Genomic DNA, 72089 nt, shown 5'->3' on the forward strand with positions numbered 1-72089 from the left:
GAAGGGAGATTGGATCGAGGGACAAACGGAAGACACCGGTAAGTCTATTGATCTCTCTTCTTTCACATTTCATAAAGGAAGAAACCAGTATAGCTATACTCGTTTGTTGCTAAGGCACTGTTACACCTTAGGTGGATAGGATCGTCCTGCATAGGCATTTTTCCCCACAACAAATTTGCGACTCCGCTGGGGAGATTTGTTTAGTCATTTTTATTTGTGTTTCTATCATTGTTTGCATCATAGACTTGACAGCAACAATCGAACTGCATTTTTCCCCACAACAAATTTGCGACTTCGCTGGGGAGATTTGTTTAGTCATTTTTATTTGTGTTTCTATCATTGTTTGCATCATAGACTTGACAGCAACAATCGAACTGCATTTTTCCCGGATGCAAAGTAGAAAGTTGCTGCTTTGATCCAGTTGCTGGACTTGTCTATGATCTGAACAATGGATTCGCGAATGATTTGATGATCCTTGTGATAGATCTTAGTAGCTTTCAAAGCATCCCTTTGATTATACCTTGCTTGTGTTTCTGATTTGGCGTGAAACTGTTGATTTTTGAGCAATTTGTGACCCAGAACCCAGGAGAAACGAGAATTTCTCCTTCAGCGCAACTGCTGTGAAGGCAGTCTACATTTCAACGCAGGTCCCGTGAAGGCTACCTGCGCTGAATGTCAAACCCACAGTGTTGAGGTTGCGCTGAACCAGTTTGGCCTTGTGCAGCTGGGGTTCTCTGCTCTCTGTTGCCCTGTTTTGATCTCTATTTTTTGCAGCCTTTAACCAACATAGGTACGAGTCAGATAACTCCTTTTCTTTGCTTGAATTCCGCCTCCTTTTGTACAAAAAGACTGTGAGTGTTTTTATGTGTTTGTGGCGTCATTTACAGTTTTCCTTTGCATGAGTAAAATAGTCATCCTGTAGCCTTTGATTCAGATCTGATTGATTGTGATCTTAGAAGAGAGGTCATTGGCTGTTTGCAGATTGATTATAGATTTACTTTTGCTTATTGGTTTGAATTTGTCTCTTTTAAGTGTCAAAACAAGTCTTTATTTCGAAAATCGTTAAGTAGTGTAATCTCTTCTACCCTCTCTGATTTCGAAAAAGTGAACTTGTTTGTATTGATCATTTAAAAGCAAATTCAAAGTTATACAAAAAGCTTTCTTTGTAGGCATCAATACTAAGAAAGCGGAAAACAAACACCTGCATTGTGCATTTTGCATTTGATAGTTTGCATGTTGGATTTAGGAAAAGTGCATTAGAGTGTGCTGATTTCTCTTTGAGAAAAGATGGTGTCTTTCTTTTCCCTTAGTAGCTAGGATTTTCAAAGTTGAAAAGATATAAAGCTTGCTTATCATCTTTAGACTGCATTTAGGAATTTGTATCATACATCTCGTGGTGAACCTTGAAAGGAACACTTTAAAAAGATCAACCTAAAATAAATTGAATGAACTTAACAACACTTTGTAACATAACGCACAACATAGAGGTCTAGGCTAGAGACATGTTTCGGCGTCGTTAAGCCTAGTGACTGTCGATCTCGTGGAAGGTGGGTGATTCCTCCTGAGGGACGATAGCGCTAGTATGGATTGTGCTCCCACGTACCTTCGCGTATATATTGGGAGACCCCTATAGGCATATATCCTTTATCCTTAGGAAGCCGTGTCGGCCACCCTACTGATCGCAATGCAGTGAACACAACATTCACGAAGATCGACCGCCCGTACCTTAAAAAGTATTCTGCGGTTTCGCGAAAAGTTTGGCACACCCTCTGCCTAGAACTCCAGAGCAGTTCCTTTTGGCCTTTTTCAGACTCTATAACAGAAAAAGTCCATCCAAGCATTTGTCACTTCGGGCTCGTTAAAACATCGAAGGAGACTAGAGTCATCTTTAGCTTTTTCTCGACTCTTTAAAAGTGAAAAAGCAAGTTGTGTCTAAAAGCGTCTAAAAAATTCATTTAATTCGGAAACACACTTTCCCCTTTTGTATTTTGGTTGATCGAGTAATCCGCAATCGTGGAAGAAAGTCAATTGAAACCCCGTCGTTCGTGAAGGCTTACGAGTCAACCGTCTTTGTCTCCGGAATCGAAAACAGTACGGATAAAGCGAACTCATTTGACCAGTTCAAAATCTCCTATCAAAGTTAGAACAAGTGTTCCGACAACATCTGAGATTCCGGTTACTCCAAACATTTCTGGAAACCCTGCCTCTATAGAATAAGTTCAACAGCCATGGAGGGACAGTAACACTGATCCTAGTCTGGGGGCAAATACTTGTGCTACTGAACGAGTTCCATCTGTAACCGGTTCAGAGAGTCTTGCTCCTCAAACAACTGTCGCTCTCGATTCAACCCCTTCTTCGGCACCAGAAATATTTTACGGACCTGACGGTCTTCCTCTTCCACCGGGTTTGATTGCGATAGAGGAAATTGCAGAGGATCCGCAAGCAAGTACTCCAACCCATTTTGGAGTCGAGGTCACTCTATTTCCTTCATCAGAAGTTAATCCACCACAAGTGGAAGTTCCTGTAGAATCGTTAGGCAATCTATTGGATAGACTCAAAATGTCTGAACAACCGTCAACATCGAGGACTGTGTCGAATGACACAGCGACAGCAGAAGCCCCTGCCGTCACTCCGACAATGTTTGCCGGCATACCTTCTGTCCCGACTAGCTCGCAACAGCTAGAAGGAGTCCACCAAGGGACTATTTCGACAGTGTGGTCTGTTCCAGTTTGTTCATCCGGAATAATATCCGGCAACTCTTATGTTGAAACTCGCCAGATTGATCCATTTGGAGGTCAATTTGGGCAATCCAGTCCCCAAGGACAAACAATCCCCTTGAGTTCCGGATTGCTACCGTATGGGGGGCAGTATGCCCTTTCATTACCCCCTCCGGGTGGGTATCCGTACGGGAGTTCACAACAGTATTCAGGTTATACTGGAATTACATCAAGTGGTTGGGTACCTATGCTACCTCAACAACCAAGGGTTGTATATTCTATGCAACAGTGTGTACCAATGTCGAACATCCCGACCACACCGGCTATTGTGACAGTGTCGCAGGTTCAAACGTTGCCTGTTGTATGTCAACCTCAGATTTCTCAGGTTGTAATGCAACAGCCTCTTGACCCCGGGTCACAACCACAATCGCCAACTGGTGGGGCGACACAGGTCCAAACATGTACAATTACCCCACACCTTGGTCCAACAGTTAGTATAGCACAACAGAACATGGCTTCACAACCGTGGCTGGTGCAATACCAACAACCACAATTCCAACAAGTGTACCAAGGTTCTGAGCAGCAGATCTTTGCGAACAGTGGACAACCGTATATTCAAAACAGTCAAAACCAACCGCTTTACAGTGGTCAAGTCCACCAATCGTATCAGTCATACCAACATCAATTACATTATGCTGGTATGCAAAGACCCACTGCTCAAGCGATTCCATCGTACCCTGGGTATGCTTCACCTAACCTGAATCAACAGTTACCATTCGTGGCAACTTTAGAGTTACCCGATTTACACCGGTTAACCAACGATTCGATTGCTTACGCCCCTTGGTGGCCAGCGATTCCTCACAAACTTCCATCTGACATTCCTAAATTCAATGGAAATCCAGGTGAAGACCCATCGAATCACGTGATGAATTTTCATCTGTGGTGTTCATCAAACACCCTGAATGATGATTCGATAAGGCTTCGCCTTTTCCAGAGGACGTTAATGGGTCCAGCGGCAAAATGGTATATTGAATTACCTAGAGCCTCGTTCGACAATTTTAGCTCCCTAGCCACGACTTTCTTAACCCATTTTCAATTACCGATAAGGTATGAAACGGGAAAAGAAATATTAACCAGCTTCAAGCAGACAACTGCCACTCATATATCTGATCATATACATGAGTGGCATCGTCGTCGTAGGATGGTGAAAACATACGTTCCCAATCAGCTGTTAGCTGAATGGTTTATAAAGTCTTTACTTCCTGCTATAACAGAAGATGTGGCAAAGGGGGGAGTCGTAATGGAGGAGCAAGTTATTGCTTGTGCACAATATCTAGACTTAGTTTATACTCAGTCTGGCACGCTCTACGACAAAATACCTGACGCCCCTAGACCGGAATTCTCAATTCCTCCTCCTCCTAAATCCAATAGTGACTCTCATGCCGACAATGGCGTGATTGGCACAGCAAACGTGAAATCGACAAAGGCTTCGTCTAAGAAAGCCCGTAAGAATTCAGATCAAAATGCAAAAGATGAAATTCTTGCTTCGGAAGTAAATGCCGTATCAACAGATAAAGGAAAAGAAACCAAACAACCAGGGAGCAAGAAGAAGCAAAACAAAGGGAAGAAGAAGAAACAGGGTGAGTCATCCCCTGAAAAAACTTCTTCAAACCCTCCTAGGAAAGGGAAACCAAAAAGTCCATGCATGATATGTGACGAGGATCATTGGACAGTCGATTGTCCATACAAAGCTGAGCTTAGAAGGTTCTTCAAAAGTTCGCAAACCTCAGCTGTGTTAACTGATCCCTTTCCCAATCCAGGTCAAAATCTGGTTGATAGTGGAAATGCTTCCCCGTCGCAAGTACTTATGTTGTCGGTTTCAAAATAGCAGAATGATGCTTTGATTTCGACAAGGAACAAAGATTACGGGAATCCGCAGTTGTCGAACGACAAAGGTAAAGATCAACCAAGTAGTTCGACAACAACTTCGACAGAAGTTGTACCGCCCATCATTCCTAAATTAACAATAAAACCGCCAAAGGGAGTAGTACACAAGTTGACATTTAATCCTCGCGCCAGAGCGGCGCAACATTATAACATAGTGGAAGATTTGGCCCAATCGCCATCCGCTATGTCGACTCTTGAAGTACTACAAAATTGCCCATCCTAAAGGCAGGCTTTGTTATCGGCTATTGGTGGGGTTGATCCTAAGGATTCCAATCTTGTATCTTTTGATCACAAAGGATACGATCCTCAGTTACCAGCTCAACTAGCTTTCCTTATTCAAGTGAAAGCCCTCAACAAAACTGTTCACCGAACAATTATTGGCGAGGGGTCATCTACATGTATTATGTCGATGAGTTGCTGGAAAACTTTAGGATCTCCAACCTTGTCGCGATCTTCGATGACATTAAAAGCTTTCGACGGAAGGACTTATACCCCGTACGGTATCCTTAATAACTTGAAGGTTGAACTGGGAGGAAAAACAGTAGAAATAGATGTTGAAGTCATCGATGGAAATCTTGACTACAACATCCTACTAGGAAGACCATGGATCTATGCCATGGCAGCTATTGTATCGACTTATTTTAGGAAGATCGCATTCCCGTTTGAAGGAGGGATTACGATCGTCGACCAAAAAAACTTCCTCCCTAATGGTTCACAAGTTACAGGAAGCATCCCCATGATCCATGGAAGCAACCATTCACTTCAAGACATCGGAGTAGGCCTACTGAAAGACCCCACATTAATGGGAACTTTCGCACTTCCACCTCCATTCTATATAGGAGAAGTAGCATTCGTAAGAGCCTGCAACATGATATCTTCCACGAAGATCTCAGAAGACGGTGTTGAAATGGATCATGCAATCGTTTTTCCCCCAAGTCCTATAGAAATATTGTAGCAATCAATGTTTCGAGCCTGGGAAGTGAACCCAAATCAACGCTCATCAAGCGTTTGGGTAGATAGGTCTAGAGAATATGGTACCCCATTAGATCCTTGGTCGAAAGTACATGGGACTGACGAAGGAATTCTACAATCAATGTTGATTGAAGGGGCACCATGGAATGATTGCCACCATCGTTCCCTTCTTCCGGAATATGAAGAAGATACTCAACATGACCTTTATTACCCTTCAGTTTTTGAATTCCTATCAAATACTGTAAATACGGTGGATTTCGAGCGAAACTTATCCAATATTGAAGAGACTATAGCCATAAATATCTTGACTAAAACAAATGTTGTAGAGAATATTTATGTCGGCAAAGGTTGTTCCCCTTCAGAACTGGAAATATATAATGCTCTTTTTCGCAAATTCAGAGATGTCTTTGCTTGGTCATATGATGAAATGCCAAGCATTGACTCGAGTATCGTTGAACATGAAATTAAAATGTATCCTGATGTCAAACCAGTAAGACAACGACTTCGGCAGGTGCACCCCAAGAAAGCCGCTGCCATTAAGGCAGAAGTTGAAAAGCTTCTCCATGCTGGTTTCATCTACCCGGCTCCTCTAACCGATTGGGTATCAAATATTGTCCCTGTTATGAAAAAACAAGGGACGATTAGAGTGTGTGTCGACTATAGGGATGTAAACCAAGCTTGTCCAAAGGACAACTACCCTACACCCTTCATCGACCGGATAATTGATGAATGCGCCGAATGTGAAATCTTTTCATTTATGGATGGATTTTCCGGGTATAATCAAATAAATATCCGCCCACAAGACCAGTCAAAGACTGCATTTATTTATCCATGGGGCACATTCGCTTATCGAAAATTACCCTTTGGTTTAAAGAACGCAGGGGCGACGTTTCAGAGGGAAATGAATTATGCCTTCCATGACATCAAGAACATCGTTCAACCATATCTCGACGACCTTCCGGCTCATTCGCGAAAGCGGACTGATCATCCGCAGCATTTAAGAGCGATATTTCTACGTTGCCGACACTACAAGATAAGACTCAATCCGCACAAATGTGTGTTTTGCGTCGGTTCTGGTCATTTACTTGGCTTTGTAGTCTCTAAGGATCGGATTCGTCTCGATCCTTGCAAGGTTCAGGCAATCATTAATTTGCCTCCACCTTCAAATTTGCTTCAGATTCAAAAGCTCCAAGGGAAAGCAAACTTTCTGAGGAGGTTCATTCCAAATTACGCAGAACTTGCTAAAGGTTATACTCGTCTTTTGAAAAAGGATGTACCTTTTCTTTGGGATCAGGTGGCGCGAGCTTCCTTTGATGCTCTGAAAGATTCTCTAGTAAAAGCATCATTAATGTATGCCCCAGACTATCAAAGAGATTTTAACCTGTATCTGGTTGCAGCGGATACGACCATTGCGATGGTTTTAGTTCAAGAAGTCGATGGAATTGAACATCCTATATATTATTTAAGTAAAAACTTAAATGATACAGAAAGTAAATATTCTTATGTTGAAAAACTAGCGCTTGCAGCTGTTCAAGCGATTCAAAGGTTTCGACATTATGTCCTCTTTCGGAAAACTACCATTTTATCAGATTGCAACCCCATGACTTATATACTGTCGCGACAGTTGCTGGGGGGCAAATATTCAAAATGGATAGCGATCCTTCAAGAGTTTGATATGGAATTTGTAAAATCCAAATCAAAGAAAGCCCTAGTTTTCGCAGAATTATTGTGCGATCTCCCATCGTCGTCCAACGATGAAACCTCCGAAGAATCAATCGTGGACAAGAATTTGTTTCTGATATCTACAAGCAATGAGTGGTATGGAGATATCATAATTTATCTCCAAACCCAAAAGTTCAGGCCTAACACCTCTCACTCTGAACAAAAATGTATACGATACCAAGCTAAAGACTACATGATCGTCGGTGATACGCTTTATCGTCGTGGTACTGATACAGTCCTGAGGAGGTGCCTTACCCATGAGGAGGCCGAAAAAGCCCTGAATGAGTGTCATTCAGGCGCGTGTGTGGGGCATCAATCTGGATATGCAACAGCACAAAAGATATTACGAGCAGGATACTTCTGGCCAACCATGTTCAAAGATTGCATAATCGCAGTCAGAAGTTGCCATGCTTGTCAAATTTTTGATAGCAAAACCAGAAGACCACCCGCACCTTTACAGCCAATAGTTGCTGTTGGGCCTTTCGCCAAATGGGGCATCGATTTCATGCAATGTAACCCCACCTCGACCGGGGGGCATGGGTATATTATAGTCGTCGTTGACTATTTTACCAAATGGGCCGAGGCGATGCCTACATTGGATAACACTGGTGAAACAGCTGCCCTTTTATTTTTCAATCATGTAGTCGCCAGGTTCGGCGTACCACAGGCTATAGTGACAGATCATGGATCACATTTTTGCAATCACACGATGGTTGAATTAGCTGCCAAACTAGGGCTATCTCACGACAGCTCTACCCCGTATTATCCGCAAGCCAACGGACAAGTTGAAGCAATCAACAAAGTCCTGAAGCGTATGTTGCAAAGGATGATCGGGGTTCATAAAAGAAGGTGGCACCTAATCCTGTACTCAGCCTTGTGGGCTTACCGAACATCGGTAAAGAATGCGACTGGGTTCACACCTTTTCAACTGGTGTATGGCCTGGAGGCAGTCTTACCAGTCTAGTGTGAAATTTCGTCTCTTAAACTCGCAATTGATCTCCTCCCCGGAACTTCAGAAGAAGAGGCATGTTTCTTGGAATTAATCCAATTGGATGAAACCCATCATGACGCCGCTTTGTCTAACGAAGCCCATAAGAAATGAGTCAAGGCGCAGTTCGGCAAAAATGTCAAACCCCGTGTCTTCTCAGAAGGTAACTTGGTCTTGCTTTACGACCAAGAATCCGATAAATTGGGAGCAGGTAAATTTAATTCCTTATGGATGGGCCCCTATATTGTTAAACGAGTGTTAGCAAAAGGAGCCTACGAGTTAATGGATTATGACGAAATTCCACTGGCGCAACCCCACAACGGGTTGTACCTCAAGCGTTACTGTGCCTAAATAGTAACCTGTATGTTTTTGTTGTATTTTGTTTTTGCTAAAGTATTTGTTTTGGTTGAGTGATCCACCTCTTTACATTTATTGCAGATGTCAAACCTTCTGGAGACATGTGTTGGATATGCCGACGGAGCGAGTCGTAGTTCGCGGAACCTGTCCTCCGCAGCCTGGGCCATTTTTGATCCAAGCGGTGAGTTAGTAAGTTTCAGAGGTGTGTGTATTGGGCAATCAACGAATAACAACGCTGAGTATAGCACGTTTATAGAACTACTCTCTGATGCCATCACCCGTGGTATACGCCGACTAATCGTTAGGCTAGACTCACAGCTCGTAATACTACAACTCAATGGTATATATTCCGTTCACAATCCAACTATTTATCGCATGTTCCTAAGGGTTAAGATTTTGGAAAGACAATTTGATTCAATTCAATACCAGCATATTTCCAGAAACTTAAACACATTAACCTACTCATTAGCAAACTATGTGTTAGATAGACATTTGCGACATTTATAAAAAGAGACACATCATCAATGATTGTACATATGGATCATATAACTCAACCAGAATAAAACTCGAAAATCAAAAAATATATAAGTTGTTTATCGTTCATACATAATGTTCTGTAACCAAGACAAAATCGGTCATGTGACCCAAAAACTCAAAAGTGCTAGGGGGCACCCTAGTCTAGTGATACTCATGATAGCACGTCACGGCATGTGCAATCATGCGCAAGAGACGAGTCCATCGTCTAGGCACACCAGGAGTATGCCGCTGCAACTGTAAAGGTAACTCATCAATCCTCACATCGGGAATGCCGAGAGTAAGGCTCTCAACCTGCTCCTGCACAGCTGTAAGGGTCTCGGCTACGTCAAGGTCGCGGAGAATAACTCTCCCAGGAGTCTCCCCTGCTGGGGCAGCAACTAGCGCTCTCGGGCGAACTGCTGGATGAACAGGACCAACATCTGCACGCACACATGAGTTTGATTAAAGTCTTGACAAGAATAAAGCACAAGGAAATTATAAATAAGAACAGTAAACAGTAATATGGTCGAATATTTTACCAATAGCGCCCCACTGTTCGCCATCTGGTAACACCAAATCCGGATCACCTCGGAAATCCATGCCAACATATGGGTACTCGGAATAGACCATCTCCTGGCGCTCGAACCACCTGAAGAAGGTATCAGTGAAAGTAATCTGAGATTGACCAACATGCCTAGACATGTGGTCAACCCATCTCTACATGCGTGGCTCGGTAGGAGAAGGCATGTCGAGTGCAATATACTGAGGCTGCATCAGTGTTATTTTCTCCAAGGCAAAGGCAGTCAAAATAGAACCAAATCCAAAGTTCTTCAGCTTCCCGTCCTTTACCTTGGTCAATTTACTTTTCATCTGAACAAGTACTGCATCACACCAGTTGAATACTTTCGGTTGGAGACACTCCAAGGCGTGCTGTACATAAGACCTGTTGGCAACATGAAGAGATGCACTACCGGCCATCCTACCAATAGTATACAGAATGGACCGGAGAGACCTGTCAGTAATCTCACGGATAACAACCTTACCGTCTCTGCTCGGCTGGGAACCTTCCCTGCAATACTGGCGGACATAATCTCTCACGGAGTCATTCCCCCGGGTCGAACCTGACAAAGAAATGGGGGCACCCCACCTTGACAACCCAGTCAAGAAGTAAATGTCCACTATGGTCAAGGGGATGGATTTTCCCCTAATCTGGAATACTTGGTTGATGGGATCCCAAGCATCAAGCATATACTGCAGTAAAGAGATCTGTGCTCTCATGCTAGAGATACGGAAAAACTTCAGCAGGCCACAGTTCCGCAGCGCGTTCACTGTGACAGGGTCATGGAGAGCGATCATATCTTCTTCTTCATGTTCTCGTTCTCACCATGTAAGGGACATTTTGCTCAAAGATCCCTGCAAAACAAACAAGAGAAAGAGTAAGTTCCTGGATTTGATGAGAAACTGGCAAAATTTCATCAAAAAACTGTGCAAGAAGACCAGTTTTTGTGTCCAACGCAGGTAACCAGTGTCCCACCTGCGTTGAAGGTCAAACTGCCTTAAGGCAGATTGACATTCAACGCAGGTTTCGAATGGACCACCTGCATTGATGACAGGGCGCCCTGACAAAACCCTAGGTGCTCAGAAAGACAGGGAAACAGGCACAGAATGGAAAAATGAAACCATGAAAAGAAAGAGCTAGGGTTTAGCTCCTACCTGGTCCAGACGGCACCGAGAATCGTCCACAGAATCTCCCGAAATCAGCTGGTGAAAATCAAGGGGGAAGAGGCACCTCCAAAGCTCCAACAAACCAAGTTCAAATGAAATGGTAAAATGAGAGGTAAAAACACTTTTTAATTTCTTTTTACGTAGTTCAAAGCGAAATATTAGGGTTTTAATCTCATTTTCAAGCAAATGTTATTCATTTCTAACTAAGTTTGATGCAGCAATTGAGAATGCAGTACTATCCTTGAAAAGAGAAAAGCTAGTTATGGTAAAAAATCAAAATTTGACTATATAATCGAGAAGTTTTAGCATAGTTCATGCTCGTTAAAAAATAAATATAAGATCGAGCAAATGTTTCCACCCGCGTTTAAGCTTGTTAAAAAATGAACTATCCTGGTAAATAACCACTGTGAATGTAATATCATCAGCCATTAAAGCCTTGGTCGTGTTTGCACCGTCACCTCCACTTTTCATTTGGCCGATCGTTCACCTCCATATGATTGTTTACCCATTTTGAGGAACAGCTGCGAAGAGTGATTTCACCTAGCCATCCTTGTGACACTGCCGTGATTGGAAAATTCCAACCTGTACCTGGAATCTGCTGCTAACCCTGTTTATCTCTCGTTCCTCAAAAGACTAGTCTTCTTTAAGCTCTTTTCAATTGACTCGTAAAATATGAAAAGATTGCCGAGTCCTTGGCCTTCCAGCTCGTTAAAGGACATGAAGAGCTATCCCTCCTCTAGATTTTAATCTTTTTGGACCTGAGGGATTATTGCACAAAAAGATCGAGCGCTTGTTTTGTTCGGCTCGTTAAAACTATCGAAAACTCATCCCTTCTGTATTGTTTTATACTTTTTTGGACTTAAGGGATTAGATGACGAAAAAGGAATTTTGGAGTTGACTTTATGTACCTTTTCAGACTCTCTAAAAATGAAAAGGACCGAGTTATCCTTGTCGTTAGACTCGTTAAAATCACTAAATAGCGACAAACTTGTCTTTAGACGAGAACGAGTTTCACTATCGCTAGGCTCGTTAAAACATAGCGATGGGCTTGCCCAAAGGGCAGGTTATAAAACAAGCATATGTTATCCTCCTCAAGCTTGACAAAAATAAAGAGGTACTGGTCAGCAATGACTGGGGAAAAAATGGGAGAAACTAAAGAAAACTTTGATGGTAGCAAGTCGCTCTTGAACATGACACTTTTCCTCCGTACCACAATCGGGTTGGGTTGTTTCATTCACCGGTCACATCACCATGGTCTTGCCATACCATCCATATTTGGGGTAATGCTACCAATCCATCACATCAGTGTCGCCATATGTTCAAGAGAAGTCATTCAGAAAGAGTCAACCGTGTCCCATCCACTGCCATACATTATCCTTCATCCATTCATGACCGCCACCCTGAATCATATGTCACAGATCGTTTTCACCTCCATTAAAATCATTAGCTCCATTCCGTGTCACTGATGTGGGATTCATTAAGGCCCTCCTGTGACGGATCGCTTCTTGTCGACATCAGCTCATTATCCAAGAAGTTGATCTAGGAACAACCCCTCCAGTACTTTGAAGCTTGCATGCCACAATGGCAAGTTTCTCACTTCCGGAGACAGGTATACATCAATGACCTTCGACCGAAAGATTTTGCGTGGTGTTCGACGCCAAGTCCTTTATTAACACCACGCGAATTGTACTGCAGTACCTTGAAGGTCATTATCATTATCGGTGATTCCTCTCGCGCTTGTTAACGGTTTACATCATTGACCGGTAATCAAGCGATGTCTTTCCATGTTCGACTTCAGAACAATCCTCACATGGATCGACTTGTACTTAGAGTGAAGATCGAATGAGTTTGAAGACCCCAGATCTAGTTTCATCCATCCGGGCTGCGATATATATTCAGGAAAGATAAAGACATTGACATGTACATCATTGCAACAGATAATCATCCTACTCAAAGGATGATAATTTCATCAAAATTATCAGTCTATCATCAGACGATTGTCTGTTCTATGTACAAAAAAATGAATTTATAAAGCTGAGCATGGGAATGCCCGCCTTAGCTAGATCATGAAAGCAGTATGAAAAATAATTTATTGTATTGTATTGTATTACAGGTCTCCTCCCAGCATTGGATGAACTTCGAATCCCCCTGATAAAGCATTTCGCCCGATAAATAGCCTCATACTTTAGGGGGCAACTGTTATAGACATTTTTGTGCCTTGCAGCATTGAGCATGAAATGTCCATAATCTAAGGGATCCAAAGTCCCTAAACATGTTGCTCCTACCCCTAGAGGAACAAGGCTAACAAACCACAGCAATTCACAAAAGTTCTCCACCTGAAACTGCTCAAAAAACAAGTCAATTCAGGATCATGTCAACTGCCCCACTGACCATCTGCGCTGAATGTCAATGGCTCCACTGGCTACCTGCGCTGAATTTCAACTCCAACACTGGCTACCTGCACTGAGCGAGATTGGACAAGTGGCAGACTCATTCCTCAAGGTGTCAGAACCCAGGAAGCTTCCAAAATGACACTTGCCTTAGGGAATTCGACTGGTGATGAGTAAGAGGTTCCAAATCTCCAAGTGGAAGCAAGAACCTCCAAGTGGACTCAAGAACTGACAGAGGGAGAGGACACTAGTCAGATCTCAAGATGACTCATCCTCTCTCCAAACATCTATATATGGATCTCTCCTCCATGAGATCTAGAGGTTGGAATTTTGTTATTGCAAAGAATTGCTGTTGGTTTGAGACTGGAATCATTGGGTGCTTAATGCTTTGAAGGGGCTGAAGATAGGAATTCCATTTGTTGGGAAGGAGATGCTGGATTGGAGCCCTCTGGGTTGTATCTCTTCCTGAACCTTGTTATTCATCAATAAAGCTATCTTGGTTTCTCCTATATGCTGATGTATTTTGATGTATGAATGTATTAGTGTATTTGGTTTATTTCTAATCCTAAACTAGTTATGAATGTGAACATCTGTCTTTGTGTAGTGTTCTTCTATTGTCTCAAGTAGCTATTCTCTTGTCGCAAGTAGTTGTTCTCTTGTGATCTTGCAGGAAGTTGTAGCTGGATAAGCAAGAAGGCAAGTAGCTGTGAACACCCAAAGAGAAGGGAGATTGGATCGAGGGACAAACGGAAGACACCGGTAAGTCTATTGATCTCTCTTCTTTCACATTTCATAAAGGAAGAAACCAATATAGTTGTACTCGTTTGTTGCTAAGGCACTGTCACACCTTAGGTGGATAGGATCGTCCTGCATAGGCATTTTTCCCCACAACACAGCGGTCCCCTGGCGGGGGCTCAAGGGCAGTGCCCCCGAAGCTAAAAATAGATGTAAAATTGCCTTGTAAAAGTATAGTAATTTCTAGTCAATCTGGGCCGTTCATTAGGCAGATGATCTGACGGTAGAACTTATGTTTAGTTTAGGGTTTTTTTGCCCTGGAAGGCAACCCTTCTCCTTGTATGAGGACATTGTATTTGAGGCTATGTAATAGATGTGTAGATTGCGAGCAAGAAACAGAAAGGTGAGACTGTGAGAGAAAACAGAGGATATTACAACGGATCTGTTGTAGGTTGTGTCTCTTCATTTTGCTGGATAATAGAAAGGAAGGACTGGCTTTTCGGGGTGGACGTAGCCAAAACTGGGTGAACCACGTATATTGTGTCTCTCTTGTTTTATGTGTTTTCTGTGTTTATATTTCTACAATATTTTATGTGTTCCATTGCTCCGTAATATATAATTTTCTAACACTCTAGGCAATGCATGAAAAATTTTCTCGAAAAATAAAAAAACCATAAATTGACAAAATCTATTTAATCAATGCTGCTAGAGCTCATTTTCACGTTTGATCTTGGATATTTGGAATGCTAGATGAGATCAAGGAACCTTCGATGCAATCATCGTCACTTTTCTGGGTGAGTCTTGCTTTCTAGTCTTTTGCCACTTTTTATGTATCTTGTTGTTGTTTAGCTTGTGAGAGTGTTGTTTCTTTAAATGAATGTTGACGTTTTAACTTGTTTTAGCTTGTAGAAGTGTTGTTTCAATTTATAGATTGCCTTTCCCAAGTGTCGCATGTATTTTCCCATTTTTTCACCAACGGTCGTCGTTGCGGTGACTCCCTTCACATGTTTCATTTTCCTTCAGATTGATTGATTCCTGCAATTTTTTTACTTACATGCATCATCATGTAGTCATATCTACACTCAACAACACTTCATCCTTCAAATATGCTCGATTGCAAACTCCCCTTGGGCAGATTTGGTCTCCCCTTGCCCAAATCTTGTATTTCCTTGCATGCACTGCGCATTCTGGGAGCTTAAGGACTCAAGCTTGGCTTCTGAAATTACATAAAGGCTTTCTTGACCTAGCTCCAACTATGCACTACCCTGTTCTAGGAGCCAAACTCCTAGCTTGGCCACTGAGACTACACAATACACAGTCTCTCTCAGCCCTTTGCCCTAACTGAACTATGCATTGCGTAGTTCCAATCAGTAAGCTTCTTAACTGACTGTTGGGACTATACAATGTGTAGTTCCCACAGTCATCCTATGACCTTTGCCAACTAGAATTATGCAGTCCTTCCCATCTTAAGCTTGGTTTGTTGGTTGATACTGTCTTGAATTTGCTTTGGTTTTTGAGCTGACATTTGCTTGCCATGAGTGTCTTCTCTATCCCACAGGTACAATAGTTTTTAAGCATCTCTCAAGCAATTACAGTTAACATGGCACCCAAGGGAGTTGCATCAAGGGAAACCGCCAAGAGCAATACTGGGGAAGCAGTTGAGAAGATATCTATTGATCTACCAGTTTATTCAGACACTCAACTATTTATTGAGAAGGGAACAAAGTTGACACGGTAGAAAATCAAGGATACTTTTGCAGAGGACATCAAGGAAGAGTTAGAGGACCAGTAGGTATATATCAATATACCTTTAAGAAACCCTCGTTCAAGCCCTTAACATGGTTAAATAAAGGCTCGATATATCTTTAAAGCTCTATCTAGCCTATAGCTCGATCTAGCTTTAAGGCTTGATCTAACTTTAAGGCTATATCTAGATTTAAGGTTCAATGGAGCAACTTTTTTTTTTAATTCCATGCATAGGTTGTATTGCGGGAAATTTCAAAAACATGGCTCAATCGAGCTCCTAGATAACGTCGGGTTAAATTGTTTAAGCCCTTAAATAACATGATCGAGCACTTAAAAAAGACTCAATCGAGTGCTTAAATGGCTCGATTGAGCCATCATTTTTTCCACCCAAATACATCCTCTCTCACCAAAAAGTGTAACCCATCTCCTTGCTTTGACAAAATACCAAGATGGTATGTTTAAAGCATATTTTAGGATCATTCGAGAAGCCTAAATTCCCTATAACATATCTCCAAAATTGTAATGAATCTAGGTATGATTTTTTAATCACTAATAAACTAAAATATTCTATATGTATCCTCAAAGTTTCATGTTTTGAAACATCTCAGGAAAAGAGTTTAACTGAAAATTCCAAATTAACATGTTTGATGAGAATTTAGGAATCCTTAATTACTTAGACCATTTCTCGGTGAAATTATAGTGAATCAAGCTCTGTAATTTTAACCAAAGTAACATGAATATTTTATATCTATATCATCTATGTTTCACATTCTGAAACATCCCAAAAGAAAAGCTATAGAAAAAATGCTAACATGACATCTTTGATGAGTATTCAGGAAGCTTGAATTTCGTAGACCATATCTCCAAAATTATATTGAATCAAGGTATTAAATTTGAACCATAGGTGCATGAATATCTTCTATCTATATCCTACAAGTTTTTCATTCTGAAACATCCTGAAAGAACTTTTACAGCGAAAATTCCTAGATGATTCGTTAGTCCCATAAATCACATTTTTTCTTCTACCTCTAGACTCCAAGAATCGCCCCAAAAAATATTCCACAACTCTGGTGGCATCAGATCTCTTCTTTTTTAGATTGTATGTATATTAACTCATATGCCATTTATTTATAGTGTTTGTAGATTCTCTTATCACGTTGACTTATAAAAATGGTTGGGTTAGCCTCATTGTAATTTGGTTGGGTCATAATAATTAAATGTTTCGAGTCTCTTTATTCCTGTGAAATTAGAGGGAGTTTCATATATCGTTGGAAATGTCTCATAATAATATTTCCAACCATATATATTTTTCTCCAACTTGAGCTGTGAAATTAGAGTATAAATTACTTCAAAGATATGGCATCCAAATTAGGTATCAAAAGTCCAAAAAAATTATTTGGACATATATAGTCTCCCCATGCCTTTGACATCAATGACAATAATATTTCAAATAGTACCTTTCTCATTCTTGATGTACTTTTGTTGTTACAACTCTGATGCCACAACTTAGCAATGAAACGCAGTTTCTACAACTATAGAGCATTGTTACCGCAGCTTTGGAACCCTGATGATGCAACTCAATAATGAGATGTAACTTCAACTTTGGAGCACTATTTCCCTAACCTTTGAACTGTATTTATTCAACTCTAAAACATTGGAAAGACATTTAGGTCTGTATCATTCTTCCTCATCTTTTTCTTTATCGAGGTTGGACGATCTCTTCAGTTTGGAGGGTACCATTACCTTTGCATTCCATAACATTCCTTCACCATTCTTATTCATCTCCAATCCAATATCCTTGCATGGGAAATATTCAATGCTTCCAACAGTAAAATACCATGTTACTGCTACACAAGAACCAATAATAAAAATAATAAAAGTCCTTATTGCTACAACACAAGAACCAACAGTAAGAATAATAGAAGCCCTTACTGCTACCACACAAGAACTAGCACTTAGAAAGGAAGAAGATGTTGTTTCTCCACAAGAACCAAAAATGGAAAAATAAGAAGCTAAAATGGACAATACACATTTATTAATGACATATCTTTGTTGCTTTATCCATGAGCATCTTCAGATCCACATTTTTAAGTAGTATATCCAACAAATCATAACTCATTTTTAGCTTGGGGGAAAGGGAAAACTATCATCTAGAGAGAAATAGGTTACCCTCCAAGAAGCTATAGCAAAAAAAGCTACTATAAATTCCATTCCTACAAAATAATGTGTTTTCATCCTTGAGTTTCAGTGTGTACAACAATAGTTATCAATTCTTTTAGTATTCAAACAAAAACAAGGAAATCAAATAGAAATAATAACATAAAAAGTCCATATTATTGTTACAAAAGAACCAATTGGAAGCCCTATTGTTACTGCAACCCCGTTCTCAACATAGTATTGCAACTCCCTATTGCAACTCTAGTGTAGCAACTCCCTATTGTGACTTTGGTGCCACAACCTACTGCTGTGACTTTATTTCTACAATTCTTGTGCTGCAACTCTTGGAATTGTGAGTTGACAAAGAAACCATGAACCAACAAAACCTTGAGCAAATTGGAAACTTGAGCTAATGTTGTTACATAATTGTTGTTCTATTATTTCAATTTGGATCAACATTAAACATGGTTAATTAAGTTGTTAATAAGTATTTTGGAATTATGTATGAGTTGTTTATTATTTGCTAATTATTAGTAAATCACATGATAAACTTACATAAACATATTTATTGTTTGTTAATTGTTGGCAAACCATATGAGAAACTTGTGGCTATCATTTATTGGTTGTTATTTTATTTTTAAACAAAAAATATGTATAAAAGGAATTCCTCTTTTCATTCTAATGGAGGATTTTTAGAGCAATGTTTGAATCATAATGAAATAATTTAATTGTTAAGCTCTTATTTTAATTGTAATTTATAATTTATAATTTATTTTCTTTCATTTTTTAATACTTATTTCCTTTGCATGTTTATGAGATATTAATTATTAGTTACCTTAGTTAATTAAATTAATTTATGTTGTCAATATAATAATTGTTCATAAATATTAATAATTTTCTCTATGCAAGTAGAGCTTATTCCAATGGAATATAGCGTTGTGTAATTTAGGTAGTTCTTTTTTCTAGTTATGTAATTTAAATTCACATGAAATTTACTTATGTAATTAATTTTTGGTTGTGTGCTTATATTTATTTCTGCAATTAATTATTGGAACATGGTTGTATTTATTTATTTGTCTATTTATATACACATTTGATTATTCTTATTTATTTATAATTTGGCATTGGTTTTCGTTCATTTACGTTGTTAAATAAATACATTCAACACAATGATGTTGGCCTCAGAAAAAATAGGAACCATCTTAGCAAAGATTATTCCTTCCATTCATTTTTATATGTGTGATTTATTTGCTATCTATGTGGTTTGTTCTAACTATGTTAGGGGTTACAACAATACACTTCATAATCAACTAGGTAGAAGTGTGTTATTTCAAACATGCTTTGTTTTTTTTTGGTTTTGTTGTTGTTGTTGTTGTTTTTTTTCCATCATGTGTTTCTTTTAATTTGCACCAGTAGTCCATCTTTTTCAAGTGTGTTTAATTTCCTACAAGTGTGTTTACTTTATTGCAGGTGTATTTAATTTCCTACAAACAAATATATTTTTCTACAAGTGTGTTTACCTTTTTGCAAATAATTTTAGTCATTTTACTTTTGAATTTACAAAACCTTGTTAACCTTGTAAATTTTCCATACATTATTTTCAAAAACAATGATTAATATTGTTAGCTTTGCTATGCAAATGGATCAAAAATAGATTCAAAATGCTCTCAAAGGCTGCAAAAATGCGTATGATCATGCCCAAAATCCATGTTTGCTGTTGAAATCCTCAAATTGTGCATAAAGGCCTTCCACCGATGGAAAAAATTGCAAGAGGGAAGCCCTTTGGAGGGCAGAAATACACTATCGGAAGGTGAAAATACCCAAAAAACCACATAAAAACCAAGATTGCAGGCTTATGGATCCGCATCAATCTCAGCCGTCGGATCTGGCCGATCAACGGTCCAGATCTCGTCGGCATATCGCAGATCGGGGGATGGCAGTGGCAGCGGCAGCGATGTGGTATCGCCGATGAGCGATCGCCGATATCGCATCGGCGTATCGCTATCGGCACTACCAATGGAGCATGGGCCTTTTATGTTTACGACCCGATGGGCCGGACCCGACGGCAGTATTAACTCCCTTTTGATAAATACGCGGGTCCACAGCAACATCGCATCGGCATTATCAAAGAAATCGGGGCTTTTATGATTGCGATGATCGATCGCCGATATCGCTATCGGCGATTACAAAGGGGCAAGCTTTAACTTATGTTTTATGGCGATCGCCGATGGGCCAGACCTGACGACCACACAACACTCCATTGCATATTTTTTCAAGTCTGCGCCCATAGCGTTTTCAATGTATTTTGCGTATTTTCTTTGTATCAAGAAAATACAAAGGGAAGCCTGTGGCAAGCGCCGATCGCCGATGGGGTTCAAGCTCGATAGGTCGGACCCGATGGATTTTAAATCATTTTTCATCAAGTCCGCACTTGAGCCATTCTAAATTGTTTCGGGCGCGTTTTCTGTGTATTGTGAAATATGAGGAAACATGAAGGATGCCTAGCAAGCGCCGATTGCGATGGGTTTTCGGATTCGAAAGGGTTCTAAGGCCAAATATATATATATTTCAAATCCGCCAAAGCCATTTTTGGTGGTTTTTCGGCAGTTTTGCATATATTTGTTAACTATTGAAAAACAAAGGAGGGGCCTTTTTTAACGTGAATTGCGAGCCAAAGGCGGACCCGATAGTAAATAAAACCATGCCTGAACCTTTTTAAAGTCAACGGGGAAGCAGTGATGAGAAGGAATGAATAATTTGGGCAACTTTTCTCTGTTTAAAAGCCAAAGCAGTCATGATAGAGCCATTAAATGATTCAGCAGTAGCATTTAATTAGCAGTATGGCCGAGGAGGAGACAGGACGACACAGATCCAGACACAGCATTCAATGGTTATGGGTTTCACCACATTTCATTCCACTTACACAAGGAGGACCGCAGAAAGCCAGAAAGGGTCAGATCTATTTAAAACTCAGACAGATTTGTATCAGAGGCCCATTACTGAATATGAATATGGTTGGTGGCCATTTATGGGGCTCCTCCACCCATTGTTTAGCAGAGATGTTTTGCATTGTAACACCATATATACTCAGAACTCAAATGTAATGGGATTTGATGAGTGTTTGATGAGTGAGAGCTTATTGTAGCCTTTCAACTTCTAGAGACTGTTAATACTATGAGACCTGCAGCTTTTGGTCTTGATTTCCATTAATACAAGCTTCTTTTTCTATCACCTGCTCTCTTTTCACTTCTTCTATGTTCTAAGCTCTGCCTGCTTTGCATTTAGTTGATGTGCTGTGAATATTTGGCATTTGAGGGGCTGTCATCCCACCTCTATGTGAAATTTAGTGGTTCATTGAGAATTTCTTGCAGGTTGCTGTTGTTTTAATGCCAGATAACTGTTATCCTCTCTGTATTTGGAATAGTAGTCTTGCAGACCTTCTAACTGGTTGCAGTTGGCCATCACAAAGCCTTGTGCATCTGTTGGTGCAATCAGTCTTCTTCATCATCATTTTTACTTATAGCTGTGAGTAGTTGGTGGTTGAAAGCCTTGTAGTTTGGGGGTCTTCACCCATGTCTGGGGTAAATCATAGTAGGAGTGGTTATCTAGCTTAAAGGTGCTACACATCTCCCATTTATCCATCATTTTATCCAACAAAACTGTTGAATTTTTAATGTTCTTGAGCATCACTGATATACAACCTAGGTGAGTTTCTTGGGGTCTTAACATTACTTGGCACCGTTGCCGGGGAGAGAAGAGAATCAGAGCTCAAGCTTCCCTGGGAAGAACGACATAGTTTTAAGCTTTGATGACGGACAAGGTTTGAACACAGTATTGGTTGTAATCTTTTGTCTGGCGACTCCATTGGTGGAAGACCATCCTTTGGTGACTCCACGTTGAAGTTCTGGCTCAGTTTGTGAGGCATACTAAAAGAAATCCACAGAAGTCTCCAGCTGAACCATTGCATGACCCTGAGAGAATTGTTAAGTCGAAGAAATCATCACAGAAAGGGGCATCAGGATCAGGTAAGCCTAAAAGCTCTGATTTATCTCTGAAAAATGAATTCATAACTGAGGAATTGCAACTTGAAGGCTTAGAGCCTAACATTGTTAATATAAAAACTCCTTCAGAGACTAGTTCAGCCCCTTGTGCAGTTAGTTCCCCTTTGAATCTCAGTCCAAAGAGAGCTTCCCATACTGTCCATAACATCCCAATATCTCTGCCATCCATTACATTATTTCCTACTACTCCATCTGCTAGTGTTTTTCCACATATTCCAAACATGGCAGGACAACAAGCACCTACTAGGATTGAAAGGATTGTTGCTGCTAGATATGGACCTTTAGTCTTGCCCACACCTTTAAATGCCATGCCTACAGGAGAATATAAAAAATATATGCCCAAATTTACTGGAACAGAGGGAGTGACAGCAAAAGAACATCTTGAAGCTTTTTACAGTTATGCTGATAATTTAGATATAAGTGAGAATGATGTGTGGATGAGAGTTTTTGTCCAGAGCCTTGATGGAGAGGCTAGGAAATGGTTTAGAGAATTACCCCAAAGATCTATAACAAATATTGAAGCATTACATGAGGCATTTTTGAAGCAATGGGGAGATAAGAAGGACTTATTATATTATCATACCGAGTTTGGAAGCTTGAAAAGAGAAAAGGGTGAGTCTCTGTCTGACTTCAATAAAAGATTTAATAGAATGTATAGTAAAATTCCACCTGAGGTAAAGCCTACCCCCACTACCGCCAAGCTCACGTATGCTAATGCTTTTGACCCTGATTTCTACTTACTGTTAAGAGAAAGAAGATGTGCTACTTTGAATGATATGCAAGAAGCAGCCCTGGAAGTGGAATCCAACATGATGGCAACAGAGAAGTTGAAGAGTCAAATTGATAGAAGAAAGCTTAGAGGGGAGGCTTCTTCTTCCCATGTTTCAACTTCAGAGCCTAAATTAGACAAAATGACGAAGATGATAGAATCATTGGCTGCTGAAGTTTCAAAGCTAAAAGTAGAACATGCTTCAGGAAAATCAAGGCAGCAAAACACATTTGCTCCAAAAAACCCAAACCCATTCAGAAAAGCAAATGATCAACTACAAATCATGCAAAGAGGTGAGCAAGCTAAAGAAGATCATAAGGTTAGAGCTCCTTTTCAAAATGCAGTCATGGAAGGGGAGCAATTTGAAGAAGAGGAGGATGAAATTCACTGCATGGAAGACAAAGGCAGCGCTGTATTTTTAACATTGGCTGAATATGAAGAGTCATTGCTGCAAGAGCAAAACAAGCAAGGATGGGACAGTGGTGTTGTTCTGCAATCAGGTGAGCAGCAGCGAAAATATAATCTAAGATCCAATGCAAAGAATGCCAAAGAGAGTGTTGCACAAGAAGATGCTGCCCAAACAGCTCCACAGAATACCAGGCTAAGAAGACCAGCAGCTGATCCGGTCACCCTCAAAGCTCCAGTTCAAGAGGTAAAAACTACTGATAAATCATTCTCTTCTTTCAGTTTTGAGTCAGAAGTTCAGAAATTGAAAGTTGTTGTGCCTCTGGCTGAGTTGGTCAAGAGTGAATTGTTTAGAAAACCCATCCTTGAAGCCCTTGAGCTACAGTCTAAACAAACCTCCATTGACTCTGTCAATTTGCAAGATGATAAGCCTGCTATTGTGCTCAGTCCCATGGTTGAACCTGCTGATAATAGTTCCCCATCTTTCTATGTTTCATTAACTATCCATGATAAAATCCTCCACAATTGCCTGCTAGACACAGGTGCCAGCCACAATCTAATGCCTAAAACAGTCATGGAAGAGTTAGGCCTTGATATCACTAGACCCTATCATGATTTGTTTTCTTTTGATTCAAGGAAGGTGAAATGCCTTGGCTTAATTAAGGATCTAGCCATTACCTTAACTCAGCTACCTATGAAGAGTATGATGATGGATATAGTGGTGGCCGATGTCCCTCCGAAATTTGGTATGCTGTTGTCTAGAGGATGGATCAAGAGGCTAGGTGGGACATTACAAAATGATCTATCTTATGCAATTGTCCCAGTTTTTGGAGGAGAAAGCAGGAGATTATATAGAGAAGCACAGCTGGCATATATCATTAGTGATGAGAAGAATCCCACAAACCATCCCATTTATGCAGTGGACACTGATTTTGGAACATGCATTCTCCAAATAGAAGAATCTCAGAATGCTGCATTGCAAATTAGAAAACCAACAGATCAGGCCGAACATGATAGAGGAGGACAGATTTGGGAGATGTTCTTCGATGGAGCTTGTACTAAAGAGACTGCAGGAGCAGGGGTGGTATTAATATCTCCACGGCAAGAAAGAGTTGAATTGTCTCTGAAGCTGGTATTTTAGGTGACAAACAACATAGCAGAGTATGAGGCACTGTTATTGGGCCTTCATGCAGCCAAGGACAGAGGAATAAAGACGCTGAAGGTATTTGGAGATGTTGATCTGATAATTCAGCAAGTAAATAAAACGTTCCAAGCAAAGCATCCGGTTGAGAGCATACAGAGATGAGGTGTGGAGAATCAGAGAATTCTTTGAATTTTTCTGCATTTCATATATTCCTAGAGCTCAAAATTAGCTTGCTGACTCCCTTGCTGTCTCAGCTAGTCTGTTTATACCTCCATCGCCTCCCAAACTAGTTTATGAGATACAAATGAAGTATAGACCCTCCTTGCCTGATAATGTCCACCATTGGAAGGTTTTTGATGATGATGATGAGTTAAATAGGTTTCTTCAAGTCATTGATGAGTTCTCTGAAATGCAAATTGACCAAAATAATGATACTTTGCTAGAAGCTCCCAAGTCCCAGCTTAGAGATAAGATTGGCAAGAATAGCATAGTCCAGCTCCCTAGCAACCATATTCCTAAGGGTCTGATTCCTCTTGAAAGATTGTTTGACCACAATGATGTGCCTTACAAAGCTGCCCATAAAGAAGATCAATCTGCTGTGTGTAAGCATAATATAGGAAGCCCAAGTCAGCCCAAATTTATAAATTTGTCTACTAATCTATCAGCTGATCAGAATGCCGAATACTGCAAGTTGATGAGGCAATTTGCTGATGTGTTCGCTTGGGAGTACAGCGATCTGATAACATATGACAAAAATGTAATTCAGCATAAAATTCCACTTGAAAAAGACACTGTTCCTTTCAAACAAAAGCTGAGACCAATGAATCCTATGCTCCTTCCTCTGGTGGAGAGAGAAATTAAAAAGTTGCTGGCTGCTAAAATAATAGTGCCTCTCAGATATTCTAAATGGGTGGAAAATCTGGTTGTTGTGAGGAAGAAGAATGGAGAAATCAGATTGTGTGTTGATTTCAGGAATCTAAATAAATGTTCCAAAAAGGATAATTATGCTCTGCTGAAAATGGAGCATTTGTTGCAGCAAGTCTCAGGTGCCAAAGTAATGTCTTTTATAGATGGATTTTCAGGCTTCAATCAAATCATTGTGCCTCCAGATGATCAAGAGAAGACAGCATTTACCATGCCTTGGGGCACATTCATGTATGCTAAAATGCCATTTGGGATGATGAATGCTAGAGCCACCTTTCAACGTGCTATGGATATAGCTTTTGTGGGAGAAAAGGATAAATTTATGCTAATCTACCTTGATGATATAACAGTTTATTCTAGCAGCCACCATGATCATTTACAGCATTTAAGAAAGGTGTTTTTGAAGTGCAGAAAGTTTGGGATTTCACTCAATCCAAAAAAATCCCAATTCGCTTTGAAAGAAGGCAAACTGTTGGGGCATGTAGTGTCTGCTGCAGGTGTGCAAATCGACCCAGAAAGATTCAAAGCAATTCAGGCCTTGTCCATCCCAAGATCAAAGAAAGATATACAATCTTTTTTGGGCAAAATCAACTTTGTAAGGAGGTTCATTCCTAATTTTGCAAAGCTAGTCAAACACATAACCTCCATGTTGAAAAAGGGAGCAGAGGTAAGATGGATTGATGCAGCAAGGAAATCTTTTGATTCCATTAAGAAGGCTATTATGCAAGCTCCTAATTTAATAAGCCCTGACTATAGCAAGGAGTTTCACTTGTTCTCATTTGCTTCCAAGGACACAATTGCAGTTGTTTCGTTGTAGCAAGATGAAGCAGGGCAAGAGCATCCAGTGGCCTTTTTCAGCAAGAATTTGAGGGATGCTGAACTAAGGTATGATATTATTGAAAAGCAGGCTTATGCTCTTATCAAATCTTTGAAGGCTGTCAGAGTATACATCTTGCATTCCAAAATAGTTGCATATGTGCCTTCTGCTGCAATAAAGGATGTCTTAACGCAGCCTGATGCTGATGGAAAAAGAGCAAAATGGATTGCAAAAATGATCGAATTCAACATAGAGCTGAAGCCCACCAAGCTGATAAGAGGTCAAGGGCTTGCTAAACTGTTGGCTGAAGAAAATTGCAGGTCTTTGGACATTGATTTCTTGTTCAATGTAGCAAAATATGGTCAAATAGAAGAGCATGAAATAGCTGAATCGCAGAGAGGACAGTCAGTGGCCGAAAGCCTAGCTTCATGTAGCTCGTATGCTGCAATTATTAATTTCCTTTTAAAGCTAGAAGTTCCTTCAGATTTCTCTCAAAGTCAAGAAAGAACTTTAAAGCTCAAGGCAACAAAGTATTGCATCAATGATGGCTTGCTCTACTGGAGGGATCCATTAGGAGTACTTTTGAGATGCTTGGACAAGGAGCAGTCAATAGAGGTTATGCAACAATTCCATGACAGCATGTGTGGAGGACATCATTACTGGAAAACCACAGCACATAAGATTCTTAAAGCTGGGTACTATTGGCCCTCTTTATTTTCTGATGCATTTATTTTTGTTAAATCTTGTGACAGGTGCCAAAGATTTGAAGGTAAACAGCAATTAAAATCCCTGCCATTAAAACCAATAATTGCAAAGGGACCTTTTCAGCAGTGGGGCTTGGATTTCATTGGTGAAATCAACCCACATTCCAGTGGCCAGCATAGGTGGATATTGGTTTCCACTGATTATTTTACAAAATGGATTGAAGCAATCCCAACAAGGAAAGTTGATCATAATGTGGTCATGAAATTCTTATCAGAAAACATCTTCAACAGATTTGGTTGCCCACATAAGCTAATAACAGATAACGCAACAGCATTCAGGGCAAAAGCATTGGTGGAAATATGTGATTCAATGGGCATTAAACTTGTTCATTCCACCTCATATTACCCCCAAGGGAATGGTTTAGCAGAATCCTCTAATAAAAGTCTGATTAGGATAATTAAGAAGTTGCTAGAGGATAATAAGAAGAATTGGGATGCCAAGCTGAAGTATGCACTTTGGGCAGAGAGAGTGACCATTAAGAGATCTACAGGCTGCTCTCCCTTCAAGCTGGTATATGGTACTGATGCTATTTTTCCCATTCATCTTACCCTTCCTGTGGCAAAGCTGCTCCAAACAGCGCAGAATGAAGAAGATGATATGGCAAATAGAATCACTGATCTAACATAATTATATCAGATCAGGGAGCAGCTGATTGAAAAAGCTACAGCACATCAACAAAAGGTCAAGGAAGCCTTTGACAAGAAGACAAAAAGAAACAATTTCCAGGTTGGGGATTTGGTCATGAAATGGGATGCTTTCAAAGAAAAGAAAGGCAATCATCGGAAATTTGATGCTCTCTGGATGGGCCCGTTCATCATTTCACAGATTCAAGGAAACAACACCTTCATACTGAAAAATATGGGAGGGGAACCAGTTTTTTATGGCCCAGCTAATGGGCGGTTTTTGAAAAACTATGTGATTTAAGGTCTTTTGGCCTTAAAAGCTATAAATAGTGTGCTTTTATCAGTTTTTAGTATAGCTATAGTAGACTCCATGCCCAATGGAACACTTGGAATTTTGGCTAATCTGTTTGTTTCTGGAAAGGCATTGATCTGCAGGTTCTTGAGACCTCACAGGGAGGATGTCATCCCCAGAAGGAGCCACTGTTAGCTTTGCTATGCAAATGGATCAAAAATAGATTCAAAATGCTCTTAAAGGCTGCAAAAATGCTTATGATCATGCCCAAAATCCATGTTTGCTGTTGAAATCCTCAAATTGTGCATAAAGGCCTTCCACCGATGGAAAAAATTGCAAGAGGGAAGCCCTTTGGAGGGCACAAATACACTATCGGAAGGTGAAAATACCCAAAAAATCACATAAAAACCAAGATTGCAGGCTTATGGATCCGCATCAATCTCAGCCGTCGGATCTGGCCGATCAACGGTCCAGATCTCGTCGGCATATCGCAGATCGGGGGATGGCAGTGGCAACGGCAGTGATGTGGTATCGTCGATGAGTGATCGCCGATATCGCATCGGCGTATCGCTATCAGCACTACCAATGGAGCATGGGCCTTTTATGTTGGCGACCTGATGGACCAGACCCGACGGCAGTATTAACCCCTTTTGATAAATACGCGGGTCCACAGCAATATCACATCGGCATTATCAAAGAAATCGGGGCTTTTATGATTGCGATGAGCGATCGCCAATATCGCTATCGGCGATTACAAAGGGGCGGGCTTTAACTTATGTTTTATGGCGATCGCCGATGGGCCAGACCCGACGACCACACAGCACTCCATTGCATATTTTTTCAAGTCCGCGCCCATAGCGTTTTCAATGTATTTTGCGTATTTTCTTTGTATCAAGAAAATACAAAGGGAAGCCTGTGGCAAGCGCCGATTGCCTATGGGGTTCGGGCCCGATAGGTCGAACCCAATGGATTTTAAATCATTTTGCATAAAATTTCAAGTCCACGCTTGAGCCATTCTCAATGGTTTCGGGCACGTTTTCTGTGTATTGTGAAATATGAGGGAACATGAAGGATGCCTGGCAAGCGCCAACTACGATGGGTTTTCGGATCCGAAAGGGTTCTAAGGCCAAATATATATATATATATATATATATATATATATATATATATATATATATATATATATATATATCTATATATATATATATATATATATATATATATATATATATATATATATATATCTATTTCAAATTCGCCAAAGCCATTTTTGGTTGTTTTGCATATATTTGTTAACTATTGAAAAACAAAGGAGGGGCATGTTTTAACGTGAATTGCGAGCCAAAGGCGGACCCGATAGTAAATAAAACCATGCCTGAACCTTTTTAAAGTCAACGGGGAAGCAGTGATGAGCAGGAATGAATAATTTGGGCAACTTTTCTCTGTTTAAAAGCCAAAGCAGTCATGATAGAGCCGTTAAATGATTCAGCAGTAGCATTTAATCAGCAGTATGGCTGAGGAGGAGACAGGACGACATAGATCCAGACACAACATTCAATGGTTATGGGTTTCACCACATTTCATTCCACTTGCACAAGGAGGACCGCAGAAAGCCAGAAAGGGTCAGATCTATTTAAAACTCAGACAGATTTGTATCAGAGGCCCATTCCTGAATATGAATATGGTTGGTGGCCAGTTATGGGGTTCCTCCACGCATTGTTTAACAGAGATGTTTTGCATTGTAACACCATATATACTCAGAACTCAAATGTAATGGGATTTGATGAGTGTTTGATGAGTGAGAGCTTATTGGAGCCTTTCAACTTCTGGAGACTGTTAATACTATGAGACCTGCAACTTCTGGTCTTGATTTCCATTAATACAAGCTTCTATTGCTATCACCTGCTCTCTTTTCACTTCTTCTATGTTCTAGGCTCTGCCTGCTTTGCATTTAGTTGATGTGCTGTGAATATTTGGCATTTGAGGGGCTGTCATCCCACCTCTATGTGAAATTTAGTGGTTCATTGAGAATTGCTTGCAGGTTGTTGTTGTTTTAATGCCAGAGAGCTGTCATCCTCTCTGTATTTGGAATAGTAGTCTTGCAAACCTTCTAACTGGTTGCAGCTGGCCATCACAAAGCCTTGTGCATCTACTGGTGAAATCAGTCTTCTTCATCATCACTTTTACTTATAGCTGTGAGTAGTTGGTGGTTGAAAGCCTTGTAGTTTGGGGGTCTTCACCCATGTCTGGGGTAAATCATAGTAGGAGTGGTTATCTGTGCACATCTCCCATTTATCCATCATTTTATCCAACAAAACTGTTGAATTTTTAATGTTCCTGAGCATCACTGATATAGAACCTAGGTGAGTTTCTTGGGGTGTTAACAAATATTACAACCATAAAATAAACTAATGAAAATATAATGTGTAATATGTATATATAATTTATGTAATTTACAAGTTCCTTACAAACTGTAGACTAACAATTAAATGCATATTCATTTGGTTGATTGTCTTTATGAAGAATTAGAAAAGTTGATTAGATGATTAACATTCATAAATATGAGAATTGATGTACTCAATCTTAACTAAAATAAAAGATTTTTTTCTTTTTAATTATTTGAAATATAAATTTAATTTGGATATACTTATTTTAAGAAAAAATGTTTTTTTTTTGTTCAAACCTCTTATATGACAAAATTAAGGAATTTTATAGCATGTAATTTTGAGATTATATATATAAATAATTTAAAAGTGTTTTTTTTTTTTTAAATTACAACGTGTTACAAATTTAAAGTTATTAATAGAATTAGAGTCACAAGATAAAGTGGCGGTGGAGATACCTATAAAGTGGATACCAATTGGTTTGTATGGAATGTCATTGGCCCAAGTTCATAAGTTCAAACCTCATGAGATTTGTTAGAGGGGTTCACAATAAAGTGGATACCAATTGGTTTGTATGGAATGTCATTGGCCCAAGTTCATAAGTTCAAACCTCATGAGATTTGTTAGAGGGGTTCACATGGAAATCACTTTGGGAGATCTAGGTGATAAGAATCATCTTAATGTTTCTCAACTACCTAAACTCAGCCTAATAAAAATATCAAAAAATAATACAAAGTGGTGATCTGCCTCACAAAATGTTATAACAACATCCATATAGTGGTACCAATATGTGCCATCCATAGTAGTTTTCATAGAATGTGTCAAACAGTTCAAAATGGAAATGGTTTTAGAAAAACCAAAAACAATACAAAGGGGTGATATGCCTCAAAAATATTATGACGACATGCATATAGTGGTACTAATATCTGCCTTCAATAATCGTTTTCACTGGATGTGTCAAAATGTTGAAAATGGGAATGAAAAACACACATAGGCTAAAAAAACGACAATCAATAATGTTCGAAAGCTGGAGATACGAAAAACGACAATCAATAATGTTCGAAAGCTGGAGATACGTTATCGTATCAAATTTTGATATTTATGTCCACTCATTACAAATCACTTCAATTGGATGTGTCAAAATGTTGAAAATGGGAATGAAAAACACACATAGGCTTAAAAAAACGACAATCAATAATGTTCGAAAGCTGGAGATACGTTATCGTATCAAATTTTGATATTTATGTCCACTCATTACAAATCACTTCAATTGAATAAGTACAGATATCTTAAACTAACCAGCAAGCTCCGTGGATTATAACTCTGGTGATACATCATATCCAAATTATAATACCGGCTATTGCCAAGCAACTACTAATCAATTACTGGTCTTTATTTATATGGCAGAAAAAACCAAAGGACCTACTTATATCTGGATGAATAAAACAGAGAAGTGACTACTTATATGTGGAAGAATAAAACAGCGAAGGGGCTACTACTTAAATGTCTGCATAGCTGTGAAGATCGTCTGTGCCAAGGCGTTGAACAGTAGGAAAATTGCCGCACCCGAAGCTACAGCTCTCCAGCGCGGTGAGAAATAATCCCGCACAAGCTCTGGATACTGGAGCTGGACCCTGATTTGGTTTTCGTAGTGGTCATTCACTCTTTTTGTCAGTTGGTCGAAGGCATCTAATAGATTCACAGGGGCAGCCTTCTTTAGACCCTTGAAGAGGTCCACAACCTCTTTGTCTCTCCCAACCCAGTTTCCAAGGACGCCCATTCTTATTACCAAAGCCACGTCCTTTTCCGAGTCGATCAAGTTGTCCATGAGATTCACGTAATAGCTCACGTAATTGATTTCCACTGGCTGGCACATCTCAAAAGCAATTAGGTTACGGAATAGTACCTCTGTCATATGTGTGATACGGATGGGAGGAAGAAAAATTGTGGCGCTATGAAACTCAATATCCTGGATGCCCCCATAGCATGGTTTAAAATTGATCCCAGCATTTCTTAATTCCACTGCAGGACGGATTCTTTGGACGTCATTCCGTGTTTTTTTGAATCTGTCTTGAAACTTCATGAACCATGGACTAGAACAACATTTAATGCATTGCCTACCACAACCTTTAATGTAGATGCTACACTCACCTCCATCTAAACGGTGACGCCGATGGAATATTGGTGGAGATACAATGACTCTGTGCAAGAAGCCTAGAAGATGATGAAGTTGTTGAACTGGTGCTAAATTTTGTCTAGCTGGTACTGACAAATCTAACCATTCTAACCATTTGCTTATATCAGATATTCGATCGTCGAAATGTTTGAACAAACCCCATGTAGTTTTCACCAGGAGAGACAGAAGCATCTCCTCGACATGATCAACGGCCGGGTTGGGCTGCAATTGTAGTAGCTTTAGGAGAACAATGAAAGGAACTTGATTTTCAAGCATCAAAATGTCTTTTACTGTATCGGACGCAGCAAACATTATCTTCTTTTCCCTATTAAGAGGGCTATACCATTCCCACGCTACGTCTCCAGCAAGTCCGTTCGGACCCAGACTTTTCAATACTCTTAGAAGAAAGCAACCGTCCAAACACAGCATCCGAGCCAGGCTCTGTCCATTGCAATCGATGCTTTCTTCGTAGGTGTACCTGATTTCGTTCTCAAGCAATAGGATCTCATCGCTTGCACGATTGGCGAAATCCACATTGGTATTGCACATACTGCACCTGCTCATTGTACGCAGGGCTCTTCCCTTGTGATGGCTCATTTCAGGAAGCTCTGCACTTCCGTGATGATATGGACCCAAAGAAACCCTTTGAGGTTCATATGCTTCCTTTTTTGTGTCTTTCAGGAACTTGGGAACTGTAAATATTGACGTCGACACAGCAGACGGCGGTCCGAAAGGAACATCGCTATCCGCTTGAATATAGTTAGCCCATTCCATGTCGCTGATCAATTGCCTCTGCGCCGCTGCATCCTGCGGCGCCGCAGCATCCTGCGGCGCTGCTCGGAATAAACGTCTCATACGCATCATCATTGTTACAAAGAAGCACAGAATACTTCACACAGCAGCCAAGACACGAGTCTGAAAGCGGCAGAAACGCATGGGAGAGTCTAAATAGCACCGTGGGATAAGACTGGAAAATAAAAAACCAGCCTCTCAGAAAACAGTCTACTTCACAATAGTTATGGGAAGATCATATAAGCACACGAGATGATGACCTCCACAACGCGCTCTCCCCTTCCACATCCCTGACATCTTTAATAGATGAAATTAACCGTCCTATTTCGTTTCTAAATTTCTCTTAAATGATCTAATATGATAAATGTCTCTAAGAAATGTTTTAATACAATAAATGCATATAGCGTAAAAGTTAAAAGTAATTATGAAAATATACATAGCGTAAAAGAGTTTAAGTAATTATGAAAAAAATGAAAATATAGGAAGTGTACTTGTGGGTTATGTTCAGAGTAATTGATACATAATTTATATTAATTTAAAAATTTCAAAAGTTAAAAAATTTGAAGTGAAAGGTAGTTGATAAATCTTTTAAAGTAGTTTAAATGTTTATAAATTTAAAATTAGGTATATATAAAATAGGTTATATAATATTCATAAATCCAATTTAAAATAGGCTTACATATAATTTTCTATTTATATTTTTTTTAAAATAAATTATTATTATTTAAAAAAACATTATAAATTATAAATATATAAAATTTGAAATATAAGATCAATATTTTTCATATAAAAAATGAATGGTCTAAATAAATAAATTATATTTAAAAATAATTCTAAATAATTTATGCAAATAAATTAATTAAAATGAATATTGTAACTTACAAATATTTTCTTATTTCTTTTATATTAAATTTATTATCTAAATATTAATTAAACATTTAAAAATTGTCAAATTATTTAAATAAGATAATATATTATATGAATGATTATATTTATTGTAGTGTATATTTTTATTACTAAAATTATGTAGTAAAAATAAATATTGAAAAGTGAAGTGTAAAAATAAATTACAAGGGATAAATATTTAGATTTGATAGGTGTATTATTTATAGAGTTCAGGCTTCTGTGATCCATATCAAGTTTGTGAGAGATTTTTCATGCTTCTGTATTCCTTAAAGCTTCCAAGAATTCTCTGACTAAAAGGGAACCAAAGGAACGAATTCATGTGTCCATATTCCATATGTTCAAGGGGTCACTGATAGAATTGGTAGGATTCTCAGGAAGCATAGTATCCCTGTGACTTTTAGGCCCTGAACACCATTCGTATGTCCCTCACATCGGTGAAGGATCCTATCGACCCTAAGGATATGAAAGGTGTTTATATGATCCCTTGTTCGTGTGGGACCCCCTATATTGGGGAGACTGGTCCCCTATATTGGGGAGACTGGTCGCTCATTAATCAAAGGATTAGCGAGTATGCAGCGGACCTTAAGCATAGGAGAGCTAAGTCTTTCGCTTTAGCTGAACATGCTGAGAAAACCAATCATCATGTGTGTATTGAGGAGGCTAGTGTTATTGCTAAGGTTTCGCATTTCCATCATCGTAAATTTAGGGAAGCATTGAAAAAAGGCCAAGTAATCTCAATAAGGAGGATGGCTAGAAAATAGTAGGTGTTGGGTACTCCCTTCCTAGTCGTTTTTCCGCCCTTCTCCTTGGTTGTTTTATTTATTTATTTATTATTGTTATTTTTTATTTATTTATTTATTTTATTTTATTTTTCTATTTATTTATTTATTTTTTATTTTTTATTTTTTTTAGTGTTAATTTTCTCATTTCTTTTAACTTATAAGGTCTTTTGGTACTAGCTTTCTTTTAATTTTATAAATATTCCCCCTTTTCAATTATTTTTTTATATATATTTTATTTATGCATATAATTTATTATAAGGTCTTTTACATAACTAATTTTCCAATTAAATTCTAATTAACTTATAATAATTCTTTTAAGTAAAATTATTTTATATTTATTCAATTTATTCATATATTATAAGTTCCTTTATTTAACTAAATTTCCTTTAAATACTAATTAACTTATAATTTTTATAATATTTTTTAACTAAATACCCATTAAATTATATATATTTATATATTGATCCCAGAGATTACTAATTAAATTAATAAAATAATTTTGACCCCCGTCCTAGAGTCAAACAAGCCGTTGGAGGCTCTGCTCAGACTATTTAACTTGCTAGGCTGGATCTGTTTCTTCAACTTGTCTTGACGATGAACCACACTAGTTGGTTCGAAACGGGTCGACAAATGGTATTCCATGTGATTTTCGCCGAAAAATCTCTCACAAAGGTGTATTATTTATTAAGTATTATGACATTTGGTTTGGTATTTGTAGAATGATTATATTTATTGTATTGTATATTTTTATTACTAAAATTATGTAGTAAAAATAAATATTGAAAAGTGAAGTGTAAAAATAAATTACTAGGGATAGATTTGATAGGTGTATTATTTATTAGGTATTATGACATTTGGTTTGGTACTTTGTACAATGACAACTCATTTTTATAAATATTTATATTTAATAGGTGTACTGATCAATTTTGAATAAAAGAATTTTTTAAATTAATTTTGTTTGACAATTCAATTTTAAACACCATGAAATTAATCATTTCACATGAGATAAAAAAATTATTTTTTATGTTTTAATAAAGTAATTTTTAAAAATATTAATTTATTATTAACTAATTTAATAATATTGGTTTTTAATCCAAAATCAGGAATTACAATTTTTTACCAAATCTTAAATTTCTGTTATTTAAAATGCCTTGGAATGAGGGCTTGGGATCTAGTCTGCATAATGGACCAAACACTAAAATAATTGGATGTAGAAAGAAAGAAAGAAAGAATTTATTTTAATGTCCACGAGGCTAAAGATAGTCTATGGGACAGATTGCTTCTTCATGTGGTCTATGTATTCGACCCTTTTTCTATGAAGCTTCACAATAAATGCGCCATTTTTCTGTGAACCCCTAGCTAAATAGATTATCCCAAGAGCTAGCTGCTAGCATATCTGCATAACTTTCACTGTTGTCTTTGAAGGCCTCGCATTCTAAAATGAAATGTTTTTCTATTTCAACTTTTCAAGAAGAACAAAAATGCATACCCTTTCCTCCCACACTTTGGCCTTTTCCATCACCCTGTTTGACAACTGAGTTGATAAGAATTAGTCTTTAATTGAGCAATAAGAATTTCGTTGTAGTCTAATCATAGAAATTTCAGTCATATTTTGATAAAATCCGGTAGGAATTTTTCTAAATCCAAATTATAGATGTCAATTACAATATTTTAGGTGTTTTAGAGGTTTTTGATGGTGCTGAATCTATTTCCACCCTCAAAGACATGATTCAAACACTGCTAATGCAAGATTTTTTGAATTTTTTTTGTTGCGGCCACTTTTGACCATCCTCACAATTCCTCCACCCAATTCCTCTGCCGCCATAAACCACTCCTAAAATTTTAATTTTATTCGAAATTCGAAAATTTTGTCTTGCAATGAGGGCGGGCTCAACATCGGACTTTGCATAGTGTACACAAATAATTAGATGCATAAAATTTTAATTTTATTTACATTCATTTTATTAATCCAACTATCTCTGTCTTCCCGTCAGCCCTCCAACCGCGCCTAAAGGTGGTTGGACTTATTTCCCCTTTACATAACTAATTTTCCAATTAAATTCTAATCAACTTATACTTTTTAAATATTTTTCTAACTAACCTAGCATCCTTCTAATATTACTTTATTTTATTATGATATTATAATGCCCTTTATATAACTAATTAACTTATAATAATTCTTTTAAGTAAAATTATTTTCTATTTATTCAGTTTATTCATATATTATAAGGTCCTTTATTTAACTAGATTTTCTTTAAATACTAATTAAATTATAATTTTTATAATATTTTTTAACTAAATACCCATTAAATTTTATATATTTATATATTGATCCCAGAGATTACTAATTAAATTAATAAAATAATTTTGATCCCGGTCCTAGAGTAAAACTAGTCGTTGGTCAAGTTAGCAGTTGGAGGCTCTGGTCAGACTATTTAACTTGGTAACTTGGTTCAAAACGGATTGACAAATGGTATTCCATGTGATTTTCACCGAAAAATCTCTCACAAAGGTGTATTATTTATTAAGTATTATGACATTTGGTTTGGTATTTGTAGAATGATTATATTTATTGTACTGTATATTTTTATTACTAAAATTATGTAGTAAAAATAATATTGAAATTGAAGTGTAAAAATAAATTACTAGGGATAAATATTTAGAATTGATAGGTGTATTATTTATTGAGTATTATGACATTTGGTTTGGTACTTTCTACAATGACAACTCATTTTTATAAATATTTATATTTAATAGGTGTACTGATCAATTTTGAATAAAAGAATTTTTTGACTTTTTTTTTTTAAATTAATTTTGTTTGACCATTCAATTTTAAACACCATGAAATTAATCATTTCACATGAGATAAAAAAAATTATTTTTTATGTTTTAATAAAGTAATTTTTAAAAATATTAATTTATTATTAACTAATTTAATAATATTGGTTTTTAATCCAAAATCGGGAATTACAATTTTTTACCAAATCTTAACTTTGTGTTATTTAAAATGCCTTGGAATGAGGGCTTGGGATCTAGTTTGCATAATGGACCAAACACTAAAATAATTGGATGTAGAAAGAAAGAAAGAAGGAATTTATTTTAATGTCCACGAGGCTAAAGATAGTCTATGGGACAGATTGCTTCTTCATCTGCTCTATGTATTCGACCCTTTTTCTATGAAGCTTTCACAACTGAGTTGATGAGAATTAGTCTTTAATCGAGCAATAAGAATTTAGCTGTAGTCTAATCATAGAAATTTCGGTCATATTTTGATAAAATCCGGTAGGAATTTTTCTAAATCCAAATTATAGATGTCAATTACAATATTTTAGGTGTTTTAGAGGTTTTTGATGGTGCTGAATCTATTTCCACCCTCAAACACATGATTCAAACACTGCTAATGCAAGATTTTTTGAATTTTTTTTATTGCGACCACTTTTACCTCCACCCAATTCCTCGGCTGCCATAAACCACTCCTAAAATTTTAATTTTATTTGAAATTCGAAATTTTTGTCTTGGAATGAGGACGGGCTCAACATCGGACTTTGCATAGTGTACCAAACACAAATAATTAGATGCATAAAATTTTATAGAGTTTAGGCTTCTGTGATCCATATCAAGTTTACAAAAGATTTTTCGGCGAAAATCACATGAAATGTCATTTGTCGACGCGTTTCGAACCAACCAGTGTGGTTCATCGTCAGGACAAGTTGAAGAACAGATCCAGCTTAGCATGCTTAAATAGCTAGAGCAGAGACACCAACGGTTACCTGGGCAAAAGGTTTACTCAAGGAGCAAGGTCAAATTTAGTTAAATTGGGTAAAAATAAATAAATAAATAAATATATAAATGATAAATTATAATATAATAATAGAAATAAATAAAAATTTTAATATAAAAATATAATATATAAATGAGGAATAATAATAAACTACTTATTTATTAATTAAATAAATGAAAAAATCTATACATAAAAATATATAAAATTTTATATAAAATATAAATTTAGTTAAATTGGGTGTAAGAAAATAATAATAAATTATTTATTTAATATATAAATGAAGAATAATAATAAACTACTTACTTATTTATTAAGTAAATAAATGAAAAAATATATAAAATTAATAAATATAATAGCAAAAAATAAATTAATTATTTAATTTAAAAATGAAAGGTATCATTAGTAAGGTAAATACATTCATATTTAGTTATATTAGTTATATGAATGTATTTACCTTACTAATATAACTAAATATGAATGTATTTACCTTACTAATGATACCTTTCATTTTTAAATTAAATAATTAATTTATTTTTTGCTATTATATTTATTAATTTTATATATTTTTTCATTTATTTATTTATTTACTTAATAAATAAGTAGTTTATTATTATTCTTCATTTATATATTAAATAAATAATTTATTATTATTTTCTTACACCCAATTTAACTAAATTTATATTTTATATAGAATTTTATATATTTTTATGTATAGATTTTTTCATTTATTTAATTAATAAATAAGTAGTTTATTATTATTCCTCATTTATATATTATATTTTTATATTAAAATTTTTATTTATTTCTATTATTATATTATAATTTATCATTTATATATTTATTTATTTATTTATTTTTACCCAATTTAACTAAATTTGACCTTGCTCCTTGATTAAACATTTAAGCATGCTAAGCTGGATCTGTTCTTCAACTTGTCCTGACGATGAACCACACTGGTTGGTTCGAAACGCGTCGACAATGACATTTCATGCATAAAATTTTATTTTTATTTACATTCATTTTATTAATCCAACTATCTCTGTCTGCCCGTCAGAGATAGGAACAGCCCTCCAACCGCGCCTAAAGGCAGTTGGACTTATTTCCCCGAGGTAAGTGTGAGGTAAGGGGTGCGGGTACTACCATATGCGTCACACTCGACTTCAACGATTTAATCGCTGCGTACGTATCGCTGCATACCTGTTGAGATTAATTTCTCTGGGAAAGAGATAAAGGGATGAATAAATTTAAAAATAAAATAAAATTGAAGAAGAATCGAACGCTAATTTTATTAATCCAACGAGCTCTGTTTACACGTAAGAGGTAGGACCCGCCCTCCATCCTAGCGTAAAGGCGGTAGGACTTATAGACCCGTACGAGGTAAGGGTTGCGGGACCCATCCTAAGTATTTCGACCATCTCATTGAAATTCATTTCACATATATAAAGGTGCGTCTCGGAATCAATCAACTACACGAAATTAAATTATGTGATTGATTTAACATTTGGTTATAAATAATTTATAATAATAGGAATGTGTATTAAAATTTATGAGAATTTTATCTTCATTATTGATTTATACTATAAATAATATAAATTTTAATATAAATTCATGAGAATTTTATTTTATTTTTATTATATTTATTTATATCAGTATATCAGCAGCGTAAATTTATTTAAATTTGGATTTATGAAGTATTGAGAGGAACCAAATTTTACTTTAAAAAAAATATATCTCGAGAGATTTGATCCCTCGTAGTGCTTGATAGATAGGAAGTTAAGATGGATTTACTCTAGTTTTTATATGTACACATACCATATTTAGGATGGGTTTCTACCTCTTCCTCCCCTTCTCTCTTTGTCTTCCTTGCCACTCTACTCTCTCCCTCACTCTCTCTCCATATCTCCCCTCTCTCCCTCACTCTTTCTCCATATCTCTCTTGTCACAAACTCTCTCTCTCTCTCCACCTTTCTCTCTTTATATATTTCTTCTTCCCTCCCTCTCTTTGCCCCTCTAACTCCATCTCTTTTTCCCTCCCTCTCTCCTTCGATCTTCTTCTCTCTTTTCCTTTCTCTCTCTCTCTCTTCCTTCCAACTATGTTACTATCTCCCTCTCCCCTTTTGCGCCCCCCTCCTCCCCCTCCATCTCCTTCTCTCCCCCTTCCTCTCTCTCTTCCCTCCTCTCATCTCTCACTCTCTCTCTCTCTCCATCTCTCCCCCTTCCTCTCTCTCTTCCCTCCTCTCATCTCTCACTCTCTCTCTCTCCATCTCTCCCTTGTCACTCCCTCTCTCTCCACCTCTATCTCTCCATGTCTTTTTTCTTCCCCTCCCCTCTCTCCCCCTAAAACTCCATCTCTCTTCCTCCCTCGCTCTTGCTCTCTCTCCCCTTTCTCCCCCTCCATCTCTATGCCCCCCTCTCTCTTCCCTTTCTCTCCTTCCCTCTATCTTCTCTTTCTATGTGCATTCCCTCCTCTCCTCTCTCCCTGGTAGCTCTCCATCTCTTCCTTGTCACTCCCTCTCTCTCTCTATGTCTTTGTTCTTCTATCCCTCTCTCTCCCCCTCCAATCTATCTCTCTCTTCTTCACTCTCTCCTCTCTCTCCCCTTCTCTCTCTCTCCTCCCCATCTCTCTATTACATGTTAATTTTTTTATTTTTAAACGAGTTATAGTTTTTGGGCATGTGGCATTGATAAGTCATAGAATTGGGCCATGGTATTATAGCGAATCCTATTTACATGTTAATAATATCCATTGTAATGCGTAATATATTTGACATGTTAATTTTTATTTTGAAATGAGTTATGGTTTTTGGGCATGTAGTATTGATAAGCCATGGAATTGGCCTATGGTATTGTAACAAATCCTATTTACAAGTTAATAATATCCATGGTAAAGTGAGGGTGGATATCCATGGTTAAGAAACTTGTTATATTGTAAGTTTACCTCAAGTATTAAGTTTTTATGTGCTTATTAATTAAATTTTAAAATATGGTCATGGAATCATTATTAGTCGATCACTATAATGTTTAACTTTAAAAAATAAATATTTATTTTTTAATATTATTAAAAAAAAAAAATTTCAAACAGTTCATTGAACCATAACTTGAAGGTCTTACTGTAGCCTTTGCACAATATAATTTCATCTGGATAATTGGCTTAGATATTTTATGTCATAATTTATGGATATGGTTGCAATATTCATACATGATTTTTAGATATTTGTCTAGTGAATTTTTATTAACCAAAAATAAAATATTTGGAAATAATTTTTATTCAAGTAAACAAAATATTTACTATCAATTACTTCCTTCCATAATTTAAGCTAGTCTTTCCATAAAAAGTAGATAGGAATAATATGTAAAAGATATAGTTACATGAGTTACTTCTCTCCATTATTTATGTTTTCACTTATATAGGAGTAAAATTGTAAATATGTCCAACAATTTACTCATCCACACTAGAATGATTTGTTTATAGACCCTTATTAATTTATGCAATTTTTCCCAGTTGGAGAAGCTGAGTTGCCCTGCAAAACAAAATTATAATATAACAAATTAAATGTTATTATTTTTATTTCTTTTATTTTTTTATTATTAATCCGCCCAGGATTTAAATGTTACTCTCTTTTACAAACACTACAACATCTCCCCCATGCACTATATACTTTTATTTATTTTTTAATTGATTCTACATACAAATGCTAAATGTTAAATATTTAAGCGCCACATTTATCCCCTATACTAGGATGCAGTGTAATATATATCGGTTTGTGTAGGATTTAATTCCCACTAAATTAATGACTCATACATATAGATTCTACAAATTACAAATCGATATATGCAGCAAACTACTTTTGACCTGAGATGCATGATGCATGTTTATAACGACATTAAAGAGTAGTAAGTAAAAAAGGTCTGCTCCAAAATTATGCTCGTGACATTTGAATCTTGATGAGAATAAAAGGCAATAAAACCTTTGTTGCACCTATGAACAATCATGATAACTCACTGGTGAAAGTGAAAATTGACTACCAATCTTTGCATATATGATAATATTAATGGTACACTTAATGAACATGATAAAGTTACAATGCACTACTTATAATGAAAGAATGCATGAATGTAAAAGATAGGGAATTTCCTTGAAGAGGAAAATAGATGTTTCAAAAGGAAAATGGAAGAACCACTCTAGATGTTAAAGATAAACAATGAGTCGTGAGACTTGATTGTAATAACTTGTTCTTGTTTGTCTTGTCATGGCTGCATTAAGGTGGTTGGTAGAATTGATTAGTTAGTGTTGCATGACCAACTATGAAAAATTACATGCATGAATTGCTTTTGATTTAAGACTATTGCAAGTTTTAAACAAGTGATTATGGTAGTTACTTCATGTGTCGGTCTATTGGTAACACTACACTGTGAGAATTCGAAATGTTTGGTTTTTTAACCTCACTGTTATTAGAATTTACACATTAATGAATATTTGCGTATCACGACAATGTTGTATGCATGAAACTAAAATGGATATGAAAGTGAATACTTTTTTAAACAATGCATATTTATGACTAATGTTGATGATGGGATTAAGTAGGGGTAGCTTAATGGCAACATGAGAACTTATGCAGGTAAAACATTCCAATGTGAATTGCAACTGTAAATGAGAAATAATTATTTTATGATATACATGATTGTGTTATTTGGAAAATGAGAATATATACCATCTGTATGCTAGTTAGGTTTCATGTCAATCTAAATATTTTGGAACCATGTTGAGGGAAAAATATGAATGTAAGACGTACATAAATGTTTCTTTTGTTTTAATGATAATTTTCATATGGTTTGTTATGTCAATTAATGTGGGAAAGAGTGCTAAAAATGAATTTCACATTCCAAAGAGTTGTGGATTGTTGTGAAAGGCCAGGAGGCCTTGGGTTGATGGTGGTTGTTTGCCTAGAGGGGTTTATGGTACTTGTCTGCCCTGATTTCCTCTCACTAGAGATAGATGATCTCAGTAAGGGAAAATATTTGGCCAAAATGCTGAGAGGGGAAAAATCATGAGGCAACTCTGTTGATTTGGAGTCTATTGGAGGAGGCCTAAAATTCCTCATAGACATGACACTCTCAGAGGAATAGGTAAGATGTTGCCATAGGGAATCCTATATTGGACCCTATGAGGTCATTGGAATTCTTGAGCTTGTTTCAGACTGGACCTAGTATGGTCTCTGTTAGACATCTGTCTAGATGTGAAAATTGCTCAATCTAGTTGTACAAACTAGCTCCCATTGGTTTGGAGGAGCATTCCTTTGCCACTATGGTTCTCATAGAAGAACAAGTTGAATAATTAGATAAGTGATGTATTAAAAAATGATTTTTTTATATGATTGTGTAAAAACATTATGTACATCTTGACAGGAAAGGACCCTAGTGCTTAGTAAGGAATTGCTAGAAGCGTAGTTGCTTTATTGTAATACCAAACTTGTGAATAACTTAGTAGGGGCTAAGATAGTATGCACTCAATGCAATTATTGATCATTTCGATGATTAGAGAGATAGGTTCCCTTTGAGTACTTTTAGAAGTAATGTGTGAATGTCTTTAGCGCCAGATGAGATAGTGTGCATGTGGTGCATTTATTTATCATTTTGAGTACTATAGGGTTGGTGCTCTTTGAGTACTTGTGTAAGTACTGTGGTTAAAATATCACTTGACATTGCATGAATGATTGATAGTTAAGAGTATTTAATTTGATTGAAAATGTTGTGACTAATGTTACTATGTTGAAATTGTTGATTAGATATTACAGGTTGCGTGCCATGGAGGTTGTGAAACCACCTCCAATTGAAAATATTGCGTAAGGTAACCATGATTTTCAAGAGTAATTGGTAAATAATGGTATGTTGGTATAGAGATTTTATTTTATCTCTAAAAAAATTGACTAATGACTAAGTGATGAAAAATAGAAATTTCTTATTTTTTCATTTTTAAATGCTTATGACTATTGACAAACATTATTATTATTATTTTATTCTTTTTGGCTTATTGATATTCAATAGAAATAAAAGCGTTAATTTTGAAGGGAAGGGTTTCTCTTTTGGTTGTTTAGATAATTATATCATAGGTAAAAGTTAATGATAAACACCAAGGATGGTGTTTACTTCAAGGGGGGAGTATGTAATATCCCTATAAATTGCATTAAAATTGGCATTCACAATGGAATATATTTTCCTACCATGTTTAATGAAATGGTTGAAAACAAGAACCATGATGATTTAGTTGGAAACTAATTTGAATCAAATAGATAAAATGCTAACTCATAGAGAAAAATAAAGTTTTATAGGTTCTTTAAATTCATTCATATACTGGAAAAAAACAACTTTCATCTTCATCCACTTGAGTTTTCATCATGTGAATGCTGGAGGCATTGATCAACACATATTTGGTGAAGAATTTTGTGGCTCCAACAAAAGGTATTCCTAAACATGAGGTACACAGATGGGACTTCATGGTTATTGCCCATAAAATATAACCATGAATTTATTTGGAAAGAAATTGCGTATGTGTTTGGTGCAAGGAATGATTGGTTATTTTATTATTTTATTACGGTTTTTATGGAATAATTTTATAAAAACATGCATAATAACATTATGTTGTTTTATTAAAGAAATATATTAGAGAGACATAGTTTCTTTTGAATAGAGAATGCACATGCAACCGGCACACAAAAAGATTTAATAAGACATACTACTTTCCATAAAGAATGCATGTGAAATTTGCATGGTAAACGATAAAGAAATCATATTACTTTCTTGAAGTAAAATTGCACGGTAAAAGAGTCGTTCCCAAACAAATGGATCACTAAACAATAGAATGAGAACTATAAGTGTTTAGAACACAGAGCATGACCGACGAGGGAGTAGCTAGGGTTTGAGGGTTTCTGAGGAATTTTCCCCATGGATGAGCGCAGAGGAGGGAGCTCCTCTCCCTCCAACAAGGAGGTGGTGGCCAACAAGTACAAGAAACCTCCGGAGAGAGGCAGAGGTAATGCTAAAGTAGGTAGGAGAAACAGGGAAGATGAAACATACAGTTCAATTTCGAAGGAGAATGATAGCACAAAAGACAAGGATGAAAATGACAAAAAACAGGGAACAATAGACAAAAAACAGAAGGGACCGTGCAAACCCAAGGCTGAAATCACTCCTAGAGTAGTATTAAATAATCCAGAGCTGCAGGCACACAGGGAGCACATGCAGACTTATGCAATCATATGTAAATTCATGGGGCTATGGCCAACTGAAAAAGCATTACAAACCTGGATCTGATACCACTGGAAGCCTAAAGGAAGCATTGATCTTCATCTAGGGTCCAAGGGTTTCTTCACTGTAGTGTCCACCAACATTGAGGATAAAGACAGAGTGTTTGAAGGCGGACCCTACTTCTATGTAGCAGCAGGACTCTATATGAGGCCATGGAGAATGAATTTCATTCTGGAGAGGGAAACTTTTACTTCAGTCCTAGTTTGGGTAAGACTCTATTCTATACCTCTTGATTATTGGCAAACAGAATCGCTAGCTGCCATAGGCAATAAATTAGGAAGGTTTTTCAAAGCTACTGAAGCCACAAGGAGCGGAAAGTATACCTCCTTTGCAAGTATCTGTGTGGAGATGGATCTATCTGGAGCTCTTCCAGATGAAGTTATCTTGGAGGTTTTTGATGAGGAATGGGTGCAAACAGTAGAATATGAGCATATTCCATTTAGATGTCGTAGATGCCATGAACACGGGCACCTTCTGAGAGACTTCCCTCTCATTAAGGTAGAAATCAAAGGAAATACTAACACAGCGAAAGACACAAACAATTTTCACAAAGTAGTTCATAAAGGAAAAAGTGGAAAAAAAGGGCCAAAGCAAAACCAAGTGGGAGGGAAAAAGGTTAGTCAAAATTAGTTCCAAGTTCTTGAAGAGAATGAAGAGATAGCAGCAGAAGATCAAGTAATGAAGGAAGGTTATGAGCAGAGGGACAAGGAAGAAAAAAATGACCATACATAGGAAAATGAAAAACAAAAAGGAAACATGATGAGTGATTCAGAACTGGAAATGGATCAGGAAATGAACCAGAGTGAGATGGAAATGGAAGACAATGAGCTACAAGAGATTCTTGACAGAGAAAACCTAGATCTAGGAGGGTTCTTGAATCAGGGAACTACGGGTGGGGTAGAATCACTCCCACACGAAGAGATCAATAGAATACAGTAGTTATTCCTATGGAAAACTCAGGGCAAGGGTTTAGTGGAAGTAAACAACATTGAAAGACAGGGCAATGAAGGAGGGAAAGCAGTAAAAACGACTCCAGGGTTAGCACCGAGAAATCACGGAAAAAAAGAGGCAGGAAAAAATAGAATGAGCTCCTGATGGAATGTGGCAAGCTCATGGTAGACTCAGGTAAGATGAAAGATCTAACCAGTTACTCCTTCACCAATTGTTAATTATGAAGTTCACAACTTGGAATATTAGAGGTCTCGGCAGCAAGAGAAAATAGAGAATGCTGAATAACAGAATGCAGCAAGCAGCCCCAGATATAATTTTTGTCCAAGAAACGAAATGCTCTATTCAAAAGTTAAGACAAATCCATAGTAAATGGCTTAGCAGATTTGAGTTTCTGGAAGTTAAAGCTGAAAACACAGCAGGGGGTATCCTCACTCTCTGGAATCCCCAAAAGATTGGAATAATTGATGTGGAGGCATCAAGGAACTATTTATCAGTAGTCATACAGCCTGTAGGAGACAGGGATACTTATCTAGTCACGAATGTTTATGGCCCCCAAAGGCTAGATGACAAAATCCGGTTTATAGACTCCTTGGTGGATCTCTGGGCCAGGCATGTAGGGTTACCTTGGGTCATAGGAGGAGACTTCAATATGATCAGATCGCTCTCGGAGAAAAAAGGAGGTACAAGAGCTTTAAATAAAGATTCCTCAACCTTCCAAATCTTTTCAGAAAGCATGAATCTTGTTGACATTGAGACAAACAATGGCTTCTACACATGGAATAACAAAAGAGGAGGGGACTCCCAGGTAGCCTCCAAGTTAGATAGATTCATGATATTCGAATATCTCATGCTTTTAGACAAGGAAATAATGGCAGAAATTCTACGTTATGGAGGCTCAGATCACTAGACGGTTCAAATGGAGATCAAAGGCATAGGCACCCCAAGAAACTGACCTTTTAGATTTGAAAATATCAAGCTTTCACACCATGATTTTAACAGCAACATAGAAAAATGGTGGGTGGAAGATTTGCAGATTCAGGGATCAACATTGTTCCTGCTTCACAAAAGATTAAAGCACATTAAAATGAACTAAAAGACTGGAATAAGAATGAATTTGGAAATATTTTTGTAGGTAATAAATTGGTTGAAAACAAAATTCTGGAGCTCAACCAAGCTTTGATAAAGGATGGATTTGATAAAATAAAAAATGATCAGGTAGAGAAACATCATCTAGAATGGGAAAAGTTGTGCAAACAAGAAGAAATTTTTTGGAAAAAAAAATCAAGGGTTCAATGGCTAAATGAAGGAGAGCGCAACACTAAATTTTTCCATTGTTCCACCATTGCTAACAGGACTCGCAACAGAATATCTTTGATCAAGGATGAGGACGGGCAGATTCACCAATCCCATGAGGATATAGAAGCTGTGTTGGTTAGACACTTCAGAGGTATTGCTCAGGAAAATGTCTTAGTAAGGGAACCTTTCATCAAGGACTTTACTAAACATATCCCTAAGTTGGTATCCAAAGAGGACAACTATAATTTAAACAGACTAGTATCTGAAAAGGAGGTTAGTGAGGTACTCAAGGAAATGCAAAATGGAAAAGCTCCAGGTCCAGATGGATTCAATGTGGATTTCTTCAAAGTTTGTTGGAATATTGTCAAAGAGGATATCGTAAGGGTTGTGGAAGATTCCAGGCTAAGTAGAACTATTTTGAAAGCTCTCAACACCTCCTTCATCGCCCTAATTCCAAAACAGGATAATGCACAAATGCCAGAGAGGTACAGACCCATAGCCTTATGCAATGTAGTCTACAAGATAATTTCCAAGGTGGTAGCCAACAGACTCAAACCTTTGCTACCTACACTGGTCTTGGAGGAACAATTTGGGTATGTGGAAGGCAGACAAATCCTAGATAAAATCATTCAAGCTCACGAAGTGGTGCACTCACTAACTAGAAAAAGGAAAGCAGGAATGGTGATGCAATTGGACATAGCCAAATCTTATGATAAAGTAAACTGGACATATATCAAGAAGGTGCTCAGCGCGTTTGGTTTTGATCATAATTGGATCAGATGGGTCATGGCCCTGGTGACTTCCTCCAGCTTCTCAATTTTAGTTAATGGCTCTCCCTCTGAAATTTTTCTTCCTTCTAGAGGACTCAGACAGGGTGATCCACTCTCTCCTTTTCTTTTCATCCTCATGATGGAAGGGCTGGGGCAGTCCATTAAGCAGGCCAAGGTAATGGGAAAAATTCAAGGACTCCAACTATCAGAGAATGGTCAAGTTTTGACCCATCAATAGTTTGTGGATGATATCATGTTACAGGGAATCCCCACAGTCAAGGAAGCACTTTCTTACAAACAAATATTGAATGACTTTGCAATGGCAACAGGTATGGAGGTTAATCTTTCCAAATCAATTTTTTTTTTCTTTAACACCCACATTGCCATTCAGAGGAATATCTCTAGAATCCTTGGCTTTCAAAGAGAATCCCTCCCCTCTAAGTATTTGGGAGTTCCTCTAACAACCAAACCTCTACATAAGAGCATTTGGGAACCATTAATCATCAAGATGCAAGATTAGGTCAGAAAATGGACATTCAGGTCTTTAAATCTGGCTAGTAGACTGGTCTTAAAAAAGGTTGTGCTCCAAGCTATCCCAATCTTTATGCTATCAGCTCTCCCAGTTCCAAAAGGAGTCTTACAACAATTTAGAAATATACAAAGATATTTTCTTTGGCAAGGAGGAAACCAGGAACAAATGGGCTTCAGTGTCATGGGAAAAGATATGCAAACCTAAGAACCAAGGAGGCCTAGGATTGAATGATCCAAAGATTCTCAATAAGGTTCTTGGGGCCAGGATTTGGTGGCGGTGGGTTAGGGATCCTAAAGCTCAATGGGCAATCACCTAGAAGGAAAAATATGCCAGCTCCTAGCATTTTTCTAAGCTAATAAGAATGAATGGAAATATAAAGGGCTCTCCCATATGGAACAAGGCCTCGGAGAACAGAGGGGTGGTTCAAAAAAACAGTTTCAGGGAAATGAAAGATGGAGATCTTGCACTATTTTGGGAGGATAAATGGAAACAAGAACCAACACTCATGAAAGAGGAATTTATGGGCCTCAAGCAAGAGACAGACAACAAAGATTTAGTAAAAGTTAAGGACTTTTGGGATCATGCTTGCAACACAGGAAAATGGAGAATATGGAAGAAAATAGATGGAAGAGAGGACAATACCATCAACAGGAGAGAAGAGAACCTAAAGCGGATGTTGGATAAGATGTCACTGAAGGAGAGGATCAACTCAGATGGGGTAACAACAAAGAGGGCAACTTCAATATTAAGGAAGAAAAAGGTATTCTCCTGGGCTTGGAATCCCAAGCTCCAGTAAGAATTTGGCAGAAGCTATGGAGGAGAAAAAGTTGGATGAAGATCAAACTCTTTATGTGGTTGGTTCACCACAGGAAAATCCTAACCTGGGACAATATTAGAAAGAAGGGCATGCTGGGACCCTCCAAATGCCAGCTCTGTGAAGCACAAGAGGAGACAATGGAACATCTTCTCAACAGTTGCATTCTCACCTCAGGGTTATGGGATTTTTTTGCCACCCTCTTCAAGCAGTCTGATAGAGACAAAGATAGTATAACCAACACCCTAAACAATTGGAGGAATAAGGTTTCGGATAATGAAGTTCTTAACTTGGCCTGGGCTCTCTTGCCAAGTTTCATAATATGGAACATGTGGAAAGAAATAAACAAAAGAATTTTCAAAGAAGAAAAGAATTCCTCTCTTCGCCTGTTGGAGCAGATCTTGAAACAGTTAAAAGAGATAGTAAGCAAAACAGTTAGGGATCTCCCCAAAAATCCTCCCTCAAAAACAAAGTTGGAAATACTCAAGCAGTTAGATATGCAAGGGCTCATTCCACAAGGTATGGATAGGAAAATAAGCATGAAGGAAAAGGTTAAAGAATTCTGGAACCCCCCCCCTGAGAAGGCTTTTTGAAATATAACATCGATGGGGCATCAAAAGGTAACCTGTGGATAGCGGGCTTTGGAGGAGTTCTTCGAGATGAAAATGGAAATATCATCTCCCTTTTCGATTGTCATTTAGGAATAGCCACCAACAACATGGCAGAACTTATGGCATTGGAGCAATGCTTAGAACTTCTGAAAGAGGAAAACTACCAAAATGTGATTATAAAAGTTGACTCAGAGTTAGTCATCAACGCAGCCAAGAAAATTAGCCATGGAACAGGGCTGGAAAAAGTTACAAAATTCTAGAGGTTAACAAGGGTGCTCCATAAAATTCAGGATCATCTTGAGGGACTACGCACTCTTAGATTCATCCATGTCCATAGAAAGGCCAACAAATTGGCGGACATTCTATCCAACCAAGGTGTCACCTGCAAGGATAGCAAAATTTCATTAGGTTGGCTTTCAATGCCACAGAGCGGCCTAGAAGAACTTTTCCATAACCAGGTGAAAGAGGATAAGAGAGTGTATCAGAACAAAACTAAGGAAAACAATATGCAATGATCTGATTGATGCAAGACTCACATTTTTTGTCAGACAGGTCAACAATAGTTAGCTTGCCAGGGACGGCTTAAGAAACTATGAGTATCACAACAACGAAAATACCCAGAGGCGGGAGTTTGGTTCTCACAGTTAGGGGAAAGGATGAGAAGAATATCTGATGGCCCTATACGAGCGACATCATTTCTTACATTTTCTAGCGTTGGGAGTTAAAACCACTTCTAGGGTGCTTTTGGTGCGATCGCACCGCATTCAAGCGAAAGGTGGTTTCGATTGCGAGGCAGCGATACCATACAACGACTGACACGTGGATGAGGGCAGGGTATGAAAACCACCTGCATCACACATTAAACATCAATCATTTCAGGAAAGCAATCACCAGCGCTGCTGTCCGGTCTTTGCAAGCCCGATCAACGATCAGGATGGTGCGTGCGGTTTGGTGGGACCGGGGGATTAAATATCTGGCTACTTTTTGGAGCGATAAGCATTTCCACTGTCGGATTTAAGTTGAATCATGGACGGTAGTGATTTTTAGGCAGGATAAAGGTTTGCTAGCATGGGTTTCAGTGGGGAGAGTTCTTGTGCCCTGAGACTCATGTCGCTTGGTTTTAACAGTACTCAAACGTGAGTGGCAAGCAAGTTTTGAGGTCAAAGTGTTGTAGGGAAAAGTATCTGACTCGGATGACCCTATCCCACTCTAAGGGTGATAGTACCTCAGCAACAACTGTAAAGAAAACTACTTAAGGTTTACTTCTTTATGAAAGCAGAAGAGAGTAGATAAATGCACTAACCGTTGCCTTGCGCTTAATGTCGAATCCAAACTCTTCTTTATGGCTGCTTGCTCCCAGCTCCTTGCTCTATTGCTAGCCCAACTACAATGAGATCCTGCAAAATAGCAAAGAAGGAAACTACAAGCAACATGCAATCATAACTGATTCATAGATTAGTGTAAATCAAATATACAATCATCACAATATATCATTGAAACAAGAGCATATAGAAGAACCTCAATAGCTTTTATTAATGAAGAAGTAAAGGTTTTGAGAGTGTTACAACCATTGAAGGTCCTAATCTAGCAACACCTCCCAGCAGGAAGAATTTCTCCTCTTCACCTCTCTCAAGCAATCACCCAATAGCTCTATAGTGAAACCAACAGCATATCATTACTTTGCACAAAATTCCAGCCTCCTGAGCTCATAGGAGAGAGCTCAATATATAGATGAATTGAGAAAGGATGAGTCAGCTTGCAACTGATGTGTAGCTGCCTTGTGTCCTCTCTCTCTTCAGTTAATCTTTAGTTGATCTTCAGTTCTTGAGTCCACTTGGAGAACCTTACTTCCACTTGGAGAAACAGAGCCTCTGACTCATCACAAGGCGAAATCCCTGATCCAAGTGTCATTTTTGGAAGATTCCAGAGCAATGACTCAGTGTGCCACATGTCCAAACTCGCTCAACGCAGGTGGCCTTTGTTCTACCTGCTTTGCAACGCAGGTACACCATGGAGGAGTTGTGTTTCAGCGCAGAAGCCTAGTGGAGCACCTGCTTTGATTTCAGGATTGCTTGTTTTTTAGTGTTTTCAGGTGGAGAACTGATCTGAGAGCTGTTGGTTTGCTGACCTTGTTCCTCTAGGGGTAAGAACATCATGTTTAGGGAACTTTGGATCCCTTGGATTATTGACAATTCATGCCTGTTGCTGTAAGGCACAAAATTGTCTATAACAGATGCCCCCTAAAGTATGAGGTCGTTTATCGGGTGAAATGCTTTATTGAGAGGATCCGAAGTTCATTCAATCTGCTGAGAAGTGTCCTGTAATAAGATACAATACAATACATTATTTTTCATACATTTTCATGATCTAGCTGAGGCGGGCATTCCCATGCTCAGCTTTATAAACACATTTTGGTACATAGAACAGACGATCGTCTGATTGTAGACTGATAATTCTCTGCTGAAATTATCATCCTTTGAGAAGGATGATCATCTGCTGCAATGATGTACATATCAAATGTCTTTATGTCCCGAATATATATCGCAGCCTGGATGGATGAAACTAGATCCGGGGTCTTCAATCTCTTCCGATCTTCACTCGATGTACAAGTCGATCCATGTGAGAATTTTTTGAAGTCGAACATGGAAAGACATCGCTTGATTACCGGTCAATGATGTAAACCGTTAACAAGCGCGAGAGGAATCACCGATAAGGATGATAACCCTCAAGGTACGACAGTACAATTCACATGGTGGGAATAAAGGACTTGGCGTCAACCACCATGCAAAATCTTCTGGTCGAAGGTCATTGATGTATACTGTCGCCGGAAGTGAGAAACTTGCCATTGAGGCATGCAAGCTTCAAAGTACTGAAGGGGGTGTTCCTAGATCAACTCCTTGGATAATGAGCTGATGTCGACAAGGAGCGATCCGTCAAAGGAGGGCCTTAATGAATCCCACATCAGTGACACGAAACGGAGCTAGTGATTGTGATGAGGTGAAAACAAACTGTGATGTATGATTCAGGGTGGCAGCCATGAAGTGGATGAAGGATAATGTATGGCAGTGGATGGGACACGGTTGACTCTTTGCAGAACCACATCTCTTGAACATATAACGACATTGATGTGATGGATTGGTAGCATTACCCCAATTGTGGATGGTGTGGCGAGGACCATGGTTATGAGACCGGTGAATGAAACAACCCAACCCGATGTGATACGGAGGACAAAGTGTCATGTTCAAGAGCGACTTGCTACCATTAATGCTGTGAGGTTCTCCCAATTTTTCCCCAGTCATTGCTGACCAGTACCTCTTTATTTTTGTCAAGCTTGAGGAGGATAACATATGCTTGTTCTATAACTTGCCCTTCGGGCAAGCCCATCGCTATGTTTTAACGAGCCTAGCGATAGGGAAACTCGTTCTCGTCTAAAGACAAGTTTGTCGCTATTTAATCATTTTAACGAGTCTAACGACAAGGAAAACTCGGTCCTTTTCATTTTTAGAGAGTCTGAAAAGGTACGGAATGTTAACTCCAAAATTCCTTTTTCGTCATCTAATCCCTTAAGTCCGAAAAAGTATAAAACAATACAGAAGGGATGAATTTTCGATTTCTTTAACGAGCCGAACAAAACAAGCGCTCGATCTTTTTGTGCAATAATCCCTCAGGTCCAAAAAGCTTAAAATCTAGAGGAGGGATAGCTCTTCCGGTCCTTTTAACGAGCTGGAAGGCCAAAACTCGGCAAAATTTTCATATTTTACAAGTCAGTGAAAAGAGCTCAAAGAAGAATCGTCTTTTGAGGAACGAGTGATAAACAGGGATAGCAGCAAATTCCAGGTACAGGTTGGAATTTTCCAATCACGGCAGTGTCACAAGGATGGATAAGTGAAATCACTCTTCGCAGCTGTTCCTCAAAATGGGTAAACAAACATATGGAGATGAACGATTGGCCAAATGAACGGATGGAGGTGACGGCATATAAACACGACCAAGGGCTTTAATATGGCTGTCAAAGGTTACATTTCTGAAGGTTATTTACCGGTTCATTTTTTCTGGGTGAGCTTGAACTCTAGGGGAAGATTGCTCACAACTTATGTTTATTTTTTAACGAGCATGAACTATGTGCTAAAACTGCCGGTTCTTGCGTTTATTTTTTAACGAGCATGAACATTGCTAAAACTGCTCGATTTATACCAGTCTTAATACAAGGAATGCCTTAGGTGAGGTAATCTTATTTAAGGAGCGATACCTCACTAATTACTCCAATTTGGCAGGTTTTAACTTTTGCCCTTCATCCTTTCTTTATGCAAGCTGGAAACGGCTAATCCTACGAGTTTAACGGGTTAGACCTACAGGTTTAAAGGGAGGACCTAAAAATTTAAAAAAATAAATAGTCGTCACGTGCTTGCACTCCAAAAGGTTTGCATGCCCCCAGGTATAAAGTATAATTTCGAGATTCTGTCCTCTTACTTATTATCCGAAAAATGGTTTTGTTCACTGCCGCAAACTAAACTCTCTTTTCGGCGATGTCTATCATTAGGTTGCTAAGGATGGTGACTACTTGTTTCAGCAATTTCATCTCTTTCTTTGGAGACTGCCCCTACTTATCCTTCAAAACATATTGTTTTAATGGGTGAGGCTTGACATTCAAATATGGTGGCTACTTGCTGCCACAAATGGATCTCCTCCTTAGGAGAGCTTACTTTTTTAGACAAAGGGAGACGATCTTTTCGCTCACATAACTTTGACAAAAGAATTTTATTCTAGAACAACCCTCTCTTCCTTTTTCGGACGGGGTACGGACTAGTCCATTCTTCTGCGGAAATTAACTTTATACCCAAGGTTTTCTCTGCCCAAGGCAGGCCAGGGTGCATGCCCCCTGGGTACCAGTTCTTTCTTTCCGAATTACTCGCATTCATCGGGAAGTAGAACCGGGGGTGGTGGCATTCCTTGAGTGAATAAACCGTTAAGGGATGGTATTTGACTATTTGCGATGCGTGATCCTGGAAATGAAAGTTGGTCTACGAGCTTGACCATTCTTCCTTCGTGCGGAAAACACATGACTCTAAAGAGCGAGGACACTATTGCCTCCATGCAATATATATAGTCTCGTCCAAGGAGTAAGTTATAAACCAAGGGTCCCTGGACGACCATGATGTTCATATGAACTGTCTTCCCTTTCAATGTAATTGGAACATTGGGGAGAATCCCTAACGGGTGACTGGTTCCTTTATCAAAACCTGATAGATTTCTCATCTCAGGTAAAAGCGCCGGGCAACCCAGTGCTTTCCAAGAAATAGAGGAAAGGATACTCACAGATGCCCCTTCATCAATGATAGTTCCAACCATCACCATTCTGTAGATTTGGACTATGATTCCGAATGGGATACTGGCTGGTAACCGGGGTCTGCCTAGTTGATTCCAATCAAAGGATACAACTAGGTTGCTTGGTGGTGGGACCGAATATACGGCCGGATACGACTCTGACGATGTTCCTTCCTGCGATAAAGGAATGGGCGCATTGTCCTGATGCTCATCAGAGTCTGTGTTGATGAAAAGAATATGGACGGTGTCATCCTTATCCTCTTCAGTGAGGGTGTCATTTGAAGATGGGTCTTCAATGACGGAGTCATTGGAGGATGAAACCTCTGAAGGAAGAACCGGGTCAACTGCCGTTTCGACCTTTAGACTTTCGTCTGGTCTGGATCCAGTAGGTTCATTCTCAATGACCGACACTTCGGCCGACCACTTGAGCGGGTCAGCTGGATTTTCAACTATCGAAGGATTAAGCGCGAGTTTTTGGTATCCAGGAGGAAGTCGTAACGGTGAAACCGGACGATCTTCCAAAACTCTCTTTGCCTCATCTAAGAATGGACATCGGTGGATGGCATGATCGCCTTCACACAACATACAGGGTGATCTTAGTCTCCCTCTTCGTCCTTCACTCTCGCTAGTTGACGGACTGCAATCAACATGACTACCAGAGGTTGATGCTACCAGATTGTGCAACCTTGGGGACCAGTCCCTTAGTATCCGGGGAATACAAGGACAATCACGATGGAAGTGGGCCCCTTTGCAAATGACACATGGCGATTTAGGCCCGGTCGGTGCAGTGTGTGGATTTTTGTCAGCTGTCTTTTGCTTGCCCCCAGTCGCCTTCGCCATAGGCCCCTTCTGCTTCTTTTCTCTTTTCTTCTTTTCCTTCTTCTCCATGGGAGGCTGACTTTTGCCGGCTCTACCTTGTGAAGATGAAGGATCAGAGGAAGAATTGTAAGAAGTGGAAGGCTGGTGGGTAGTTCTAGACTGGTCTGACTGTTGATTCGACTGCTCAGGATTAGTGGCGATCTGAACTAAATTAGTTGAAAAGAGCAATACAGGTAGGCCAATTGTCAATCCTGGAAGTGACAATGTGGCCATATGAGGCGCACCAACATCTCCCCAAGAGGAGAAGGGATTTGGACTTCCACCAAGGTTACTTCCTTGGTTGGTGGGCTCCATACTTTTCAACTGAAAGATCAACGTGGGAATAACAGGTGATTATGTTCCGTTTAAAATAAATTTTATTAACGACGCTTTTAGACACAAACTTGCTTTTTCATGTTTTAAGAGTCGAGAAAAAGCTAAAGATGACTCTAGTCGCCTTCGATGTTTTAACGAGCCCGAAGTGACAAATGCTCGGATGGACTTTTTCAGTTATAGAGTTTGAAAAAGGCCAAAAGAAACTTCTCTGGAGTTCTAGGCAGAGGGTGTGCCAAACGTTTCGCGAAACCACAGAATACGTTTTACGGTACAGGTGGTCGATCTTCGTGAATGCTGTGTTCACTGCATCGCGATCAGTAGGGCGGCCGACACGGCTTCCTATGGATAAAGGATAATTGCCTATAGGGGTCTCCCAATATATACGCGATGGTACGTGGGAGCACAAGTCCGTATTAGTGCCACCGACTCTCAGGAGGAATCACCCACCTTCGTAGAGATCGACAGTCACTATGTTTAACGACGCCGGAACACGTCTCTACCTAGACCTCTATGTGTTTGCGTTATGTTACAAAGCGTTGTTATGTAAATTGGATTTATTTTAATGTTGATCTTGCTTAGCAGTTTGCCTTTAAGGATCACCACGAGATGTATGTAACAAATTCCTGAATGCAGTCTAAGATGAGAAGCAAACTTTTCAATCTTTCAACTTTGAAAACCTTAACTACTGAGGGAAAAGAAAGGCAAATCTTTTCACACAGATCATAGAGCACACACTAAATGCAAATTTTTCCTAAATCGTCAAGCAAACAGTCAAATGCAAAATGCACAATGCATGTATTTTCTTTTCCCTTTCTTAATGTAGATGGGTTACAAAAAGAAAGTTGTTATATAACTTTGATTTCGATTTAAAGTGAAAACAAACAAGCTTGTCCAAAATCAAAAGACACCATAAGATTTACTTGCTTAATCACTAGAAATGCGTGAAATCAAACCATAATGACGAAAGTAAAATGACTAATCAGCTATGGACAGCAAACAAGCTAACTCTTTAGACCAGCAAAATGCCTAACACAGGTTCAGATCTAAGAGGCCAAAAGCAAGACTAGTTTACTCTTCGTTATGGGAAATTGTAAATGATTAAGAAATACAAAAGAACAAGTACAATTTCGTTATATAACAGAGGCCAAATGATGGCAAGTAATGTTGGTTTCAGAACAGGTGCAAGACTGGTAACTGGCAGCCAAATCTATAGTGAAAACAGGCAAGAGAAAAGGAGGAAACCCCAACTGCACTAGGCAAAATTGGGCCAACGCAGGTGCTGCTCAGCCAGTCTGGCTCTCAGCACAGGTAGCCCCTTCGGGACCTACGTTGCAAAGCAGGTAGCCTGTGTACTACCTACTTTGGAAAACGAAACTTGCGTTTTCACAGTTTCCGGGTCATAATTTTCTCAAAAATGCACAGTTTTTGCTCAAATCAGAAGCAATCAGTCAAGCACACTCAAAGGGATGATAAGAAAGGTGAAAAGCTATCACTAAGAGCTTACAAGGATCCTTGTAGATCAGCTCTTCAAATCATGAACTTGCTCAGAAATGAGCTAGAGTAGCTGCCCTCTACTTCGCTTTTGATATAGTCAAAAGCTTTTCGATTTGGTACTCTTTTGTTCAGGAAATGAATAGAAAAATACTACAAACACAATCAAATAGATACGCTCCCCAGCGGAGTCGCCAGTTTGTTGTAGGGAAAAGTATCCGACTCGGATGACCCTATCCCACTCTAAGGGTGATAGTACCTCAGCAACAACTGTAAAGAAAACTACTTAAGGTTTACTTCTTTATGAAAGCAGAAGAGAGTAGATAAATTCACTAACCGTTGCCTTGCGCTTAATGTCGAATCCAAACTCTTCTTTATGGCTGCTTGCTCCCAGCTCCTTGCTCTATTGCTAGCCCAGCTACAATGAGATCCTGCAAAATAGCAAAGAAGGAAACTACAAGCAACATGCAATCATAACTGATTCATAGATTAGTGTAAATCAATTATACAATCATCACAATATATCATTTAAACAAGAGCATATAGAAGAACCTCAATAGATTTTATTAATGAAGAAGTAAAGGTTCTGAGAGTGTTACAACCATTGAAGGTCCTAATCCAGCAACACCTCCCAGCAGGAAGAATTTCTCCTCTTCACCTCTCTCAAGCAATCACCCAATAGCTCTATAGTGAAACCAACAACATATCATTACTTTGCACAAAATTCCAGCCTCCTGAGCTCATAGGAGAGAGCTCAATATATAGATGAATTGAGAAAGGATGAGTCAGCTTGCAACTGATGTGTAGCTGCCTTGTGTCCTCTCTCTCTTCAGTTAATCTTTAGTTGATCTTCAGTTCTTGAGTCCACTTGGAGAACCTTGCTTCCACTTGGAGAAACAGAGCCTCTGACTCATCACAAGGCGAAATCCCTGATCCAAGTGTCATTTTTGGAAGATTCCAGAGCAATGACTCAGTGTGCCACATGTCCAAACTCGCTCAACGCAGGTGGCCTTTGTTCTACCTGCTTTGCAACGCAGGTACACCATGGAGGAGTTGTGTTTCAGCGCAGAAGCCTAGTGGAGCACCTGCTTTGATTTCAGGATTGCTTGTTTTTGAGTGTTTTCAGGTGGAGAACTGATCTGAGAGTTGTTGGTTTGCTGACCTTGTTCCTCTAGGGGTAAGAACATCATGTTTAGGGAACTTTGGATCCCTTGGATTATTGACAATTCATGCCTGTTGCTGTAAGGCACAAAATTGTCTATAACACAAAGGGCCTAGATTCTATAGGACTTTTTCTTTGGTGGCCTACACCACTCAGTGGGAGGGAAACGTGTATATATTGTAAACTATGTTTGATTTAATAAAATAGAAGGTACGACTCTTGCTTCAGCAAAAAAAAAATTGCACAGTAAAAGATAAAGAAATCATATTACTTTACAAAAAAGAAAATTGCATGGTAAAATATAAGTTAGGGATTTTTTCTTGGAAAGAAACCACATGTGAAACCTGGACACAAAAATATTAAATAAATCATGATATTTTTCATGAAAATAATGTATGTAAGCTTTTCTTATGAAAAGTGAAAGAAAATAAGTTATTTCATTAAGGAAAAGATGGTCAGGGAATTATGAGAGAAAATTAGATTGTTAATTTCCTTGGAGATATTAGCTTGATTCCTCTAGACTCTTAATAGGAATATGATGACAATGATAATATCCATTATATTGGATTTTTTGAAATAAATTTCTATCTTAATCATTGAAAAAAAATGTAAGGGGTGCGGGGACTACCCATATGTGCCATACTCGCCTTAACCGATTAAAATTAAAAAATATAAAATTGAAAAAGAATAGAACGCTAATTTTATTAATCCGACGAGCTCTGTTTACGCGTAAGAGGTAAGAACAACCCTCCATCCTAGCTTAAAGGTGGGAAAGACTTATCGCCCTGTATGAGGTAAGGGTTGCATGACCTACCCCTAAGTATTCCGATGATGTCATTGAGATTCATTTCACATATATAAAGGTGCGTTCAGGAAAATATATTGAAGGCAATCAAGTACACGAAATCAAATTATATGATTTATTTAACATTTGGTTTTAAATAGTTTATAATAATATGGATTAAAATTAAAATTTATGAGAATTTTATTTTCATTATTCATTTAGATCAGTCTATTTTTATTTTAAACCTAGGTCTATTAAGTACAAAAAGGAATCAGATTTCAATTTAAAAAGGTTTGTATCTCAAGGGATTTGATCCCTCTTGGTTCTTGATAGATACGAGGTCAAGATGGATCAAAGTTGGTTTTTATATATACACATACCATATCTCCCCTCTATCCCTCACACTCTCTCCATATCTCCCTTGTCACACACACACTCTCTCTCTCCACCTTTCTCTCTTTATATATTTATCCTTCTCTCCCTCTCTTTGCCCCTTGAACTCCATCTCTCTTTCCCTCATTCTCTCCTTCTATATTCCTCTCTCTCCCTCTCTCTCTCTCTTCCTTCCAACTCTGTTACTATCTCCCTCTCCCCTTCTTCCCCCACTCCTCCCCCTCCATCTCCTTTTCTCCCCCTCCCTCTCTATGTCCTCTCCTTCTCTGTCTCTTCCCCCTCTCATCTCTCAATCTCTCTCTCTTCATCTCTCCCTTGTCACTCCCTATCTCTCTATGTCTTTGTTCTTCCCTCTCTCTCTCTCTCCCCCTCCAACTTCATCTCCCTCCCTCCCTCTCTCTTTCTCTCTCTCCCCCTCCATCTCTATGTCTCCCTCTCTGATGGTGGGGAAGTAGGCTTCAATGACAGTCTCTCTAGTCTGCCAGCAAGTTCTTCAATATCTCGGTCTTCTGCCCTTTCTTATGGGTCGATTGCATCAATCATTAAATTTGTAATTCATTCCCTTTTTAAAATCATAATATTAGCTCTATTCACAATCAGAGCTCTTCAAGAAATTCTTCAAAGAATTTTCAATGGGTGGTCTTAAGCAACATAACAACAAACATATATATATATATACTGCCTTATATATATGGCCACGCCTCTTTTCTCTTGGCGATAGTGACAGGTTAGATTTTACCATGAATAACGCTCAGACATAAAGGATGATGAATATATATAGAGTTCCGCCCGTTTATACAGTTTAACCGGCGCATATGCAACCCGCGATCGCTCAAACTTATCCATCATACGATACAATTGTATGTAACAATTGATCAGTTGCTGTTCCACTTCTCTCTGGTCGCTCGATTGACTGCTTCCATCCTCTACATGAGCCCGCATGCAGTTCTACGCAATTGAAATTATAGTTGTCACCGCCATGATTTATAACTTGAGCAAATAATAACATGTGTACGCCGTTCAGCTTTGCATGGCTTCACATTCGATCTTAACGCAGGGCTACACATTGTACGCTTGAGCTGCGCATAAACGCAAACCCATGGCCCTTTTAACATGCGCAGGAAAACAGTCTCAAGTTCATGCGCCGATATATTCTCAAACCCGTGATAAGCTGGCCGATTTATACATATAAATATATGCTGGTTACAACACGACCTTGCGATTGCTCCAAACTTTAAATTCAACACGGAAGATAACCACACCGTGGCCCTTTTACCCACGAACGCATCTCCACACTATGCTGTAAGATCTCACACAACAGTTCCAAGGTTCTGCGCTGGTATCTCAAACAGTGATCATAAGCTTTCGCATAAATTCCAGTTATAAGACAGAGATAGGAAATGTATGAATTCTTGAAGAAACAGAGGCGCATGCGCAACCATAAATTAAAGCTGTATCTCATAACAGAAGAAAACCAATTCAATTATTAACGCACCATAATGGCGCATGAGGGACAAAAACAAATCATTAGAACACACACTGTTATTCCACAGTCTTTTTTTTTATGAGTATATATATGACAGAGGCCAGAATTGAATGATCTGGAGCACATAGTTTTCTCCCTTAAAATTATGCTCAAGGCGCTCTTTCCTCTCCCCTTGAGAGATTTTCTGCCTTTTGTTTTATGATCAAAATAGGCATTTTGATCCTTATCTTTTACAAAAGCCAGCTTTTCCCTTTTTCCCATAATGATTTAAAGCATGAAGCTTTATTCTCCCTCTTATCCTAATTTTAACTGAAAAACATAAAAATTCTATCCTATTTCCCTCATATCCTTTTAGAAAAAGAATATTTACATAATCTGCTTTATTAAAATAACAAAATACTAAAATTATCACACCCCCCTTTTCATGGTCTTGATGCTCCCGCATCAGACACCCAACCTTAAAATTAATCATGATCTCCTGATCATGTGTTTGGATCTGTGGATGCCTGGATCCCATATCTTGTGCTGCAAGTCATCATGTGCTATTGCTTGCTGTCTTTCTCCAGGTTCCCATATCTTATGCTGCCTTGTTCCGCTAGCTGCACTCTCACAATCTTCTGCTGTCTTGTTTTTGCTGCTTCTCTTTTGTTTTGCTGGTGTTGGCTTCTTCCAGGATACTGTCATCATCAACTTTCTGATGCTTTCAATCTCTTGGTCCAATAAATCTCCCAGTTGTTGATTCCTTATTCTTATGTTGGTCTTTGTTCTGACTGCCTCCCGATCATCCGCCCCCTCTTGTCTTCTGTAACAGAGAACTTCTTTTCCTTTCATTTGACTGTTCAACTGGTTCAATTGTTTCTCAATACCGATGCCAATACCTGCATTCACAAAACACATGTTAAAATTAAAAACATAAGGCTCCTGGGCCTTATCTCCTTTTGGCACTGATCCAAGTGGTTGTTCTGTTTGGTCCTTCTCTTCTGCCAGCATATCAGCATGCTGATCCGAACTCTTAGCAAAATTCATGCCTTTATCCATGATGCCTTCTTGCTCTTGTCCCTTGTATTGAACTTTTTCACTTGCAATCTCTCTGTCATATCTTGGATTTTCCAACCAGTGCTCTATCAATGCAATTTCTCTATAGCACTATTGCAGCATTTCATCATCATTTATAGTCCCTACATTCACACACACACCGTCAGTTTGGAAATCACTGAGTTCAACAGTCTCAACTGTTGCTTCACTTGTCCGTGCTACAGACTGGTCCACTTCTTCTGCATCCATAAGAACTTCTTCTTGTGCTGTAGCAGCTTCACGAGATTGCATATCCTCCTCAGCTCCTGTAACCACATCAACAGTATCAGCTCCATTATCCAGCTGGTCTGGCTTTACCCAATAACTCAAAAACTCATCAATGATCTCCTCTTCATGACTCAACGGTGTACTTATTGTCTGCTCCAGGTATTCCTTTTTTCCAAGTAACAGAGTTCTTGAATTAGTCTTCTGTCCCGGCTCATCTTGCAGAGGCAACAATGTATGATTGATACCATCCTTCCCAAACTTGTAAGTGTTTCTCTTCCCATCATGCATGGCTCCTCTATCATATTGCCAAGGCCTTCCAAGCAATATGTGACACACGTCCATAGGCATCACATCACAAACAATTTTGTCTTTGTACTTTCCCACTTGAAATTCCACCTCACACTGTTCACTTACCAACAGTTGATGTCCCTTTTGTAACCATGACACCTTATACGGTGTTGGATGCTTCGTTGTCTTCAGCTTCAATTTCTCCACTACATCTGTAGAGACCAAATTATCAGTACTGCCACTATCAATAACCATCTGGCAACATTTCCCTTGGACTTTGCACACTGTCTTGAATAAAGCTTTCCTTTGTGCCGGATCAGCAGCCACCTCCTTCATTGGCTTAAGTAAGACTTTATTAACCACCAGAGATTCTCCTCTTTCTGGTGCATCTTCTTCTTCTGTTACCACTGCTGCTGGTGCTTCTTCTTCAGCTGGAGCAACAATTGCATTCCTCTGCTTTATGTCTGCATTCTCTGGGCACTCAAAAGCTCTGTGTCCCAGCTTGTTACATCTGTAACATCTTATCTCTCTGCCTCCTCCTCTGCCTCCTCTTCCTCTAGAAAAACTCCCTCTGCTTCCTGCATCACCTTTTCTAGGTGCATGCGGGGTTGAGCTACTGATGGCTCCTTCTTTAGGTGTTGTAGATCCTCCTCTACCACCTTGACTTCCTTTTCCTCTGAAAGTCTCTTTCCCTCTGGCAAACTGCTTCCTTATGAGTTTTCACTCAGCCTTCAGTGCCAGCTGATAAGCTTCCTCTACTGTTTTAGGAGACAACAAACTGATCTCATCCTGAATGTCCATTCTGAGGCCATTCATGTATCTAGCCACCTTCTCATTTGTGTCTTGGGCTTCACCAGCTCTTATGCTTATTTTATAAAACTCTTCTGTATACTCTTTCACTGTTAAAGCTCTCTGTCTAAGATTTTGCATTTGTCTAAACAACGTTTGCTGATAATTACTGGGCAAGAACTTACCTCTTAACTTTGCTACCATTCGGCTCCAGTTCTTGATTGGCTGCTTACCAAGTCTCTTCCTTTCCGCCTGCACGCCATCCCACCAAAGTGCTGCATGGCCCTTTAACTTGGTGACAACAAACTTGACTTTCTTCTCATCTTCTGTTTCTTCGTAATCAAAGAATTTCTCCATGCTGTTAATCCAGTCGATCAGCTCTTCTGGATTCAATCCTCCTTGGTATATCGGTACTAACTGGTTCCATGGCCTGGCTGTGGACTTCAACACTGACTGAAAGAACTTTATCTCAGGAGTAACCTCTACAGTTTCCTCTTCTTCAGCAGCTTCAATTTCGGGCTCACTGACATCTCCATCATCTATATTTCTACCTGAGGTTAATGCATCCACTCTAGTTCGCAGCTCTTCTATGGTTGCCATTAGTTCAGCATTTGTAGCAGGTCGTCCTCTTCCACCACGTCCTCGTCCTCGTCCTCTTCCAACTCTGAAAGCCATCCTTCTTCTTCTCCTGAGATTCAGTTCAACGCCAGTTGATGGCTCTGATACCACTAATGATGATGGGGAAGCAGGCTTCAATGACAATCTCTCTAGTCTGCCAGCAAGTTCTTCAATATCTCGGTCTTCTGCCCTTTCTTCTGGGTCGATTGCATCAATCATTAAATTTGTAATTCATTCCCTTTAAAATCATAATATTAGCTCTATTCACAATCAGAGCTCTTCAAGAAATTCTTCAAAGAATTTTCAATGGGCGGTCTTAAGCAACATAACAACAAACATATATATATATATATATACTACCTTATATATATGGCCACGCCTCTTTTCTCTTAGCGATAGTGACAGGTTAGATTTTACCATGAATAACGCTCAGACATAAAGGATGATGAATATATATAGAGTTCCGCCCGTTTATACAGTTTAACCGGCGCATATGCAACCCGCGATCGCTCAAACTTATCCATCATACGATACAATTATATGTAACAATTGATCAGTTGCCGTTCCGCTTCTCTCTGGTCACTCGATTGACTGCTTCCATCCTCTACACGAGCCCGCATACAGTTCTACGCAATTGAAATTATAGTTGTCACCGCCATGATTTATAACTTGAGCAAATAATAACAGGTGTACGCCGTTCAGCTTTGCATGGCTTCACATTCGATCTTAACGCAGGGCTACACATTGTACGCTTGAGCTCTGCATAAACGCAAACCCATGGCCCTTTTAACACGTGCAGGAAAACAGTCTCAAGTTCTTGCGCCGATATATTCTCAAACCCGTGATAAGCTGGCCGATTTATACATATAAATATATGCTGGTTACAACACGGCCTTGCGATTGCTCCAAACTTTAAATTCAACGCGGAAGATAACCACACCGTGGCCCTTTTACCCACGAACGCATCTCCACACTATGTTGTAAGATCTCATACAACAGTTCCAAGGTTCTTCGCTGGTATCTCAAATAGTGATCATAGGCTTTCGCATAAATTCCAGTTATAAGACAGAGATAGGAAATGTATGAATTCTTGAAGAAACAGAGGCGCATGGGCAACCATAAATTAAAGCTGTATCTCATAACAGAAGAAAACCAATTCAATTATTAACGCACCATAATGGCGCATGAGGGACAAAAACAAATCATTAGAACACACACTGTTATTCCACAGTCTTTTTTTTTATGAGTATATACATGACAGAGGCCAGAATTGAATGATCTGGAGTGCATAGTTTTCTCCCTTAAAAGTATGCTCAAGGCGCTCTTTCCTTTCCCCTTGAGAGATTTTCTTCCTTTTGTTTTATGATCAAAATAGGCATTTTGATCCTTATCTTTTACAAAAGCCAGCTTTTCCCTTTTTCCCATAATGATTTAAAGAATGAAGCTTTATTCTCCCTCTTATCCTAATTTTAACTGAAAAACATAAAAATTCTATCCTATTTCCCTGATATCCTTTTAGAAAAAGAATATTTACATAATCTTCTTTATTAAAATAACAAAATACTAAAATTATCACACCCCCTTTTCATGGTCTTGATGCTCCCACATCACTCTCTCTCTTTCCTTTCTCTCCCTTCCTATATCCTCTCCTTCTATGTGCTTTCCCTCCTCTCCTCTCTCCCTCATCCCTCTCCATCACTCCCTCTCTCTCTACCTCTATCTCTTTGTCTTTGTTCTCATCTCCCTCCAATCTATCTCTCGCTTCTTTGATCTCTCCTTCTCTCCCTTTCTCTCCTCCCCATCTCTCTCTTTCTATCTATCTCTAACTCTATCACTATTCCACCCCGCTCCCCATTAGTATGATGGAGAATTATCAGTTTATGTAATCAATAATAGATGTAATGCCAAATATATTTTACATGAATTTTTTTTTATTTTTTTTAAAATTTGTTATGATTTTTTGGCATGTAGTATTAATATGCCATAGAATTGGCTCATGATATTATAACAAATCATATTTGCAAGTTAATAATATCCATGGTAAAGTGGGGGTGGATATCCATGGTTAAGAAACTTGTTATATTGTAAGTTTATAATAAGTATTAAGTTTTTAGGTGCTTATTATGGAATCATTATTAGTTGATCACTATTAGTTTAGCATTGACCAATGCAAATTATATTGTTTAATGTTAAAAAATAAATATTTATTTTTTAATATTATTAAAAACAAGTACTTTTTAAACATTTGATTGAACAATAACTTGAAGGTTTTATTGCAGCCTTTCCCCAATATAGTTCCATGTGGATAATTGGCTTACATATTTTATATCATAATTTATGGATATGGTTGCAATATTCATACATGATTTTTAGATATTTGTCTGGAGAATTATTATTCTTAAGCTATAATAGATAGGAATAAGATGTAAAATATATAGTTACATGTGTTACTTCTCTCCATTATTTATGTTTTCACTTATGTAGGAGTAAAATTGTAAATATGTAAAATTACTAGTGGTTATTATCCACCAAAATCTATGCAAGTTCCTATGGTTGAGCAAGAAATTTACTCATCCACTTCCATTATTTATGTTTTCATTTATGTGGGAGTTAAATTGTAAATATGTAAAATTACTAGTGGTTACTACCCACCAAAATTTATGCAAGTTCTTATGGTTGAACAAGCAATTTAGTCATCCACTTCACATTTTAGTTTACTAGTTTCTACCAAAGTAAGACAATCGAATGATGTGTTTATAGACCATTATTAATTTAGCATTTATAGATGTAACCTAAAATTGTTTATGCAATTTTTCCTAGTTGGAGGGGCTAAGTTATTGCAAAACAAAATTATAATATAACAAATTGAATGTTATTATATTTATTACTTTTAACTTTTTATTATTAATCGACCCAAGATTTAAATGTTCCACTCTTTTACAAACACGACAAAATTTCCCCCATAAGGTAGCTATATTAGTTTTAAATATTATTTTTAATTGAGCTAACATAAATGTTATGCTAGGATGTAGAGTGTCTTGGCATAATAAAAAATAATTTTATATATATATATATATATATATATATATATATATATATATCAAATTAATTGATTTATGTAAGATTTAGTTTTCATTAAATTAAAAGCTTATATATATATATATATATATATATATATGATGCTTTTTACTTAATCATTTTTATATAAATTAATAGTTTTATTTAATTCAAATATATAATTTAAATCAAAATTAAATTCTTTAACATTTATTTATATGCTCAAGAAAAAGTGAGAGAAAGGTTATGAGCTGTAATAACCTTATAAAGTGCATTTACCTTGGCATTCACAATGGAAAATATTATTTTTAATAGGTTTAACGAAATGGTAGAAAAGAAGAATAGTTATGATTTAGTTGGTAACTAATTTGAATCAAATAAATAAAATGATAACTCAAAGAAAAATAAAGTTTTACATGTTCTTTAAGTTCATTCATAAGATGGAAAAAAACAACTTTCATCTTCATCCACTGGAGTTTTCATTGTGTGAAGGTTGGAGGCATTGTTTAATAGAAATTTGATGAGGAATGTTGCGGCTCTAACTAAAGGTATTCCTCAACATGAGGTATGCATATGGGACTTCATGGTTATTACACATAAAAGATAAGTAACCATGATTTTATTTGGAAAAAAAATTGCATGTATTTTGCGCAAGGAATGATAGATTATTTTAACTGCTCTAGACTTTTGAAAGTTGCAGAGAAATTAACTATTTCATTGGAAGGTTGTGCGTGGTTTTAATGCAATAAATTTCTAAAAACATGCATAATAACATTACATATTAAAAATAAATAAACCATGTTGTTTTATTCAAAAATTATATTAGAGAGATGTACTTTCTTTCGAAAAGAGAATGCACATGACGAAAAAATATTTAAGAAGTAATAGTACTTTTCATTAAGAATGCATGCCAACTTTGCATGGTGAAAGATAAAGAAATCTTATTACTGTATTGAAACAAATTGCATGGTAAAAGATAAGTTAGGGATGTTTTCTTGGAAAGAAAACTCAAGCTGAAACCTTCACAGAAAAGATTAAATTGATGTATGTAAACTTTTCTTATGAAAAGAGAAAGAAAATAAGTTATTTCATTAAAGAAAAGATTGTCAGGAAATTATGAGAGAAAATTAGACTGCTAATTTCCTTGGAGATATTATCACGATCCTTCTAGTCTCTTAATAGGAATATTTGCACAATAATAATATCCATTATATTGGAATTCTTGAAATAAATTTCTATGTTAATTATTGAAAAACAAAAACATATTGCATGCATCATTGTATTAGATTTCAAAGTGAAATGTCTTTGCATACATTATCTGATTCTTGCAAAAGAGAAAAGTTAACTAGATAAATTATGTTGGAAGGGTTTTCGTTAATCTATATGCATATATTACCCACATTTTTTATTTGAAAACTGAGAGCATTTGAGTGCAAAATACTTGCATAGGAGTTTTGTGCATGAATTGGTGAAAAATAAAGATTGTTTTATTAAAATATGAATATGAATCTTTTTCATACAAGAACAAAAATGTATGCATGTTCCTTGAAAAGATTATGTGCATTGAAGTAAGGGTCATTATGTTAAAAAAAAAAAAAAACACCACATATTGCACGCACAAAAGGGTGGTCATTGTGATATAGAAAAATTGTTTTTGTGTGTAAATAGAGAATGCTATTATATTAATTTTCTTGAAAAGAATAATCTCTTGAAAAGATTGTCTGGCTAGATGAATTGTGTTAATTTCTTGATTTAGGTGCATAAAAGGTTAAGTTAACCTTTCTATTGTTGCTTAGGTTTTATGCATAAAAGATAGTTATATATGGTAATTTCTTGAAAGGAATGTATGAGAAACTTGCATTTAGAAAGATATAGAAACTACTTTATATTAACTTCCTTTGGATAAGTACTTGCATACACAAATAATAGTCATTCTTTTATAGAGATATGTTATATACACAAATAATAGTCATTGTTTTATAGAGATATGTTATTTGCACAGATAGAAAACTATTGAGCTATACTTCCTTAGAAAAATTATATTTGATCATGTTAGTTTTTTTTGGAATAAGATCATGTATATGTATGTAAGATTTGTATTAGCTTTCATTTGGAAAGAATATACATTTGCATGTGGGAAATGATAACATGTTGTGATAGCCTACATTGGAAAATATTCTTTGGGAAAGAAGATAAATTTACATGCACAAAAACCAGAGTTATGCGTTGGTTTCCTTGGTGTGTGTGTGTGTATATATATATATATATGTGTCTGTGTGTATCTATATATATATATATATATATATATATATATATATATATATATATATATATATGGGTAACTTTGGTATAATATTTGGAAAAGAAAACATGTTTTTGCATGCCTTATTGTTCTAGATTTCCTAAAAAATGAAACATTTATTTGCATGCTCTATTGCGTTAAGCATTCTTTTGGGAATATTATTTTGTAAAGTATATGCATTTGCATCTATAGGAAAGACATTCATTGTGTTAGATTTCTTTATTTTTTGAATTCACCAAAAGCAATAATTGAAGGGATAGGTCTTTGGATAAAACTTATGTAATTTGCCTGCACAAAGATCATAACTAGTGTGTTAGTTTTCTTTAAAGGAATTTCTAGATAGTTGTAGTGATTTTTCTTGCAAGAATGCGTGATTGTGCGAGGGGAATAATAGTTAATGTGGTTTAATTTATAGACATGCTTTGAAAGTTATATGCTTATAACTAATGCATATGCAGTGTTGTTAAATGAATCATGTTGCAATATTTTGTTTGTATTTCATGAATGTTCATGAATAGATGGCGAAGCACCACTAGTATAGATTTATGAATTGGTTTCATTAATACTTGATTTACACATGATATCTAAGGTTGTTGACAATAGAAATTGTAGGAAAAAATTGTGACATATAAATATGGATTAAGTTATAGTTATGAAAGACAATAAGTTAGTGGTCTCTGTAGAATGAAGGAATGTCAGCTGTAGGATAATCCACTAATGGGAAGAACCAGGCCCTAAAGACACAATGCTCAAGGGTTTGTGGGTAAATAAAGTCATGATGATTGTAATCAAGAGATGAACTCCCTTATAACCATTGAGTGAGGGGTGAGCACCCTCATGAGCGTTTAATAATAAAATTAAATGTTTGTTGGTTTTGACCCTACGTGGTTTCTAGGTTATATCTGTGTTTAATGATGTGGTTGTATGTTGTGTCATTTTTATGATGTTGATTGCTTGCATGATGTGATGTTTATATTGTCAATAATATGATTAACTAACAATGTTAAAATAATCGTGGAAGTGATG

The 72089-nt window shown here is 37.8% G+C and overlaps 1 protein-coding gene across 1 annotated transcript; it reads right to left on the bottom strand.

Moving 5' to 3' along the window:
• Positions 1–31354: 31354 nt before the first annotated feature.
• On the bottom strand, positions 31355–33358 carry LOC149197114 (putative UPF0481 protein At3g02645). The gene has a single exon (XM_089403856.1). The coding sequence runs from the start codon at positions 33197–33199 to the stop codon at positions 31652–31654; it is 1548 nt and encodes a 515-aa protein (XP_089259982.1). The 5' UTR covers positions 33200–33358; the 3' UTR covers positions 31355–31651.
• Between the last annotated feature and the right edge of the window lie 38731 nt (positions 33359–72089).

Source organism: Pinus tabuliformis, chromosome 2_2 (genome assembly GCF_031772625.1).
Source record: "Pinus tabuliformis cultivar Carrire ecotype Pingquan chromosome 2_2, CPIR1, whole genome shotgun sequence".
In the NCBI taxonomy this organism is placed as follows: domain Eukaryota; kingdom Viridiplantae; phylum Streptophyta; class Pinopsida; order Pinales; family Pinaceae; genus Pinus; species Pinus tabuliformis.

What these genes read in the sequence shown, in the direction of transcription:
- LOC149197114 (XM_089403856.1), bottom strand. Translation starts at nt 33,199, where the DNA reads ATGATGATGCGTATGAGACGTTTATTCCGAGCAGCGCCGCAGGATGCT.